We start from the raw sequence: 71,139 nt of genomic DNA on the forward strand, positions 1-71,139 counted from the left end.
CTTCAGTTTTGTTTTTTGGATCTGTCTAACTCCTTGTAAACTTTATTCATTAATGTTAAGAATAACATTGAGATTCAAAGGTCTGGAGATGAAATGGAAAAGTATAACCAGAGTAGATAACGCTGTTATGCCACAGAAATTATGGTGCAATGTTTCCCTAAGTAAACTTAATGTCCTTTATTAAATTCCTTTATTATAAGCCCTCAACGATTCTTGAAGCTCCTAGAATTTAAGCTATACAAGCCACACCATTTGCCCCTTTTCTGTCAATAAATTTTCAGAACCAAGTTCTACTGAGACCTCAACCAGGAAACGAGAACTGTGTACTCCTCTTCCTCCTCTTTCTCCCTGGTGGACAATGCAGCCTGTCGAATAATATTTTTGGAGATTGCAAAATTTTCCCAAATGGTAAAAAAGAGTATCAGTTTTACAAATGAGTTTGTGTTTTAAACATACATGTAAATTAGACAAACAGAACGTCAGTGATACGTGGTACGCAGGCGATGCTTGGCTTTGAACGTGTGCCTCGAGGGTGAGAGGATGCTTCCTGAGGCTGAGCTCAGGGAGTCTCAGCTTCAGCACCGCTGGCATGTTGGCACAGGTCACGTTCGCTGTTGGGCTTGTTTATCAGCATCGCCAGCCTCTCCACCAGATGCTGGGAGCAGCCTGCCTCCACACGTGACAGCACTGTGCCCCCAGACATCCCAGTGGAGAACTATCGGTGAATCCTTAACTCTGGTAAAAAGCAAAACAAAACTAAACTAAAACAAAGGCTGTTTAATAAAAAGGGAAGAAACAGCAGCACATGCTACACCATGTATGACTCTCAAAACTTTATGCCAGGAAGGACACCAGACCCAGAGGTCACACACTGCATGGGCCTGTTTATGTGGCACATTCTGCAAGGCAGTTCACAGGGAACGCCAGTGCACGGGTGGGCAGCGGGGTGGGTGGGGGCTGCGGGCTGGTGGGAACGGCGCATCTGCTTTAGGTGACGGCTGCACAGCCAGGTTGGGTTCTCAGCCTCACTGAGATGAACGCTCCAGACAAGCGACGTCTACAGTATGTAAATCTGACCTCAATAAAGCTGTTTTTAAAAAATGGAAAAAAACACAAAACAATAGAAGGGTAAACGCACTGCAGAAGGATGGCAGCCCCGTCCCAGGGACTTCCCTGGGCTCTGGGCCGTGGTCCCCCCAAACTGAGGCCAGTCCCCAGCATGCCGCTGACCACAGTGACCGTTAGAGCGAGCAAGATGTTTTTGCCGGTCAAACAGCTGCACCGTCTGTTAGCACCTGATGCAACTCAACGGGCTGTGTAGTCAGTGCTTATGTGCGTCTTCTATGGAAAACAACGTGCACGCATGGCCACCCATGTCCAACCTGGCCACGAAGAAGACAGGCGGCCAGCGGGGTCTGCCCTGGAGGACCTTGTGCATTCTTCACGGGGTGGGGGGGCATTCGTGATGGAGCATGCCCACTGTGACATGAGATGCAAAGGGGAAAAAGGCCTGAAACCCCCCAGAATCCCCCATGGCAGACTCAAAGCTCTGCCACAGTGAAAAAAAAAGAAAAAAGAAGCCTATCTCCTTTGCTATGTGTTAAACAACAGCTACTGTTGCTATTCAAACAATTCTGGGGCCTCTTCTTGGGGAACAGAAATACTCTCCCTTACCTGGAATCCTGGTTATTCCCAGGGGTTTGGAGCCTTCCTGGTGAAGTTATAATTGCCTACCATAAATACCCAATACATATTCAACCCTCCATGAGGCAGCACTTGACATTTCTAGCATCTTCAGCTCTAATGGACCTGTGAAACGTGAACAGCGGGTTAGAGATGGAGGCTGTTGGGTAAATTATCCCAACACTTCATTGTGGCCAAGTGTTGGATAAAGGTGCTGATACTGAATTCATCCCCCACCTCCTTTCGCTGGAAGCTGTGGGGACTTTGTGGAAGAGAAGAGATGATTTCATTTTCAATTTAAATTTAACAATTTAAATTTCCCCCAAGGCCTCTCACGCAAAAAGACAACTTTCTGTTTTAATGATTCTACATCTGATATGTTACAAGACAGTGAAATTCTGAGAAGTCCTGTCCCTACTTGAAGGCCAGCAAACTGAGGACATGGGAACTCACACCAGCCCCGATGGAAGGCGCTAGGAGGAGGTTCACCCAACAATGCCTGCCAACGTCTCAGGAAAAGCAACTGAATGAATGATCAATAATTCTGATTAGGCCTAACCTCCAAAGTGAGCTGAGGGCAGGAAGGATGCTGACCTACCGATTAAACCCCACTGCTTTCCTAGAAAGTGTCATGTAGAGTGTTCTCTTTGACTTGCGGATCAGCCACAACAACGGACGGTGAAAGACAGAGGCTGCCTCACGCGTGTCCTGTGAAATACACACAGCGTCACAGGGGGCTTTGCCGAGTAGGGTCCGGGCAACGAACACGCAAAAACAAGCACGTTCTAACGCTGGGGGAGAAGGCGACGTTGCCAGAGCAGACCCAGAGTCGGGGCTTCCTTGCCTACTTCTTTTGGACAGATACATAAAGATAAGCTTCAGGAGTAATTTTGAAAGTTCTCTTTCCAAATGTTGACAGTTGTCGAGTGCCATGACCAGAGTGAGCAGCATGGTCCTCACCGCCCAAGTGATGCAAGCTAGGTGACTCACTTTCTACGCTTCAAGTTATAAACTTACAGAAACCAAAGCGGGAGGCAGGGTTACTGGTTCAACAACTCAGCTAGGTTTATTCTAGTGAAGAGAATCAGAGATGTGGTCACCACCATACTTAACCCTTGTCACCACCATACTTAACCCTTGTCCATGAAAATAGTTGCCATTGCCGCTTCAGATAGGTTGTTGTAACTACTTTTCAACTGCCCCATGGTTTCCTTTCCTACTCAAATTTTCTCTTGAAAAAGTCAGTTCTTTTCCATGGACCTGAGATCTATTTTTTTTAAGTTTTAGGGTAAAAGAATTTTGGATAAGAGGAGACCAAGTCTCTGGTCTTAAAGGTATGTTGAGGTATGTCTGATGCCTCGGTGGAGACTGAGGAGCCGCCACTGGTCTAGAGTTGCGCTGGAGAATGTGTGACTCACGCTGACCTGTCCAGCACGATAGCAGCACACTGCACTCCTCCTGGGCAGCCCCCAGGACCGCGGGCCCCGCTCCTGGTCCGTCCCTCTGCTAGACCAACTCCCCCTCCCTGTCTTCCTGGCTCCCGGGCCGCCTGCCCGCTGCCGCTCCCCTCTAGCTTACTGTCTGCACCTCTGCCTTGGTTCTTCCCGCAGTGCCCCCAGCAGACCCCTCTCTACCTGCTGCCCTTCTACCCACTGGCTTCTCTGGGCCTCGTCAGTGACACAACCAGCTCCAGTCTACAAGCCTCAAGACAGTTTCAGAGCCACATTCCTCCAGGAATGACACTTTCCTATGTGAGTGGATCATGTGGAGACCAGGTAACTGCAGCCTGTGATTCTGCGATTCAATTCTGCTTTATTAAGTCATAAATCAATCCGCTGGGACCTGGCTGTGTCACATGGCAACACTGCTTCAACCTTTGTGCCCAAATTATTTTGGCGGTCATCTTTGTTTTGCTCACACGGAGAGCCCGTTGGTTCTGACGTGCTGTAGAGCAAAGAGCACTGGACTAGGAGTCGGACCTGAGTTCCAGGTTGCCTGAACGCCGGTGCTGGCCACTACGCAGCTCTGCTGGGAAGACGAATAGGTGAGCCTGCAGGTGCTCTCTGCATGGGAGCATTTTGCGAAGCAAAATGAATTGACCAAGCCAAAGTACTTTTCTGAATGCCATTGTAGATGCCTTTTATGGGCGGGGTGGGGGGTGGATAAATTTTCATAATCTCAGGAAGAACCTGTTGAGAGACAACCTAGAGTGTAGACTTTTCCCCGAGAAACCTGGAGAAAAGGGGTGCCACCATAAAGCAGGCACGTCTGCACGCAGTGACGCAGCAGAGCACCTGGCGCCGAGCCTGGGGCACGCTCAGCATTCCCGCCGCTGACACTGTCCGAGTCTTTTCCAGAGAGGTGTGCAGTGCCCGGACCAGCCGTGCTTCTCCGGAGAGAAGAAACGTGGCTTTAAGCAACCGTTTCAGCTGGTTCCATGAACTTTGTCCAGAGCTAGTTTCACAGCAAACAATCAGCATCACCCTTTTCTGAGAAATGAATATAAATTGTGAGAAAGGCAATGAATGAAGAAATCCAGGAAACAGAACAGGGCTATCAGATAGCAAGTGCATGGATCAGAGTGAAAGGGGACAAGACGAAGGTCAGTGACATTGTAAGAAATACGTAGCTGTGTGTAAAAATCCCAGCCACAAGAACGCGTCTGCAGTCGGAGAAGTGGAGCTGGGCTTTGGCTGCAGAAGGAATCCCAGAGGAGACCCTAGCACAGGCCTTTCTGTGCACAGAGCAGCCTGTGCCCTTGGCAGACCCGTGGGCTGTGGGCACACTGGGGCCACTAGTGGTTTTGACTGATTGACTTACAGAGAAGATACAAACGTGAAACATGTCAGCAGAATTACACTTTCAGCTTGAGAAGCAAAATAAAACAAGACTCAGGTGCTAGTGGTGTTGCTGCTGCTGCTGCGTCGCTTCAGTCGTGTCCGACTCTGTGCGACCCCACAGACGGCAGCCCACCAGGCTCCCCCGTCCCTGGGATTCTCCAGGCAAGAACACTGGACTGGGTTGCCATTTCCTTCTCCAATGCATGAAAGTGAAGAGTGAAAGTGAAGTTGCTCAGTCGTGTCCGACTCTTAGCGACCCCATGGACTGCAGCCCACCAGGCTCCACAGTCCATGGGATTTTCCAGGCAAGAGTACTGGAGTGGGGTGCCATCGCCTTTTTGTGAGGCCTTGATAAGAAGAAAGAGGCTAAAATTCAATTCTCAAAACATTTGACTTTTATGTATTTATTTCTTAAAGAAAGGGCTCAGAAACGAACGATGTGGGCACACGGCGGGCTTGGTGCTCCGGGTGGGCTGAACCGGGTCCTGCTCAGATTCCCGCAGTTCCCACGGTGCTAGCTGCATGCAAACAAGGCCCTGAGCACAGTTCTGGGACTGGGCGAGTGGGCAGGAGCAGGGGGTCCTGTCCTCCGATGATGGCTCAGCCCACACTCCAGGAGCAGGGCAAAGCACAGACTGTCCCCTGGGGTCTGGGGACAAGGGGGGCAGGAGCTGGGGCCTGGGGGCTTGCTGACCCGAGGGGCACCCAAGGAGGGGTTCGGGGTGGGGAGGGGGTGGACTCAAGCTCCTACTATGGGCCAGGCCCCACCCCCAAGGAGCTGAGGGTCCCCTGGCCTAGGCTGTACCCACTTCCTTAGAAACGCACCGGTAAGGGACAAGGATTTACCAAACAGCACAGAGATCTCTACTCAGTATCTTGTAATAACCTATAACGGAAAATAAATTTTTAAAAGCATCAATATATAAAATTGAGTCACTCTGCTGTATACTTGAAACCAACACAATATTGTAAATCAACTAAACTTCAATTAAAAAAAGAAGAAAAGCATTTGATAATTTCTGACCAAGAGGAAAGGCATGCTTTTAAAATTTTTTTAAAGACATTTTTATTTCTGGATCACCAGGGAAGTCCCAGGAAAGGCATGCTTTATGGCTGGTATTCATCAAAGCCTCATAAACACTTAAATTAGGTTCCAACAGCAAACAGAAGGGCTTTGTGATTTTTGCAGTAGAGGAGATAGGAAGTTGTATGTATGTAGAATGATTATATATCTGAGTCTCTGAAATGCACTGGGAGAGGTGGCAATTTGAAGATGCACTGATAGCAGAGAGGGGGTCCTTCAGCCTCTGTTCACCTCTTGTGAAATGTACTTTTGTACTTGAGCCTCTTGTGAAACGAACGTTTTTGTACCTGAGTCTCTTGTGAAATGTGTGTTTTTGTACTTGAGTCTCTTGTGAAATGAACGTTTTTGTACTTGAGCCTCTTGTGAAATGAACGTTTCTGTACCTGAGCCTCTTGTGAAACGTAGGTTTTTGCACTTGAGCCTCTTGTGAGATGCACGTTTTTGTACTTGAGCCTCTTGTGAAATGAACGTTTTTGTACTTGAGCCTCTTGTGAAATGAACGTTTTTGTACTTGAGCCTCTTGTGAAATGAACGTTTCTGTACCTGAGCCTCTTGTGAAACGTAGGTTTTTGCACTTGAGCCTCTTGTGAAATGCACGTTTTTGTACCCGAGTCTCTGAGTGGAAGGGACACCACAGGAGAACGCTGCTCAGGAAACAGAGAGCTTTCTCTCCAGGGCCCTCAGAGAGCAACAGTGCACTGCAAATGTCTTTGAAGAAAGGGCCAGAAAAAACAGACATGGGAGAAGTCAGAGACTGTGCAGTCTTTTCACTGGAGCCTCTATAGAGAGTGAAATGGAAGCACGTTGGCCACACCCCAGTTATTAGGAAATATGAAAAAGACAGATCAGAATGGGACTGGCCCCCTCCCCCCACCACCACAGGCCGCAGTAACCCTGACAGTCTCGGCCTAGGATCCCTAACACAGCACAGACGACCAGGAGTCTCCACGTGATAGCCAGTAACGGTCACGAAATGAAACAAAAAAGAATACGGGACAGGAGAGAAACACGTGCTGTAAAAAACTTCTTATTGAATTTTATATTTATCATCATACCAATAAGTAAACGGGAACAAAATTAAAATAAACGTCACAGTAAAAAGGATAGAAAAAGCCATGGACTAATACTTTCAATTGCAATAAAAATGTATTTTGAAAAATGGGAAAATGCGTATATATATCTCTGTGTTGGTCTGTCACATTAATGAGTAATCATAATTTGTTTTAAAGTCTTAACTTTGGCAAATTTGTAGGTGATTGTGTCAAAGCTAAATTTCTCTTCATGTCAGGTTTTCAGCCTGTCTTTACGCATCGTTGATCACAGACCACTCGTTCTTTAATTTTGAAATTTTTCTTTCATGTTAAGTAACAAATAGGAAAAGTGTTAAAAGGATAAGATTGGGAGAGATTCATAGAAATCCCATTTGATGTCAAATTCCATTAATAGCAAGTCCACACTTCTCTCCTGGAGGCTCAAACAGTAAAGAATCCACCTGCAATGTGGGAGACCTGGGTTCGATTCCTGGGTTGGGAAGACCCCCTGGAGGAGGACATGGCAACCCACTCTAGTGCTCTTGCCTGGAGAACCTGTGGGCAGCGGAGCCTGGTGGGCTACAGTCCAAACGGTCACAAATAGTCGGCCATGACCGAGCACAGCAGCTACTGTGCTTCTTTGGGAGCAATTCTGGTGGCTTTCAAATGCCCCCCAGTCCCAATGTTGTTTAGGTAGGTAACTGTGCAGCGGGGCTGCCCTTGATTACTTCAAATCTACTCTGCATGTTAGAGACCAAACTGTCCCCATGGGGCTCAGATCCCAAGTCTTTCTGAATGAGAAGTGTTAGTGGCTCAGTTGTGTCTGACTCTTTGCAACCCCATGGACTGTAGCCCACCAGCTCCCCTGTCCATGGGATTCTCCAGAACACTGGAGTGGGTTGCCATGCCCTCCTCCAGGGGACCTTCCCAACCCAGGAATCGAATGCAGGTCTCCCACATTGCAGGTGGATTCTTTAGTGTCTGAGCCACTAGGGGAGCCTTTTTCTGAATTCACTGAAAAAGAAAAGGACAAGACGAAGGCAGTGTATTCTCTCTGCGCGTGCTGGCTGTTAGGTGGAAGTTCTCCATGTTCACGTCCATGTAGAAGACATTGTTAATTAAAGGATATGTACTTAAAACAACCATGTCTGAGGTTGCCATTATATTATTAAAACTACAGCACACACAGTGGTTACTGAGACTTAGATCAACCACAGAAATTTGGGAGGAGGAGTATTTTAGCACCTGTATGGTTTAGGATTGCTGGCTCCCGGTGGTAACGAAAGACAGATGAACTGTGGTTGTTCATTACTACGAGGCACGTGTCATCACTGCTCTGTAGCCGGTGTGTCTCCCCCTCTAGCGGGAGTGGCAGGGTTGTGGGCGGGGCACAAGGACCCTGGACCCAAGTCCCGGTACTGGGTGAGGGGCGGGCACTCAGGTCACCAGGGGCACCCAGTGACCACACGGCCCGGAAGCCCCAGGACTGGAGCCTGGAGTTTGAGTGAGGAGTCCTGGAAGCCCTGACGGGGACTCACTTTGTGCAGAAGTTCCTCCTAGGGTCATACCTCAGCACCAGGTGACGCCAGGGTGCCCCACGCTCTCTCCTGGGTGTCCCCCACCCGAACCTCTGCGGCCCAACAGCCCTCTGTCTGCAGGGGCTGCCCCGCCAGTCACCTCTGGCACCTGACACTTTCTGCTCTGGGGAAGCCAAACCAGCACTGCCCACCACCAGGTCAAGGTTCCAGGAACCTACCTGCGCACGCCACCTTTCCTGGTGGATTGGTCTTTGGGAAGGGGCTGTGGGCGTCCCATGGGACACCCACCCCCACAACAGCTCTTGTCCCCGCCTCCAGCCCACCCTGCTCGTGAGTCACAGCCTCCACACGTCTGCCTCCAGGCCGCCCAGCTGTGCCCGCGCCCCTGTCCCCCCACGCCCGCCCTGCATGCTCTTCACTGCCCCCTCCCTCGGCTTCCATCCACAGCCAGCATACCCTGCACTGGGGGCCCTCTTGGCCTGCACTTGTGCTTCTAAGCGTGTTTGTTCACAGAACATTCTGGAGTGATATGTCCCCAGATCAAGCGAAAAGCCTCTGAGGGCAGGGCTGCCAAGCCGCGCTCCTCCCCTCCCCCAGGCACCTGTGCAGGTGGGCACCGGGGCCTGACCGAGGTCCTGCCCCACCTTCATGGGGCAGGGCACGGTTCCCAGCAGACGTCAGATGACTCCTGACCCCGCTGGCCTTCCCTCGGAGGGGGTCATTCGTCCAGGTGGGCCGAGGGAAAGTACAGGTCGGGGTCCCACCAGGAGGCACGGACGCTTCAGGGACAGTTTCTAAAGATGAGGGCGGTGAGTCACAGGCCAGTTCCCAGCACCACGCTGCTGGGGCAGAGCGTGCAGGCGACCGGGCTCCTCTCTCTGGGATCCACTTTCAGCACCAACTGCCCACACTTACACTTCTTGGAAGCTGGGGGCGCGTCCTCCGTCCTGTCACGGGGTCTCTGGCCCTCCCCTGTGGAGGGCCTGGCCGGGGGGACAGAGTCTGGCCCACAGCGAGCAGGATGCCCGCCAGGTGGCTGCACTTCGGGTTTGGGAGTCAGGACGGGATGCAGCCCTCTGTACTTCTGGTCTCACCAGGTGCTGGCCGCTCCCCACATGGCCTCCTAAGAGCGTGTCAGCAGGGATGCCTGCGCCTCCAGGGATGCTGGTGTTCAGAAGGGAGGCGACCCTGGAGCGGCTGGTCAGGCTGCAGGGCCCCAGGCTCACATGGCCACTTTCTGACCTGAGACTGGGCAACACTCAAGTTCCCTAGAATCTGGCCTCTTCATCCAAAAACTGGGGATAATAGTAAAATCCATGTGACGAGACTGCTGAGAGGGTGTGACTTCAGGAAAGCATCAGACACAAAGTGCTCAGTGACCGCTGACCATCCAGAGGCTGGCCATGCTGTCCTCCAGACAGGAGGCGGGGTGCACAAGGGGGTCCCTAGGGCAGCAGGGCGCCAGCCAGCCCCACCCCAGCTCTCCAGGGGCGCTTCCTTCACGCCAGTCTCCCCACGGAGAGGCTCTCCACAGGAGGGAGCTGCCTCCTTGGGGCTTCCCCAGGTGTTCCAGAGACTCCAGGACCCCGCCAGCTGCTTGGTTTCCAGCCCATGCCGCACTCTCCCTACCCCGCACCACCGCCACCCTGACTACACATCTGCACCCGTAGCTCCGAGCTCCCGGCGGTGGACGTGGCAGGAGGGGACACTGTGCTGTGGGAACCAGGACGCCCCCTGTGCCCCCAACACGGAGCTGGCCTCAAGCCTTCCTGCCTGCCGGCCTGTCACGGCCGCTGCGTGCTGCACACACACCGGGGGAACGGAACATCCCACAGGAGGGGCCTCTCTGGACACCCTTCTGAGGAAGCTGGGTGCCTGCGGCCTCTTGCCATGAAGGGCGCACCCTTTGCAAAGCAGAAGGTGGCATTTCTCTGGGGCACACGTGGAGGCCTCTTGATTCTTATGTTCTAAACACGCTGCCATCAGTGCCCTGGGGAAACCCAGAGTGACTGGCAGAGGACAGAGCAGGCCCGCTCGCCAGGGAGCATGGTTCCTCTTTGTGCCAGCCTGGCCGCGTCTGGGGGCGAGTGGACTCTGAGGGAAGCGCAGAGCTGTGTGCACAGAGCACCTGAGCTGGGCGCCTGCCTGGGTTCAGCTCATCAACTGCCCCTGGCTTGACCCACACTGTCTCCAGAACCATTCTGCCACCCCGGGAGGGGCTGCTCCCCCAGATTCAGCCCCCCCGCCATGCCCGGGTCTCCTAAACAGGCCTGGTACGAAGGACGCTGTCAGGCTCCACCCACACACAGGCAACCTGGCTCCCTTGCCAGTTGATGCCGCCCCTCACATCCTCTCAAACTGAACCAGAGGCTTCAGGAAAGGGAACTGCAGACGGCTATCTCCTGGTAATCGCCCTCACCTGGGGCCAAAATACCCCGTACCTGCAGGTGTTCAGCCACCGACAGCGAGCCCAGCCCAGCCCTGCGGCCCTTGTCGAGGTGGGGGCCTCGGGGGCGGGAGAGAATGCTAACCCACTCCTGGCCGAATTGTCACAGGCCATCACTGCAGCTGGGAGGAAACGAGAGGGCAAACGTACCCCAGAAATGCAGCCGGCATCCCTGAATTCAAGCCCCTGACAGCCCAAGGAGACCCCAAGTTATCCTCAGAAGGGACAGTGAATGTTCTCAAGCCTCAGGGACAAGTCAGAGACCGCTGTTTTTTTTTCTCCCTTCCTCTGGGCCATAAAAAGGAAAGGGAAGAGGAACTTCCCTCCGAGGTCTCGGTGATTTCTTGTTAAGCACATCTATAAATACAGGCATGTTGAAAGCACATTCTTGATAAAATTATTAATAACTCAGTGTCAGCATGGGAGGGGTCACCTAACGTGGGATCACAGGATTTTGTCTTAGTGTTTCCCTGTTTTCAAGACTAGATGCTGGTGTGCAGGGCGTCAGGTCATCAACAGCTCTGATCTCCCTTGATGCCCAAGCCACCTGTGCTCGACACACCCCTTGGCTTTGCACACGTGACTCCCCTGAAGGCTGAGGAATCCTCTAAACTTTAACAAGACACAGCAGTGCCCAGACACTGGGATTCACGGTCTGTCTCTAAGCAGCAGCAACAGGAGCACAAGTTGGAGTGGGGGTCTCTGCTGGGACAGACCTGGGGAGCCAGCACGCCATAAATAATAAAGCCCTGCAGGAACCATCGCCAGGGAGAAGCCTGATTAACAAAGGTTAACAAATGCACCCTGAGAGAGCCAGTGTGGGCAGAGGAGCACACACCGGGGTGGCTGCCGGGGGCCAAACAGAGACCTCCGCGGCTGCAGGCTGCGCAGATGCTCCTGGGCGCTGCAGCAACAGCATCTGTCAGGACCACCACCCCCGCCCCCACACCCCAGTCCCACGTCAGGAGGGCAGGGTGATGCCTCAGGACCAGTTCACAAGATGCTTCACTCTTTTTCTCAGCTTTATTGAGATATATTTGACTCAGAGCATTGTGTCCATTAAGGCTCCCAAAAATCCGGTAATGAAAGACAGCCTGGTTAGGGGATAAAATTAGTCTCTATTAACCTAGTATTTTCTCTTTCACAATAAATTAATAAATTGGATATCTAAATTGGATGTTAATCATCACAAGTCTAGTTCCTGGGAGTCAGTTCCGAGTTCATGGACAGACTTGAGCACCTCGTCTGCAAAGCTGGGTCCCAGCAGGGCCAGCCCCGTTCAGTCTGCCTTCAACGTGGTAGAGCCCACTGCGGAAGAGGCCGACCCAGAAAGCAAGCCCTTGGGGGCCCAACCCCGGAGCAGCTGCCCATCCCCAGCCTCCCTAAGACCCCTCACTCCCTTGGGCCTGTTCATCTCCACCCACAGCCACGCCCCAGGCTATGACGATCACCTGGACAGCCACGATGGCAGCCCCCTGAGCAGCCCCCACCGTGGCCTGTCCACCCTCCCCGACACCCATCACTGCTCGCCCAGAACGCCTGGCGAGACCCCCGCCACGTCCGCAGGATGGAGTCCACAGGATGGCATCCACATGCTTGCAATGCTCCATGTTGGGACCAGCCCAGCAGCTCCAGGGCTAGTTGAGCCAACCAGTCGCTGTACGGCAGCACCAAGTGGACGGACAGCCTGGGCCTGCGTCTGCGGCTCTGTCTGCCCCCCTCACTGCAGCGCATGCCACGCTTGCCCCGGTCACACAGCGGCTGTGCCTTCTCTCCTGTACATGTGCTGGCCCCGCCAGACTCCCCTCCCCGCATGCAGCAATCCCCGCACCTGGGCTTCTGCATCCGTCTCTGGGACACCTTCCCAGGACATGACCCTCACCCCTCACCGGAAGGGCCTGTTTCCTCCCCAAACGTAGCACCATGAGCACCCACACTAGTGCTTACGGCCGATTTCCCAACTGTCAACACCACCAACTAGCATTTCTGAGACTCAGGGCGGGTCTGTGCGTCCTGCCTGGGTCCCAGAGCGCCTACTGAGATGAACAAGCATTTCTCAAGCGAACCAGCAAGTGACTGAACAAAGAGAAGCAGTGCAGGTCTCCTCCACCATCGGCCACAATTCCGAGACCAGGCTGGACAGACCTGCGTTTGGAGGACATCACAGAAAAGAGAGCCTGAGGAAGCTGCCAGGGCCACGACCCACTCCGCCTCGAGGCAGGTGGGTCACTGTCCCCTGTCCATGTAAACTAAACACCTGTCTGGGCTTCAATGGAGAAGGGCTTCTACCTCTAACATTTAAGTGTGGTCAACACCATCCCAATGGAAATGTCCATGAGATTTTGATGAGGACAGGAATTGCCTGCCAGCCACCACGCCCCAAACCACCCCCGAAAGGCTGGAGGAGCAGGTAGGAAGCTGTGCTCAGACAGAATGAACATGGCGCTGCCAGCTCCCCTGGGCCTGGGCCAGCCTCACAAGCCCCTGAGACCAAGGGTCAGGGCACCGCCCCCTCCTCTCTCTTACCCTTACACTGAGTCGGGACCAGAAGACCAGGCTCAGGCAAAGCGCACTAACATCTGTAGTTTCTGGTGAGTTCCTTGGCCTCTCTGAGCCTTGTGTGAATGAAATATCTGCTCTGTGGTTTACAAGCTTCACGGGGCAGTGTGACCTGCAGAGCACCAGTCACCGGGCGGCTGCCGTTGGTGCCATGAGCAGCGGGGCCCCAACAGGAGCCTTCCTGCTGCCGTTTGCTCATGCCCTGTGCTCAGCCTGGGTCTTCCGAGGCTCTGCCCCTGCACTTACCCACAGGTGGACCCTCAGGCCTCGGGGCCCAGCACCTACACATGCACTACTTGTGCATCCCCCAAGAAGGCCTGTTGAATCAGGACTGGCGTTTTAACACCATCACTCCACACCTGTCAGGCCTGCGCCAGCACAGGGTGCTCTCCGAGACCGTGGCAGGAGCGTGCTGGCGTTGGACACTGAGGGCACGGGCCAAGCCTCCCTCAGCCAATGAGCCCTTGACTCCCTGCATTTAGCCAAACCTTTCCTTTAAGCAAAAATCACATTTCCATCCCCCTTCACCCAATCCCCGCGCCCCCCACCCCCCGCTAGTTAGATGAGAAAACCCTGGGAAACCATCTTAAACTGCTGTCCACACCAGTTAACATTTTTGGCTTTAAGCCGAGCTTGGAATGAGAAGTCCCTGGGGAGCCTGGTGCACCCCCTCTCCGATGTCTCTCTGCTCACTGGGCACCCACTGTCTCAGGGAAGGGAGTTCTCATCTCCTGTTGTCAGTACATCTCCTTCTGGAGGAGGGCAGTGGCCTTAAAATACAGCAGGGCAGCCCACGAACCCGCCTCGTGGTGCCCGTGGCAGGAGCATGGGGGCTCCATACCCGGGCCGAGGATGGGGAGGTGCACGGGGCCACACAGCCCGGGAGACAGTCCCGAGGAGCAGGGTGCACCCGGCAGGGCCCTGAGACAGCCTGGGGGCAGCACAGCTTTCAGCAAAGAAGGAATTAGGCCAAAATCGTTCTCTTGTCAAAGAGAGTGCGTAGCTCCCAACGTGGAGCAACACAAGTGCACATTCACACACACGTCTGGACACTTAAACTGAACTCTGGTTGCTTCTCTTCCGGCAGCACCTGAACTCTGGTCATGTTTCAGGAGCATTATGGTCTTCTGAGAAAGGGCCAGAGCTTCAGAATGCCTGGGGCGGCTGTGGAGAGAGAACGTCACAGGTGACAAGCATTGAAACAGCATTCAGGTGCAAGAATGCATCTGGGCATTCACACCACGCAGGCACTGAATGTTCACGCTGATTCCTAAATACTCCTGTTCACGTATTCACATTCCTTTTTGGTTTAAGGAAAAAATTACTTTAGAGCAAACTCTCAGCTATTGGTGGGGAACTTGCAGCCAGGCTTCCCTTCCCTGCTGTCCAGCTGGGGTTTGCACACGCGTGGGGCCCCCGGGGCTCACTGGGCCCGTTCTCTGCACACATGTAGGGCCCCAGGGGTTCATCTGGGCCTGCTCTCTGCAACATGTGGGACCCCAGGGCTTCATCTGGGCCCGCCCTCTGCACACGTGTGGGGCCCCAGGGTCTTACTGGGCCTGCCTTCTGCACACGTGTGGGGCCCCAGGGCTTCATCTGGGCTCACCCTCTGCACACGTGTGGGGCCCCAGGGCTTCATCTGGGCCTGATCTCTGCATACATGTGGGGGCCCAGGTTCTCACTGGGCTTGCCCTCTGCACACACGTGGAGCCCTAGGGCTTCATCTGGGCCTGCTGTCTGCACACGTGTGGGGCCCAGGACTTCATCTGGGCCTGATCTCTGCATATGTGTGGGGCCTCAGGTTCTCACTGGGCTTGCCCTCTGCACACGTGTGGGGCCCAGGGGTTCATCTGGGCCCACCCTTTGAAGGCAGGGAAAGCTGTTCTTACTCAGGGTTCCTTCCGTGGTGGGGTTCAGAGAAGGCTGTACAGGGAGAGGCCGAGCATGTTTTTTCGCACAGCTCTGAATGCTTAGACCACGTGGGTCGACAAAAAAGGGCCACACCCAAGGCCACACTGTGGGCCTCGCCCAGCACAGCCAGCAGAGCCCGACGCCAGCGTCCCCACCACCAGGCGCTCCCAAAGCCTGAGTCAGAAGCTTCGAGCAGCCCAGAGATGCACTCCTCTCCCTCTGGCTTCCAAAGCAACTGTGACCACACACTTTCAGCGCAAAGCTGCAGACACAACTGGAAAAATGAAAAACAGCTTTTCAGAAACCATTTAATGAGGTAGCTGAGATCATCTCACATCCACGGCAGACAGAGGTGCTTAATGAGTTCACAGGCATTTAAACATATTCGTAAACGCAAACTGTGACCGTGCCTGATAACTGCTCTTTCTTCCCAAATCCCAAAGGTGCATGCATGCCTTGCAAAGAGGCCCAGGGAGACAGCGGCAGCAGGCCGGGAGGGAGGAGCTGGACGGGAGCTGAGGGAGGGCATCCGGGGTGCTCCCCACCCAACACCAGTGCAGGCGGACAGAGCCAAGCAGGACTCCGAGAAGGGCAGGGCTGAGTAGGGCCGACACCCCAAAACCACACTCAGGAGGCTGCCCCCATGGCCACAGGGCAAGCCCAGGATGCTCTGGAGAAAAGCTTCTTCACAGTCACCTCCCAACGCGGCCCAGTGGGTCTCAGACGAGGAGAGGCCACGAGATCAGTCTGGGCACTGTGGCCTTCACGATGATACCCCAACACGCACACACCCGTGTCACACACATCCATGCATACACACCTGTGTGCACACACACCCACGTCTCACACATCCATGCATACACACCTGTGTGCACACACACCCATGTCTCACACACACCACACCCGTCACACACATCCATGTACACACACCTGTGTCACACCCACACCTGTGTGCAAATGTGCCTGTCACACCAATAACACACCCATGTCTTACACACATACCCCACACCTGTGTACATACACACCTGTGTCACAGCCCACACCTGTCACACACACACACCCGTGTCACACACACCCATGTCACACTCATACCCCACACCTGTGTACACACACACGTGTCACACACACACCCGTGTTACACACACACCTGTGTCACACACACACCACACCCATGTCACACACTCATACCCCACACCTGTGTGCACACACACCTGTGTCACACACCACGCCCATGTCATACACACACCCGTGTCACACACACACCGGCTCGCCCGTGGGCATAACAGTCAGCAGTGTCTGGCAGCACAGAAGCTGGGGGGCGGCTGGGGGGTCTCGAGAGGAGCCTGGATCCACTGGACACCCCCTTCCAGTCCTCAGGCCAGGCAGCGACGAGAAGCCAGCGGAAGGTGTCCCTGGCGCCGGCTAAGTCTCTGGGGTGTAGCTGCCGTAGGCCAGGGGGGGCGGGGCCCGCAGGCCGGCCCAGCGCCGCGCGCCTGGCGGGGGCTCCGCGCGCCCCTGCTCCTTGTATTTACCCAGGATGCTCCTGGCCTCCTCGGCGTCCCGCAGCGGGCTCTCGCCATACTCCTCTCTCAGCCACTGGCGGAACTGGGGAAGTGAGACAGCGGGGCGTCACACCCCCGCGCCCTCACCCTGCCCGCCCGGTGCCCTCACCCAGTCAGCTCTGACGCCGGCCAGTGGGCGCCGAGCGACACAATGACTTCTTCCAGGCTTTGGCCTGAGGATGTGAAAGCCAGCCTCGTCAAGATGACAGCACTCGACCCCCAGGCAGAGAGGCAGAAGCTCACCTGGGGCCTGCGGAAGGTGGACGGCTGCGAGGGGCTGGAGGGAGCCCGTGAGCCATCCGGCCTGGGGGTGAAGGTGGCGCGCAGTTACCTGGTGGACCTGGAGCTCCTCGAACTCCTGCAGCTGCCTCTGGAAGCCCAGGTTGGGGTTGGCACACGACCTGCCTGCACGCACGGTGTGCAGGGCGTCCTCCCAGCCAAAGTCGGTGACCGTCATGATGTAGGCGACCACCAGGGTCACGCTCCTGGAGACGCCCGCCAGGCTGCAGGTTGAGAGCCACATGGCAAGGGGCGGTCAGCAGACTCATGTAGGAAGCTGCCTGTCCTCGGTTATGAGTGGACAGCTAGCCAGTGCGTCCTCGGAAATCACTCAGAAGCATACCAGCTCTCTCTGCTTTACCACACTAGGGTCTTGGGCACTCCTCACCCACGCGGCCTCCGTCTCGGTTGGTTGTCTACTGGCTATGGCTCCAGACACTAGGTGCTATGATTCTTTTTCTCCTGACCTCCCCTTCAGATAGTCCCCATTCCCTGGACAGAAAAGTTGTGAAAGGACATCTGGGCACTTGAAGGGTCCAGGAGCCCAGCAATAGTCAGTTATAACCTCAGGCATTCAGACAGCTTCACACTTTTAAAGTCTGATTTTCTTAGGTACCTCTTCCCTGGTGGCTCAGACAGTAAAGAATCTGTCTGCAATGGAAGAGAACCAGGTTTGATCCCGGGGTTGGGAAGATCCCCTAGAGGAGGAAATGTAACCCACTCCAATATCCTTGCCTGGGAAATCCCATGGACAGAGGAGCCTCGTGGGCAACAGTTCATGAGATCGCAAAGAGTCAGACATGACTAACACTTTCTTAGGTACATAAGGGTAAAGTCTATCACTTAAAAAACTCATTAAATACAGATGCCCTTAGCCAACATTCTCTGATCTCCTCCACAGACCCAAGCAGAGTACCCGCGTGGCACACTCCACGTGCTCTGGGGGGTGGGGGTGGGGACGTTCTGCAGGTGATAATGGCCAGTTTTCTCCAGCAGGCTGAATAAGGCGACCAATTTTAAATGTGCATGCAAATTAAGGTGGTCACAGAGAGGTTGTGCTACGTCAGACTTGGAGTGCTCAGCAACGGTTTAAGATGGGGAAGTTCAGCAAATTTCTCATTTTTAGAAAAGCTTATCTTCAGATTGACACAACCAAATGAAACACGAATTCCTAGAACATCAGCCCTGCACTTATTCAAATATAAATAACAATAAAAACCACTCTCAAGTAGTGGTTCTTCCCTTGGGCTGTGTATCAGAAATACTGATAAATCTTTTAAAAAACTCACATCCTCTTGGGGCGCAGCTGGGGAGATGCTCACCCCCCGAAACAGCTCTGGCTGCACTGCAGAGCGCGCTGGAGCAAATGCAAGCGAGCTTCACAAACCCGCACTTCATGTTTATTACACATCCTGCTCTTTTTTAAAGTAAAATGGAAATCCAGTTTCAAGCGCATAAAACTGCAGAACAACACTGCTAAAACAGGCAGTCTACCCAGTGCCCCTGCCCGACTGGGGGTTCCAGGAGGCTCCCCTGGTCCACACGGCGGGCCCCTCAGCCCTCCGTGGGGCAGCAGCACCCCCAGGGTGGGCCGTGTGACTCCACAGAGCCTCCGCTGCAACGGCAGCTTCCTTGGGGGAGCTCAGATGACTGAGATTCTCTCGTGAACCCAGACCGAACCTCACTCAGGAGCGAGGGGGCCTGTCCGATCCGTGCTCTAATGACAGCAGCTTCTGCCCCAGAACACCGGCCTCTGGGCCCCTGGATGTGTCACCATTATGAATAGCAGCTTATGTTTTCACTGTTAGCCATGTCTTCGGCATAAGCACTGGCAGTGATGCAATGAGGGCCCGCAGGCCCCTGAGTGCTTGGCTGTGCCAGGCTGGGGGCACTGTCCTTGGGGTCTGCACCCAGCAGCAGCCTTCGCCACAGAACGTGTACACAGGTGTATGTGTTTATACCACACACACGGTGTGTGAATGGAGGCAACAGCTGCATAGACCTGCTGAATTTTAAAAGTCTGTTCAGCTCTGCTTAGAGCCAAGTACAAGCTCCAAACACATAAAAGCCCCAATCTGTAAATGGAGGAGAGATGGTTGTTCTGGTGTGACAGTAACGCAATGCTAAACACCCACATGTGCAGCCAAAACCCTCCAGCAAGAAACAGTGCTTTGAATGGCTACTGAGCAGAGCCAAGTTCTGAAAGGATGTTGGGAGAGGATGGAAAAGGGGCTCCTTTTTTCCAGTAACCTTGACAGTCCCTGCAAAAACCTAACAAAAAGCGAAAATGCTAAGTGACAAGGAAGGAACAACTGTTTGGCTCACTTTGCACAAAAGCCAACCATGGCTGACACGCAGCCGGGGTGAGGTGGGTGGGTGCTGGACGTTCAGGGAGACCGTGAGCAGGGCAGAGCAGGCCCTCGCTGTCGGGCAGGGACACACGTACCAGTGAACCAGGCAGCCCTCGCCCTGGAGACGGCACTCATGGATGAATTTAATACTTTCTTTGAAGTGTCGCGTCCTGTGGGGAGGAAAAAAAGAGAGAAGTGACATCTCTCTACTTTACTCAACGTATGAGGAAAAGAAAAACCCGCTGAGGTTTCTTGAAAAGGTCTTGAGTCCGCAGGTCCAGATCCCAGTCACTGTCCAGGGCTTTGAATTTGACCCACAGTGCTGAGGCTGGGAGGGGATGGCCCATCCACTGGGATTTTTGGAAGTTCTCTGCAAGGAACCCCTGAAACACGCAGGGCCACATGGACATTGGGGGCAGGTCTGGCCCAGCCCCACGGTCAGTCTGGGCCCCTCAACACCCAGCAGGGCAGCGATCCCCACAGTGACCTGCTTACCACCCACCAGGTGAGGGAGGTACCCACCCAGTGTGGGCTCTCCAGTTCACATCTGACCATCTTGGAGGAGGTCCTGACTGCCCATCCTCCAGGCTGGGGCAGGAGAACTGCAGCCCCCAAGCCCGAGGGGTCTGACTGAACGTGTGGCCGTGGGAACGTCACCTGCCTTCCCTTAGCCTCACTGGGAAATGGGAACTGGGCTTCACAGGCCGGGACAGAGAAACACACAGCAACGGGCTTCGCGGACTCTGAGGTCCCATGTGACCATGAGACTGCGATCTTTTCTCCTGATCCTTAGCTTTTATGGCTTCTCTGGTGGCTCAGACGGTAAAGAATCTGCCTGCAACACAGGAGACCCAGGTTCGATCCCTGGGTCGGGAAGATCCCTGGAGAAGGAAATGGCAACCCACTCCAGTGTTCTTGCCTGGAGAATCCCATGGACAGAGGAGCCTGGTGGGCTGCAGTCCGTGGGGTCACAGAGTCGGACACGACGGAGCCACTTCCCTTGTCAGCAGCTCTCTTCTCCCGCCCCGGTTCACGCCCAGCAGCGTCATCCAGACCGTGCGATGGGTCGAGGAAAACTCTGAGGGGAACCACAGAGCCTGTGCTTTCCCAAGTCTCCTGCTTTGAAGTGGATTTTGCCCGTGGCCTGAAAGCACAGCGGCTACTGAGCACTGAGCGTGCAGCAGGGACTCTGCTAAGCCTGGAGATCAGAGAGGAATAGAACGTGGCTCGCAGCCACACGTAGGCCTGCGGTTCCATGAAGGCTGACCGGGTGAACAAACCTCAGAGGAACAGGGGATTCAGGTGGGGCACACAGACGCAGCCAGGTGTGGACTGCAGAAGAAACTTAGCAAGCTGCGTGTCCTGGATCTGGGCAGCAGACACAGAGGACTTTGGTGCAGGCATCTCTCACACGGCCTGAGGCTACTGTGCGCAGAGGGGCCAGGGTCCCAGCCACAGACTCCAGACTCTGAGCAGAGAGCCAACTAGACCACAAGGCAGGGTGAGGTGAGGGGTGTTTCTGCTGACCTCCCCGGGCACATGTGCTCCCAGGGTGAGTGCACATGGCAACCTCGGGCACTAAAGCGCCACCCCTAAACTGACGTGGTGTAAGACAGACAAGGGAAGACGCTCCGGTGACCCTGACATGCAAAGACCTCGGAGCAGAGGCTGGGCAGAGGGCAGGGAGGGGTGCGGTGGCCTTAGGGGTCAGGTTGCCCAGTGCTGAGCACAGCGTCCATGGTGGGGTGCGTCCATCCCATATCTCAGGTAAAACCCGCCTTGAGCATGAGCTCTTCTGATGGCAAGTGCTGAGGCTGGGGGTGGCGGGGGGCGGGGCGTGGGGAGGGGAGAGGCTCATCCGTCTGCACCCTCCCAGGCTGTCAGAAGCTCCCATCTTCCCTGCAGTTCCAGCCACAGAGAAGCAGAGGGGAGGCTGGGACTGGGCTCCAGGAGGACTCCCTTCCTGACAAAAGAAGGGTCTCTACCTCAGGCTTCCTGCAGGGCGCTGGGTGGCCAGCTGGTGCCCAAAGCTGAGCCAGCTGCCCTGTGACCACAGGCAACAGGCCTCGGGCTGCAACGGGGGCTCTGGGAGCTACTGCCCAGACCTGGAGCACTTGTCCTGGGCGTCTTGGGCACGGAGTGAAGTAAATCAATGTCTTTATAACTTAAAACACTGTCAATCCTACTATTTACAGCCTAACCTGACATCAAAGGTGCAACAATTTAAGGACACTGAGCCTCTCCTGTGGCCGAGGAGCGGCTCCGCCTACCATGGTCTCCCCTGCAGACAAGCCAGCAGACGGGCAGCTCTGACTGTAGGTCCACAGCTGGGCCATGTGCCCGGACCCCAGGCTCATGCCCGCTGTAGCTGGCGGCTGAGGGCAGGCGCCTGTCTCCCAGGCCAGCCATGCTGCGGCACCAGGGTTCCCGAGAGGACTCGCCACACTGAAGCCCACACTCTGTGGTCCTCCACAGGCGGGACAGACCTCCTACCAGCAAAGGAAGAGGGAGTCAGGAGACGAGACACAGTAGCCTGAGCTTGTGAAGGACATGGGTGGCCTCAGAATATGCCGTGAAGGCCATGCCAGGCCAGAGGCTTGTCCTGGGGATGTGTCGGCCCTGTGAGCTCACCGACGTCTTGCACAGGTGACAGCTGAGCCCCCTTCCTGAACCCCTAGGGCAGGGGTGTGGTCAGCAGGGTGATGTGCAGACTGACCTGAGCCCAGAGCAAGCGTGTGAGGGGCCCCAGACGAGGAAGTGAGAGGAGGGTCCCACAGGCCTTTCCTCTGTCACCTCTGTCCGCATCAGGCATCAAGTCCAGGAAAAGCCCACGGACGGCTCCTGCCCACCACGGTGTCGGAACAAGGGCAGGAGAGTCAGGACGCTGATGGAGGGCCTGCTCAGAGCCCAGCCGTGAAACCTGACTCACGGACAGGACCGGGCAGGAGGCCGCGCCAGACATTCCTAGAAGCGCCTCTTCCGAGGAAGCCAGGAGGCAGGCATTCTCAGGGCCCCCAGGGTGGGTCATTTCCAAGGAAGCTCATGACAGGAGCCCAGGCCTGGTCACTGCAGCCCCTCCCCCATCGTGGGAAATCCCCAGGGCTCAGGCCTCGCATTGCTCAACCCCAGATCAAAGCAGAAGCCCAGATGGAAGCACACCCCCACAGGCGGCAGGTTCCCTATTCCTGGTCTCCGCGATGTCCCTTTACTTCCACGCAGAGACGTGGGGTGCGCTCTGTCGGGGGAGAGCTGGCAGGGTGCGTCCACAAGAAGCATGCCCACGTGAGTGTGCAGCCCCGCACGCCCACGTGAGTGTGCAGCTCTGTCAGCACAGCAGACCTATGAGCCTGGCGAGCGCTGTCCTCCGTGGGGCTGGCAAACAGCCCAGCAGCGGCCACCACCCCCGGCTCCTCCTCTGTGGTCAGCGCTGGCCCTCCTCATGGCCAGGGCATCTACCCAGAGGCCAAGAGCAGAGCCAGCAGGGTCTTCCTGACCTTCGTGGGCCCAGCACACTCAGGCCACGCCGTGCCACGCGCATCCTCTGAGCCTGAACAATCACTTCTCAGTCCAAGATGGCAGGACCTGTGGGCTGTGGTCCCCACTGAGGGGTCTGTGGCGGGAAGGACTCTGCCTGGGGGAGGTCTGGCTCAGCACCATGTGGGCAGCTGGGCTCCCCCAAAGCCAGCAGAGACAGACCAGGCTGCTTCTCCTGACCCTCGTCAGAGCCCACACATGTGTGTGCACAGTGTGTGTACATGGGTGCACCTGTGTGTATAAGAGTGTATACAAGTGTGTGCAGTATGTATATAGGAAAGCGAAGGAGAAAAAGCCCAGGAAAGGCCAGCATCCTCAGGGGTTTTTCCTCAGAAAAGATGTTGAAAACAAAGTACGCGTGTGGTGCATTCTCCTGGGCGCCAGCTCTGGAGGGCGGGCTCAGGTCAGCGAGCTCCTCCTCCTTAGAGCCGTCCAGCCCTGGCGCCACCCCCGGGGCCCTGCACTGACCGTGCAGCTCTCACCGCAGCTGAGGTGAGCAGGACAGAGACACTTCCCCACTCGGCAGACCTCACGGCCTTCAACGTGCTTCTGTCAAGGATTCCCCAAGTCCTGCATTTCCTGCACCGCCAACAGGAGAAGAGTCAGGCGAGGCGTGCGTAGTGCACACTTCACTGTGCCGGACGAGGTCATTGTAAAAAGAATTAAACAAAACCCTCTCTACCACCTACTATCTCTTCATTTCACAAAGAACAGTTTCACCTCCAAAAAGAAAGAAACATAGTCTAAGACTAAAAACTAGGTTTCTAAGTTGAATAGGTGAAATCTTAGAAAGCAACACACATTTTCTACACATTTCTCCCTTCTGCTACGAAGTCCTCAGGAGTTACGTATGTGCATTTCTGTTGGAAATAGGACAGTACTCCAGGGCCCACCTACCTCTGATCTTGCAGAACTGCTTTTTAACATTAAAGAAGAATGTAAATGAGAGAAAAAGAGAGCTGGAAGTACAAGAGACATAAACTAAAGAAAACACACACAAAAAGACAGGAGGTGGGACAGATAAGGAGGGTCTACTGCTGTTTATTACAAGCTCTCTGCATCGCTGACACCTCTTCTCTCCACAAAAACCCCAAGAAATTTAGACCCTGCTTGACTCTCAAGCCTCTGTTGTCATCAAGGCTCTGCTGTGAAGATGCAAACCTGCCAGCTCCTCAAAGAAGACAAAATGATAACCCTTCTCTTATGGTGTCTAAATACAGGCACCAATTTGAAAAATATTAAAACAAGAATGAATAAGCAGCGATACCTCCAACCACTCACTCTCAAGACACGTGAACACTCCTTTCCTGAATAAGCGGAAAATGGAAGCTAATTCTTTGGAGACACTTAGGGTCAGTAAACACTTTCACCACCTCACCTAAAGCTACAGAAATTGTGTGAGATAGACATTTCACAGAGGAGAGAATGAGGTTACAATGACTCGCCCGAGGAAGTACACAGAGAAAGCAAAAGCAAACACTCCCAGAAGCCTCGGTTCACTCAACCACCGCACGCCGGCCACTGGCAGGAGGTGTGTGTGTCTGAGACAAAGCCTACGGTGCCTCTAATTCTGCAAATCAAGCAGAACACACTGGCCTGGGTTGGGACTGTCGCCACTATGAAAGCTTGAACTTTCCCGTTTCCTGACTTTGTGAGGCAGGGTGGTTGGGGGAACCGAGCTAAAATTCTGATGTGTTAACTGTCATCTCAAACCAGGTTTCTGCAATTTAAGTTCCTGGAAGATCAGAGGGGGAGTTTGTGAGGAGATGGCCAAGCCAGAAAACTGACCTTTTTGGAGCCTCTGCAGTGACTGAAAGCAGTTATTCTCCAAAGGTCATGGCCTTCTGACTGACGTAAGTAGCAAGAAGAATTCCTACAGGGATGTGTGGGGAAAGATTTAGGATACTAACCTTAAATCCTATCCTAAGTTGGAAACAACTTTTTAAATCTGTTTGAATAAGCAATACAGTTTTCTAGAATGTATTTTGTCCCCACATATAAGAACTCTTAGGCACCGAGAAGAAACTGCTCACCTGAAGGACCCTGGTTCTAGCCAGGTCCCAGAGCCTGAGGAGGCTTTGTGTCCTGACTGTCTACACTGGCTGGGGATACAGAAACTGAAGGCTTATGGTCAGCCTTCACATACTCCCCTATCTGGTGAGTAATGAGCTCAGGGAGGAGGTCACACAGTCAAGGGTTCTGCCTGTCAGCGTCAGTAGACTTTCTGTATCATGAACTCATGCTTACCATTAAATTGCAGGCTGTGCTTTCCAATGAAACACCTGTGACAGGCAAGGAGAAACTCAAGGTGTTTCATAGGCTGTCTCTTAAGATATGAACTACACTCGAATTCCAAGCCTAGCTTCACTATCTTCATAGAACTTCACTAAAGCAAGACACGTTTACAGAGCCATGGACACTTATGTACCCAAAGCCTTACTTGTGTGTAAGCTCTGCTATTACCAATGGATCAAAAATAAACATTTCCCCAAAGACTCACCCACATGCCTACGAGCCTATGAGCATAACTCCATCTCCGATGAATTATGGTCTGGACCCCCTTTCCCAACTGCAGCACCCACCTGTCAACCACCCTCTCATCCAGATACAGCAAAGAGTTAAAATAAGGCAAATCACACATCTTACAAGACCTCTGTACATGTCTGGGACAGGGGAGAACTAGTTCAAATCTTATGAGCTAGTCCTCTGGGCCCAGGTTGACTGTCGCTGGGCTGGTTTTGCCAGATTTGAGCAGACCTAGGAGATGCCAGAAGTCAGGGGACGGGCTACGGCAGCCTCAGTCCCCGGCCTTCCTGGGGCACATCCTCCTGAGCACCAGAATGGCCCTTCCTGTGACTCTCAGGCCACACCAATGCACTCTGAACAAAAACACACTCTTGTTTTCAAAAGTGCTTGGAGGTCACAAAGAAGACTTCCACACATGGCCTCATCTCCATAAATGCCAAAGGCAGGCCCTTGCAGACGAGAGAACTGGGGCTCAGGGGCCTTAGAATGACCTGCCCAAGGCTGATGGAGCTGGCCTTGAACCTGAGATTTCTAATGTCTGCACAGGGCAGGGTCGGGGTCCTCACTCCTGGACATCAAGCCCAGTGCTGCCCCCTCCAAAGCACCAAAGCTGGAGCGTCCCGGCAGGCAGCGTGGTCCAAGTACAGCGGCCATCTGCCCTGACTACAGATGCCAAGGGGTGCGGCAATCACACTGCTCCAAACAGAATGCCAATCAAGTATTGACAAGTTCAACAGCATGTCAGAATCTCGGTTTGAGATAAGACCAGAGCAACCATTCTAAAAATAGCCACCAAAACATGGGCAGAAGATCGCTGTGGTCTCGAGAGAAAGGCAGTGGCTCACTTCCTTCCGTACACACCATGCCCCCCAACCACTTCTGTTTCTCGACACGACTAGTAACCAAGGAAGTTCTCTGATACTTCTCCTCCTCCCATATCCAGGCTACTACTGTTTTCCTAGTGACCCTGTAAAGTCTTTCCTCTATCATCTTCAATCTTAAAGATGGATTTTCCTATGAAACATGGAGAGTCAGTGTGGAAACACGACCTTGGGTGGGAACTGCTGCCCCTCACCCAGGCCCCCCTGCCCCTTCCTGGTCAGACCTGCACCATCCGCCCTGCCCCAACCCCTGGTCTTCCCCACATCGGCTTATCTGACGATGCTCCCCTTTTCTCCAAACAGGTAGGATCTCACAAAATTCTTGGATAACCTGAGATGTCTCTGCTCTCCAGCAGTGGAAAACCAAGGCTGGCTGATGCAGTGGACAACCTTCAGGGGGTAAGATTTTTATAGTCTACATTTCTGTAATATAGGACTTATAGGCAATAGAGCTTGAAAGCCATGAAAGCTGAATGCTGACAAGCTCTTGGACTCCCAAATCCTCAAACTACACAGGCTCTTCCTGTTGAAACATAGCTGTGTGTCGTCGGGAAGGGTCCTTGTGTCTGACTGAAAACAGGCAGCAAAAACGAGTTGGTCGATGGACGTCTGGGACAGCCATGTCTCAGCTCCTGAGCCTCTCAGCTGTCTGGCTCAAATCCAGGCTCAGGAAAAGGTCAGTTGGTCCACATAACCTCCAGACACCAAGCAGAGTGGTGTCCCAGCTGTTACCTCGTGGGTCTCCAATCCCTGTCCCCCGTCCACCCAAGCCCAGTTCAATGGGCCTCATCTGACCATGAGGATGGGGATCTGGAAAGGAGGGCGATTATGACTCTCTCCTTGGATGGAGATGCTTCCAGCTGTGGGAAAGAGAGGGCAGGACCTTCCTAACCAGAAAAGCCTGGTCTCTCAACTCAGACAAGCTTCCCAAGTACTCTGGCCCCTGGGGTAGCCACTGGCCACGTGGGGCTGCTGGACATTTGAGACAGAGCTGGTCCAGATGGAAGGTGCTGTAAGTGTAAATAGCACCCCAGGTTTTGAAGACTTAGTATGAATAAAATGATGTAAAATACCTCATCCTTAAAATGCTGAGCACATGTTACATTGGTAGTACTTTTGGGTATACTGAGTTGAATACAACGTATTATTCAAATTGTTGTGACCTCTCTTTCTTACTTTTTAATGTGGCACCTAGAAAATTTAAAATTACATGTGTAGCTTGCATTTGTGGCTCATATTCTGTTTCTATTGCACAAAATGCAACAGTTTACAGGGAAATGTGAACATGCTGAAGCATGGTTTGAGACACCCTTTACAAAGTCAGTCCCTGACACACACACCACCCGAGCTGCTCAGTGGAAGGACCAGCCACCTGGAGCACAGACGGAGGGCCTCTGGTTCCCAGCAGGGCAGCTGCCAGGCACTGAGGTCCCTCTGCTCTGGTGACTGCACGTCCTTTCCCTTTAACATGTCCAGATAATACAGAAAGAAACCAACTTACAGGTTTTGAGATGGTGAATCCGCTGCTGGAATGCACAGGTATTTAACCCCCTGTGGAATGATAAAAACATATATAAAATAAAAAGATGATACTCAGTGGAGAAAAAAATTTAAAGGAACTATTTACTCGGGTCAAAATATAAAAAATAAAAAGGAGAAGTTTTTCACTCATCCTTTGTTGCCAAGGAACTGGGGGGAAACTTTAATTAAGGTTCCTGGTTACTTTCCATGACCATATGCACACGAAAAGCGAAATAATTAGAGTACTTCTCAGTAAGTGTCCACTTACCGAGTTTCAAAACTACCACCTCCGATGCACATTCATATTCTCCCTTTTAAATCTATTTCACTTAAGACCCTGAATGGCCAGAAAGGCAGCACTGAGAACAGAAGCCTTGTCATGAAGACATGCTGTGTGTCAGTCCCAGGACAGGGAGAGCCGTAAGTCCACTGAAGAAGTGCTTGGACCTGCACACACTGGAAATGATTTGTTTTGCTTAGTTTTCAGGACAGTAAAAGTTTATATACCAAGCTAATTTTTTTTACAAGAATGACTCAGTTTGGAAAAAAATGAACTTCATATTGTTCACTATAAACATCTATAAAAATGTTTATGCAAATTCATGCTATAAGAATCATGCTGAACTCGAATTTTATTAAAACCTCTTCTTTGAAGGGACTTAAGGTACAGTTCCCAAACTCTACAGTGTCAGGTGAAAATACAGAGTTCAGAAATCTCAGCAAACTTTTCAAAGCAATATGGCTCCATGAAGACTTATTAATGAATAAACCACTTTTAAACCTTTTTCTCGTGATAGCCTAATCAAACAGAATATAGCCACCATGTCATAAAAAATCAATGGGGGGGGACATACCAAAAACTAGAAAAATAACCGACCTGAGAGTAAATGCAGGAGAAACATGTGGAATCATGGTGCCGCCAACCACAAGTCCCTTAGCATTTGAAGCCATCAAACTATCATTTCTAAGTTATCTGTATTTTTTTGCAGTTGGACACACAGTTACAGTGTCAGCTCACATGGCTGGGAATTTTGTGCTGCATTTGCTAGTGTTGCCTTGTAAGGAGCACGGGGTCCTCTGTGCTGTCGATCCCACACTCCAACATGGAAGCTACATGGACTGTTTCTCAAGCTCTGCTGCTGGGTGCGGACCTGGGACCTGGCTTCGTCGTCTGACGCACCTGCCTGAGGCAGATCTGGAAACGGGACACGGGAAGAGTCAAGCAGGTGAGGAGCACCTGCCCAGCAGGTGCAGGTGGCGGCCGGGTGGGGAGTGCTGGGTGGGCGTGGCAGCAGGTCTCAATGGGCAGTTGTGTACTGTGGTCTGCGTGTTGCCCCTGGAGCTTCAGAAGACAGCCTGTCTGTCCAGCTCTTCTGAGGAGACCACAAGCCTGGACTTTTTCTTAAAAGGCCCCCTTCTGCTGACAGGGCTCAGAGTGGAAGCTGTTGTCTGCAACTAAGAGCAGGCTTCAGTTCAGTTCAGTTCAGTCACTCGGTCGAGTCCGACTCTCTGCGACCCCATGGACTGCACAGCCCATGGAATTCTCCAGGCCAGAATGTTGGAGGGGGGAGCCTTTCCCTTCTCCAGGGGATCTTCCAGACCCAGGAATTGAACTAGGGTCTCCTGCATGGCAGGTGGATTCTTTACCAACTGACCTATCAGTTCAGTTCAGTCCAGTCACTCAGTCGTGTCCGACTCTCTGCGACCCCACGGACTGCAGCACGCCAAGCCTCCCTGTCCATCACCAACTCCCGGAGTTTACTCAAATTCATGTCCATTGAGTCAGTGATGCCACCCAACCATCTCATCTTCTGTTGTCCCCTTCTCCTCCCACCTTCAATCTTTCCCAGCATCAGGGTCTTTTCAAATGAGTCACCAGGGTTAGGGGACACAATTCCCCTGCTTGTCTCCCACCATTAGAGAGGCCATAAACAACATTTTTCCTGCTTCTCTCTCTCTCTCACATACACACATTTTTAATTTTGAGTCAATCATTACATCTTCTAACAAAGGCCCCTCTGGGTTTTAAAGAAGATGAGTTTTATTGCTACTCATCCACAGAGCAGCTCATCACATGGGGCCAAACGTCCCACAGGCGAACGGGAAATGCAAGGTCAGCTGCAGGGAAGAACCTGAGCCACAGGTTGCCCACCTCCCCCCAACGCCTGCTCGAGCTTCGCCTCGTGGCCCACTGTCTCCTGCCTCTCTGTCCCCTGGCCCTGGGCTCCTCTGCTCGACTGGAAAAAGCGAGGCAACTGCCTAAAGTTCTAACACACCTCCTGACCACAGAGGTCTGCGAGCCCGATGTAAAGAGAAGGAAAAGGGAAAAGGAAACGATACTGTTGGAGGAGTCATTTCACACCTTCCCTCACGGAGGCCACACAAGACGTGGTGTAGATACACTCGCTGATCAGCTCATAATTCTCCACTGAAATGACTCGCTCACTCTTTGCCTTTAGTTCCCGAGGGAGGGTTGGCTGTGGATTGGGCCCAGAAGCTTGTGAGATGCCCCCCTCCCACACGCGTCCCCCTCCCTGCCGACCGGTCCTCCTGAGCCTCCACCTGCCCTGCTCCTGGCGCCGCTGCTCTGGGCGGCTGGCCACCCAGCCACACGCGGAGGGTCCCTCCGTGGGGCGACAGCTCCCGCTACATGTTCCAACCAACAGCCCCTCGATTCCAGCAGAATCCAGGGCCAGCCCAGCCCACGCGTCTGGCGGAGAGAGAGAAATGGAGTGGAGGAAGAGAAGGAGGCGGGTAAACAGCTCTCGGCCCACCCTCGACGCCGGCGTCCACGCTCGACGCCAGCGTGGTGTGCCGGACGCACTCTGCTTCTTCGGGGTTTCCTGACGGGGTCTCCTTCCCTTTGGGGGTGCCCGAGGCACAAAGGGAAAGGGGCTGGCCCCACACGGCAGGAGAAAACCAGGCAACATGGCCAGGGGCGCCCCCTCTGGCCCCACAGAGGCTGAGGAGACTGCTCCTGGCCCCGCGGGGCCCTCGGCCGGGCCAGCTGGGACGGGTGTGTGGCCACTACAGCATCCCGTCTGTGACGCATCTGCGGAGGAACAAGCAGCCCCGGCCACAAATCTGGGGACCCTCTGCTTCAAAGAAAGGCACAGAAAATATGAAATATAAGACCTTGTTCTTTCAAAGGCAATAACAACAATAATAGCCTTCTCTGGAATGATGCCTGGCACACAGCAGGTACTTACTAATGTCTGGGGAATGATGAGAACACGGTGAAGACCAGTTAACGTGAAGACCATATTAGAAGCATAGTAGAAGGAAAGAAAGCTATTGTGAAGTGCAAGCCTTATTCTGGTGACCACCATACCTAGAGCCACACCACGTGGGGGGCACACCACACACACACGCTCCAGGTGTCAGCCTCCAGCCCGCCTGCCCCAGCGGCTCACTGTGACCTACAATAGGAAGGGAACAAACTATGCAAATGCAGTGAAGAAAGGAGTCAAAATTGCCAAAAAGGCTCAGTTGCTCACCACCCAGGACGTCTACTTATCCTGGCTTAGTCATTAACAAAGCACAAAGCATCTCCTTGGAGGCCAGAGTGCAGAACATGAGGTGCCTGAGAGAAGGCTTGTGATGCCTGCACACGTGTACAGTTCAGTTAGTTACTAATTCAGAAAGCAGCCAGGGTGCCGGCAGCCTGAAGGGCCTCAGCGCCAACAAGAAAGCTGGACACACTTGAGATCATCCAATATTAGAGGACAGGGCTCTGCAAATGTTTCAGGATGATGTGGAATAGATTCATCTGCTTGGACCGAAACAAAGGCCCACTCTGTAGTGCTGGAGTTCACAGAGACAGGAATAAGGGCCATGGTGTGTTTAGCTAAGCTATGGAAAGTTTAGCAAAAAAGAAAAGATATCTTATTGTAGGGCAAAATTCTACAGCAATCTGAAAAATTTGTAAGTAATACAAATAGCACCAATGTTTCCATTACTATAGCATCCGTTTAGTGGCATTTCCTCCCTCATATTACCCCTATTATTTTAAAACCCCTAAAATCAATTATGTTTTTTGAAATAAAATTCTTACTAAATAAATAAAAATTCAGTATTTCCAAAAAGTGATTGGTGGAAAGGCAATTAACATTAAGCTTTTTTGGAACTGATAAATGTCAAGTTACAGACTATTAGTGTAGAGAGCTGGCCCTGAAGTGCAAAGACAGATTTCTTCGGGCTCCATGACACTTTGAATGTCCTCACATGTCCTGAGAATGGCATCAATACTGACAAAATGGGAACCAGAGGGAAGAAAAGGCAAAAAGCATATGTGCTGAGTGTTCACAAGGCCAAGTACCACCAGTTAGCGCGACACAATGTAGGGAGACACAGGAGAGAAGGGAGAGTGAGGCGGGGCTGCCAAGGACAGCCTTTTGGATGAAGCTTCTGATTAGGTTTTAAAGGAAGCAGGAATTAGCACTTGAGTGAGAAGAAAGTTCAGAAAGCATTCCAGAGGCTTGTCTTGAACAAAAGGTTAGAGCTTTCTAACTATATTCTCAAAAGTTCTAATACTTTTCAGTTTTCTGTTTCAACAAGCATAGTAACCACCAAGAGTAGGGTTTTCGCCTTTCTTGGGGCCTGAAACTAAAGATGACACTTAAAATGATACATAGGCAAGTACTTGAAAAGCAGGGCCAAGGGTCTGATTTCAGGACTAGTAAAGGGATCAAACTCTCGCTTGTTTCAAGTACAATTTCTAAAACTCACTGCTTTTTTCTTTCTGAAACATCATAAGTAAGAGTCTTCTGAAGAACCTTGCTGACATTTTACTTTTCAAAGGAAAGTCAAGCCCTGCAGAGCTGTCTTCTCTCTCCCAGGAAGGCTAACGGAGACCCCTTAGAGAACACTCCTTTGTGCCTACCTACAACCTATGAGGAAACGTCGGTGGGAGGCGAGGGGGCTCCTATGGGATGGATATCAGGAAATACAGGCGAAACGATGTAATCACAAGCCTCGTTTTCTCATTTCTCCCATTCAGTGTCAGCAGCAGAATGGGTGTGCACGGGGGTCCCCTGAAAAGACCAGGTTTCCTTCGACTGCTCGTTTGGGGGCTGCACTGCAGAGTCTGAGAAAATAAGCTGAGACCCCAGGAGAGCTAGTTTCACCACACTCCCAAAATGCTGAGTCCAGAACAGAAACAGAAAATTAAAAAGAATTCAGCTTGAACTGTCTCACACCTGATCAGAAACAAGCCCACCAATTTTAAAAACAGTCTGTCTCCTTGAGACAAGCTCTCCAGTTGTTGGGTGGTGTAATATACATAACGTAGGATTAACCATTGTAAGCGTACAGCTCACTGGCATTACATGTGTTCACATTCACATTCCCGCCATCTGTCTCTAGAACATTTTCATCTTCCCAAAAAGAAACTTTCCCCACTAAACACTAACTCCGACCCTGCCTCAGCCCCTCAGAACCTTCTACTTTGTCTACGAATTTGACAGCTTCTGAACTTTAATATAAACCTAAAGGTAGGTAAACCCTGAAAACATCAGTCTGGGCACACTCTTAAAGGTCACAGACCCAAAGGATGGCAACTGCTGACCTGAAGTTGCTTACAAACGGGTCAGGGTTGACGGCCTCGCGTCTGTTACTGCTCACCCGTCCCCGCCCCCGGCAGAGCCTCACTGTGGAGAAAGCCCACGTCCTGGCACGTTGATCAGTATTTCTCCTCAGTTTAAGAACTGTCACCAGTTAGTGTTTTAAGGAGAAATAGTACAAATTATATGCACAGAGACTGCATCTGGACATCAGCGTAAAACCCTGAGCAGGGAAGGTCCAGAGGGTGGGGTCCAATGACCTCTCTGTTTAGCTGTTGATACCCCAGCAAAAGTCTCAAAGAAACTACTGTAGAAAACCACGCAGAAGGCAATCCTCCCTTAGCTGCACATAAAACGTCCGAAGTCCAGGCTCTAAACTGACGATGCATTTTCTTAACGTCCCCGTTGGCCACTGATTGTTCTGCACCAGCTAAATTTAGGAAACTCTACCACAAATAACAACTTCCAAGAACTCTGTGGTGCCCGGTGGGTGGGGAGGGGTGGGAAGGTCAGAGTGGAGAGACAAGATTTAGCCTTCAGTTTGATTTTGTGAGAAAAAATGCAAATGAGAGCCCTCCAGCACCTGTTGGCTTCTTTCAGGTTAGTCAAAAGATGACATGCATTTGACTTGTCAGGTCCACAGATGGAGAAACCAAGTGCTTATTTTTGCTCAAACTCCTTTTGCTCAAGTGGGCACAGTCAGTGTGTCCGAGCTCCTTGGGCCTCACGGGTGGGCGATGGGGAGGCCACGCCAGCCACACCACCAACCCTCTTCCAGGTTCTTCCTGCTGGGGGTGTGCCTGACGGGACTCATGAAAACGGAGCATTTTAGGCAAAATCTCCCCAACCGAGCAATTCTACAGGGTCACCTAACAGGTGCTAATGCTACACGACCACGCTGAAAGTCACTGTGGATGAAGCACTCTGGGAGTGATCAGTGGATGGTCCAGCTGTAAGAGACACAAAGGTGGAGCTTCATCTAATTGCCCATCTCAGCTGGTCAAACAGCCCGTCAGCAAAGTGAAGAAGACCCTCCCAAGCCCCGCGTTCTATCACAACGCCACCCCCCCACCCTGCCAACAGCTCGCCTAGCCCACCACCTGGCTGCCGTGTCTCAGGCGCCCTGTGCCCCCCAGGTCCCATGGAACCTTCTCTCCCTCAGGAGTCTCGGGGGCGGGGGTGCTTCCTCAGAAAGCTGTCCCCACCTTGTCTCCCTGCCCCAGGTGGACTCTAGAGACGACTGCCCTAACTGCTGCCAGGACAGGACAGTTTTGGCGTGGGAGGATCGGGCTCCCCGTCAGACTGTCCCCGTCGAGTTGGGTCCTCGCTCAGTTCTTGCTGCAGCCTAGCTCCTCTCTCTCTAGCCATCAATAATGGGTCACTGAAAGAAGGGAGGGGATCCATTTTTAGAATCTTAAACTCCTGCGTGCCTTGAGAGCCTATGTCCAGGGAGCCAGCGCCCCTGTGGCTGGCAGGATGCACAGCCCCGGCCGGGCAACCCAACAGCCTCCATGTGCATGTCCTGTGTGCTCTGAATGGCTCCGTGGGACGCATGGGCCGGACCCACTAACCGTGGAAAGCCATCCCTGCGGTGGAGGCAGGCCGGGTGCTCAGGACTTTTCAGGTGTGCATTGCACTGGGGATGCAGTAGCCCCAAGCTTCAGGCCTGATGTGGGCTCCAGAAACATGCAGGCTCTGTCACTGAGGTACGCCTGGCTGCGAACCCTGCCACCCAGCCATGAGGACAGGAGCTGACACACAGGCCCATGTGCATCGGGACACAGCCTTGCCTGCCATCTGCGTGTCACCCACGGCTCCTGTCACGACATGGATGAGAGGAGAGGAAGACAGCACCCTGACGCACTCACCACCTGGCCCTTGACGGACGTGTGCCGAGCCCTGCTCAGATGGAGACGCTTCCCATAGTTCCGTGACGACCAGGAGCTCGTCTCTCGTGCGGGAGGCGTGGGGACACGGCGGGGTTGCCCGACTCTAAACCACCGCTCGTGCTCAGCCCCGCGCCTTGCTCCCTAGAGAGAGGGGCTGAGGGGTTTCCTTCCAGCACAGGATTCTTTTAAACAAGGAGATGAGATTCAATGTGTGGCATACTGAGTGGCTGGAAGTGCTAGTGAAGGAACAAGGCATGCGTTGTTGCCACCACAGACCAGGCTACAGAGAGGTCGCGGGGCCTGGAGGACCGTGTTGCCAGCCGCCTGGACTATACGAGGCCCACCATCCTCACCTTCTGCAGGAAGGACGGGGCTGGATGCTGCCTCGGGGAAGAGCAGAGCGTTTGGGATGCTGTCCGTGCTCCCGCACCTGAGTCCGGACTCCACCCCTCGCAGTGGGACGAGACCTTCCCGCAGGCTGCCAACACGTCCTCCAGCGCAATACCGAGCCTCAGAACTTGAGCAGCTTTTCCTAAGCAGCATTCCAGGTCCCTTGGGCATGACGTTGCATCCTCCAAATGGGATTAGACCCCCAAAAGGGTTAGCAAACACGGACCCACAGCAGGGCATTGTCCCTAGCCTGGCAGCTGGCCAGTCCTGTGGGGGTGGGGTCAGATCAGGACACACAAACGTGGTGCCCGCCAGTGCATGAGCCCATGACTCCCGCCTCCCCTGGGCGTCAGGAAGCGCGTCCTCTCTCTCTGAGGGAGGGACGTGTGGGGGTCAGAGACCACTGAGCTCCCTGGCGCATGGGTCACACTGCAGTGTGGGTGCCCAGCCCCCAACAGGACCGGGGGCTTCTCTTCACTTGGCTCTAAGGCTGATCAGCGTCCCAGGCCTTCCTTGAAGCGCAGTCTTCACCAAGCCCTCCCTCCCTCCCCACCAGCTGCCACTGAAAGCAATCTGACAGCTATTTTTATTTTGACAGCTGCATCCTCTCGCAGTGGGCACAGAGGGGAGAACAGTGTGGGGAGGCCAGCAGTCCCTGGGATGGGCAGGACCTAGAAATGCCTGGCAGAAAGCACTGGTCAAGAAGCCCCAGCGAGCGCAGGGGCCGCAGCAGGTGCTTGGGGAGGGGCCGGTTCAGGCGCACGAGTCGGGAGCGTGAGTGTGTCAGGGCGTCTGTATGAACGCAGCCTGACTTCAGTCACTTCAGGTCCATCTGTGGATCTGGGTATGGCTTCCACCTAGAGGCTGGGGGACTGGTCTGGTTGAACAGGTAAATTCAGGTGGGACCAGGCCCACCATCGCCAGGCCCCGACCACTCTGAGGGCCAGCACAGTCTGGAATGACCTTTAAATGTCTTGGCTTAAGGACAATTCCCCAGACCAGAAGGCCGAAGCTGAGCTCTGGGCTCCACTCTGCTGCCCTGGATCCCAGGTGACCACATGGGTCAGGGGAGCATCCCTCCCGGCTAGGGGAGTAACACTGGATGGCCTCTCCTTTCTCAGGCTCCAGCCGTGGTTCCTGTAGTTGGGACAAGGTCCACAGCTGGCCCTCCAGAGAAGGAGGCTCCCACTCAGACCCAGATGCACAGTGTCCACTCCGGCAGCCAGGGCTGCAGCAACCACGGCTTGCCGCCCCCTCACCACCCATTCACTGGTCTTCCCTTGAACGAGAGGGCAGAGCTGGTGGAGACACCCTGCCCAGTTACGAATGCTGAAATGACATCTGTGCTCCTTGTGGTGACAACTGAAAGGAAAGAAACAGTTTCTCAATCCAGACCTGGGGCCTGACACCAGCCTCTGCCTCGGGGCACACACAGGCTCCAAACCATCCCAGGAGTCAGAGCAAGAGAGGGGACGGCAGGACCTCGGCCACAGCGAGGCAGCCTACTGTCTGGGGCCGCTGCTTCCCCCAAGCTTCGGGCCAGGTGGGCCCGCTTCCCTTGCAGGCCTGGCAGGCTCAGGGCCCACGGGCAGCAGCTACCAAAGAATGAATTATAGGAGCACCTGCAGGTAGCAGATTTGCTTAAACCAGTCTTCAGTATACCAGGCTACATTTAAATTAGTATTTTTCCTGTGGCTAAAAACAACAACGGCCCCCATAGAGCCGTTTAACTCTGCTTTGGGTCTTAACCAACTAACCACCTTTAACTGCTCGTTCAAACTTTTGACTGTAGAGTTGAAGGCCCTTCTCCCAAGGAGCCTGTGACACCCGCAACACCCACGGGCTCGCCGCCGGCCGCCACAACACACGGGACTCCCACTGGTCTGCTGCACTGTCCTGACCTGGACCCAGAAACATGCTGAGTCTGAGGCCCCACGAAAGTGAGTCCCGTCAGGCTGTGGCCTTTCTAAGACAAGAGCGTGGGCTCCATCAACGTAAGGTGTGAGTGCAGCTGCAGCATGCCCGCCGTCTCACTGCTGACAGTCCTTCAGCTCTACTGACTCCCACCTCCTGGGAAGGAAACATGAGTGTGTCACCTGACTTTGTGCATGAACCTTTACTGACTGCTTCACATAAGATGAAGCTCAGACTCCTCAGCTTGACAAATGAAACTTCCCCTGATCATCCCTGTGCCCCCTACAGCCTGGCTCCCTGCAGACCTGCTCAGCTGAGCCCTGCAGCGTCCCAGAGCCTGCCTGTGCCTGCACACCTGGGCCCCCCGCAGGTCCTGCCCCTCCCCAGCTGCCCCCTGCATCCTCCAGGGGCGCTCCATGGTGCCGGCCCCATGGCGAGGCCTGCAGGACCCGGCGGGGAGGTGGCCCCAGCCCCTCAGCTCTGCGGCGAAGGCACAAGTCTGCACGTTTTTAGGATTTCCATGCCTATCTCCTGGTGCTGGGCCGCACCTTACTTCTCACTGTCTTACACCCAATCCCTGCTACGAGGTATGTACTCAACCAGCATTTGCTGAATGTGAAGGAATAACGCCCAATTTAGCCAAAAAGAGAACTGAAGATGGCGCCACCCTCGTCCCACCGTGCTGACCACCCTAGCCACTCGGCACCCAGCCGCCATCCACACGTGTCCTACGTCCCCAGGGCTCATTTCCCCCTTCCTGACCATTCAGGAAGGGCTGGTCCCACTTGAGACACACCTCCCCCGGAACCGGACATACCAGTCCTGCCAGGCTGCCTCATCACTCCTCTTCACAAAGTCTTCCCAACCTCCAGCCCATGGAGCGAGGCTCTTCACGAACAGACCAGCTAGTGCCCTGGCCACCTGCTCTGGCTCTCGCGGGCCATCCTGTTGCAGTGTGTCCAGGCTGCCGTTCCAGCTGGAGCAGCGGGGGGAGGACATGGTCCTCACCTCTCCTGAGCCCTTGGTTTGCGAGTCCCAGCAGACCCTACCCCTGTCATATCCCTCACTGAGGACTGGGAGGGGTCCGACCCAGGAGCACCCCCAACCCCTGCATGAGGAGCAGCGCTTGGCACTAATCTGAGGGCCCGAGCACACAGGGGGGCTCAGCAGGAAACGCTCATGAAACTGGGACTTGAGAGGGAAGTCTAGGAAGGAGAGTGCTGTGCGAAAGTCTTCACTTGAGTGGAGAGGCTAATCGGTAAGTGTGCAAAGTCAAGAGACCACCCACAGCTGAAGGGCAGGGGCTCCAGGGAGCCAGGCACTTAGCACAGCATGCTCACTCAGAGACGAGAAGGCCGCTTTCCTCTCTAGAACCAGTGGCCCCCGATGATTTCTGCCCCTCTGGGCCATCCAAGCTGGGATTCCAGCTCCAGACCTCCACTTGACACAGAGGACCAGCAGCCAGGGGCCGGCATGGAGGGGGGCCACCGTCTTTGCACTTGACTGCCCCCACACATGGAACTCAGACACAGCTGGATTTAAGAAAGAGAGATTACTAGACAGTTTTCGATACCTACCATAATCATTTCTATTTGAGTCATTTCTATTTAAGTCTGGGGTTGGCTTCAAACAAATTTACCTCAACACATGAAAGCTGCAAACCTTTGGTACAGGACGTGCCACCGAAGCTCAGAGACTTTAGTGGAGAGATGGCAACAGCTGTCAGGCTGAGAACCGCCCCAGGGCCGACAGCGAGCAGCTTTCAAGGCCCTGAACCTCAACAGCAGTGACGAGAGTGCGGCGGTTGGTGATGCCAGTACAGTGACGGAACGCATCCACTCCAGCCACTCCGATCAGGATTTCTTGCCCAGTGTTCAACTTGTATCACCAGGGGATCTGTGAACTCTACAAGGGTATAAACTCACTCAACTGAAACAATCAGAGGAAAAACACAGCTGATGCTGCAAATAAAATGTATATAGTCAGAAAGTGTGTCTCGGCCGTCTCCCCCCTGAAGATCAGGATGGCTGAGAGAGGCGCTTTGTGGGCACTGACCACGGATGACAAGCACGCAGCATGTCTGAGGTCACACGTTTACATGTGAATCCATGGGGGACATTGTTACCAAACACAGAACCCGTTCCAGCCATGCCGAGACATCCAAGTGCAGCCTGCCTGTCACTGCTCTAGACTCCAAGAGGTGGCCACCTGTTTATCTTCCTTTCATGATCCCGCCATCCAAAAAGATACTATGAGGACCCTCCCATTGAGGAAAATAAGTAAGAAAAAAGTGACACTCTGTGTTCCCACCCTCTTCTCTTAACTGACTCCCTTTTGTCAATCCTAGGAGTATGACATGGTCCTTGCAAACTCTTATCTGTGCCTTTACACACATATATGTACGTGTATGCGTGCTAGGTCACTTCAGTTTGTCCAACTCTGCGACCCTAGGGACTGTAGCCCGCCAGGTTCCTCTGTCCATGGGATTCTCCAGGCAAGAATACTGAAGAGGGTTTCCATGCCTTTCTCTAGGGGATCTTCCCAACTCAGGGATCAAACCCAAGTCCCCTGCATTGGCAGGCGGGTCTTAACCACTAGCAGCACCTGGGAAGCCCCGTACGTGTACGTACTGGAGTCCATTATTAATGTAATTCACATAAGTGGGGTCATAGTGTGGGTATTATTCTACAACTTGCTTCTTTTGCTCAGCAGTTAACTGTTTCCTCTGCATACGCATAAGCCCTCCTCTTCTTTTTCAATGGCTGCAGAGTATTTCTTTTCTACAGAGGCTGGGTGTGCAGGTCAGCTCCAGTTTCCTGATTACAAGCAGACCTGCAGGGAGCCTCCTGCCCACACCTGTGTGCCCGGGACGAGGTGTGTGCTGTCCAACAGGCTCTTGCTCATGGCAATAGTTCCTGTGACTTGAAGGTCATGGGCAGGACGGGGCTCGGGGTCCTAAGAGCCAAGCTGGCCAGGTCACCAGGTCAGGAGGAGGGCAGAGCTGGCTCTGCCTAGGAAGCCTCTGAGGAAGACAAGTGGGCACAGGTCTCCCTGTGAATCGGAATGTGGGCCTCAGCTTCCCACGGTCTGCCTCCAAGCCCCCGGAGCCTGAGACGAGGTCTCAGCGAACTCTGCCCCCACCTCACCTGCCTTGATGTGGGAAGTCTTCTTTTAACTAATCACCCACTGTCCGTATCTGAGACTGCACTGTCCTTGTAGGACCAGACTTCTGATGCGGACCCAAGGCAGCCGAAAGACCACTGAGACCTGTCAGGGAGTTACAGGAGCGTCACTCGGTGGCGGGAGCTTAGCAACAGGCTCTTCTGGACTGCAGGCCACACCAACTGCGCGTGCTGAGCATCTGCACACCGGGCTCCCTGACTGTGGGGGTGCCGGGGAGGCAGCCCTGCACCACCTGACCTCTGACCTCACAGAGCGCTGTGGCCAGTGAGACTCCACTCTTCTTCCACACCCTGAAGTCTGGCACATACCCCCAGAGACACGGCTTCTCACCTGGCGGTGAAGCTGAAAAGCACTCGGCATGGAGTCTGTCAGAAGCACACTCAGAAGCCAGAGCCGGGCTGAGTGCTGGGGAGACCAAGAAACCCACTGCCTGCAGTGGCCTAGGACCAGCCCAGGAGGACAGAGGTTAGACAGCCATTTGATGACCACAGACATTACAGGGAAAGGGCAGCAGGCCTGAGCCTGGCGGGCACTGCAGTGTCCTTCTCAGACCAAGAGCTGGGCCCAGCTCTGAGGGATGGGAGGACTCGTCGGGAGCGGGGGCAAGAGGAGGGAGAGAGAGAGACGTGGACAAAGAAGCAAGTCTCTTAAACTTCAAGTGCCACTGCACACCTTGGATGGGCTTGTTTACATCTGGGAAGGCAGCAAAGCTTCTGAGGGCGAGAAACGGAGGGGGCCACCAGACAGACAGGTGGCGGGGGACCAGGCCCCTCCAGGAGCCCCTCAGGCGCTCGGGACCACCGTCCACACAGACCGGCGTCTCTGGGAGACACGCACCTGTATGTACAGACACACAGACACGGGAAGGGTCAGAGCCAGCAGAAGTGGTCAGCTGCAAACAGAACCAACAGCGTTAAATTCTGAGCCTGGACACCTCAAAAAAAATGTTTTTCATGTTAAAGAAAATATAAAACAGAATCACCAGGAATAAATGCTGGCCTATAAAAACATCCGAATCTGGAAAGCAAAAACAAACGCATAAACGGTTCAAAATACAAGTCACAGCTCAAAATGGGAGGAATATCCAGGCTGAACTCAAGCTCAGAAGGCCTGTCTGGCACGCACACAGTGCCCTGTTGTGAATATGTGTATGCAAACTATTTTTTTTCTATTTAATCTGAAAATAGAAATCACTTTAAAATTAAATTCTTTGTGTCATTAGCCCAGTGAAGGAATGAGAATACTTTAAAAGTATTTTTGTTAATAGTGAAAAATAGTTGTTTCCTGCAGGTGCTCTGGTTAAATACCAACATGAAAAATGAAACAAACTCTGAAATTCTTACATTAGAGAGACAGGCCTCTGGTTCTTTTCTCAGGGGAAGGGAGAAACCTTTCATTGCTCAATATTACTTCCTCAGCACCTACAAACAACACAGGGTTTCTGATTTGAAAGAGCGCTGTCTTTCTGACAGCAGTTTTCACCACCCCCTCAAATCTGGAGCAACCAGTAGGCGCTGAAGACACAGCTCACAAAAAAGGGAAACGTTTTTAGCAGAAGGCCCGGCCCTCAACGTGGAATCAGAGGAAGGGATGTTCCTCCTTCAATGTTATAATTACGGTTTGGGCTTAATTCCTATTTGAAATTAAGCTACGAGGAAATGGCCCTTCCCCAGCTCTGCCACTTGCTAGAGGTGACGTGCTAGGCCCCAGGTCTGGTTACACCACAGCAGCTAGGATGCTGCCATCGTGCAGGCTGGGCTCCCGGGCCCTGGGGATGAGCAGGTGGTCCCGTGGAGGCAGGGCCATGCCAGGAGGCACGACTTGGCACTCCCCCAGCCAGAGTCTCCAGATCCTTAGAACTTCCACTAGGATGTGACAGGACTAAAACCTCTCAATTTTAGACAGTAACTGCCTCCCCACGTCCAGCCCGCCTCAGCCCGGGTCTGCCCAGAGAAAGCTGGGGTGCATTCCATAAACACTCTGGGCTTTGGAAACCCCAGACAGGGAAGGAGGCGGTGGCTCTGTCATCTCCTGTGTCCTGTCCCACTTGCCCTCTCCAGGCTGGCTCTCAGCACGGCACACGCTCTTCCCTCTCACCCCATCCTGGTCCTGCTCTCCTCCAAGGGTCAGGAGCAGCACAGCACAGAGATAACTTCCCAGATTCATCTCAGCCTGGTGAGACTATGGCTTCTGGAACTGAGTTTGAAATTTAAGAGAGACGACTACATTTATGCATCAGGCAGAGGGCTCAGTCAAGGTCTAGCACTCTCAGGACCCTGGCGGACTCCCTCTGTCCACTCCCTGAGGGCGAGCAGGCCCATTCACATCACTTTAATGCCTGTTTTCCCCACTTGTGCAATCAGAGAATCTATTGCTTTCATGTTTAAAATAAGAACATACTCATGAATCACTCGTGAAGTTAAACATGAATAAAATAAGAAGGGCAGTGATAAACTATGCTATGCTATAAAACAGAGGTCCAACTTGAAGTAAACATGAAATCACAGGAAAGTACTTACTGAGTGAGATAGTAACAGCACCCAAAGCCTGAAACAGGACATCTCCAAATCAAAGAGGCAGTCTCATGGGGAAAAGGCACAGGGTCCCTTGTTTCTCACAGGGAATAAAGAGGACACGCAGTCACGGCTGGTGAGGGAACACAGTTTGCCCAGAGCACTGAGACTTTTACATCAACAGTGTTCTGTTTACACCAGGCTGCAATCGCATGGGCTCCACTCGCCAGCCCTCCAGCCCTCATTCTTGTGTGTAAAGTGGGGGGGGGTGGGACAGGCGAGGGCGGGGCTCTTTCCTCCGAGACTTGAAGGCCAGCTCTGTGGGCAGAAGTGGCGGTGACACAGACTCCCAGCCGGCTTTCTACATGACGGCGGCTGTGGGCAGCGGGGTACAATGCCGCGAGGCAGCCTGGAGGGTCAGGGTAGGCAGGACATTGATGCAGTTTATTAAAATAAAGGAAACCTAAGCCTCATCTTGGAGAAGGCAATGGCACCCCACTCCAGTACTCTTGCCTGGAGAATCCCATGGACGGAGGAGCCTGGTGGGCTGCAGTCCATGGGGTCGCTAAGAGTCGGACACGACTAATCGACTTCACTTTCACTTTTCACTTTCATGCATTGGAGAAGGAAATGGCAATCCACTCCAGTGTTCTTGCCTGGAGAATCCCAGGGACGGGGGAGCCTGGTGGGCTGCCGTCTATGGGGTCGCAGAGTCGGACACGACTGAAGTGACTTAGCACCAGCAGCAAGCCTCATCTTGTGATTAAAGAGCAAGTCAATCATGATCAGCTTACATTTAACTTATCACCTAGGCCATAGCTTGGCCATGTGTTTAACAAACTTTTGCTGATACATGGAAAATGGATACCTATTTTCAAAGGAGATGTCAGCCTTTGAAACAACGATGCTTTGTTGCTGTGGTTTCCAATAAAACCATGCTGCAGCACAAATTATAGCACCTTAACAAAACCATGAGACAAAGCAGCAGAGGGAACTTCGAGCTCGGATCCAGAGAAAGAGCCCGTTCACCTCCTGTGGTCCTCTTATGGTGATGTCGTCAGTTGAATTGCTTATTATTCTAAGTTCTCATCTTTTTGGATACTGACTGAAATCCGGCAGCTCTAATGGCCAGGTAAAACTGATGACTTTGAAATAAGAATATATTACCTACTCTTGTATAATATGAATTTTAGTGAAAACTGCTTGAATGACGATTCTTTCAGAATGAGCCACACCTCCCTTCCAGTACCCCACCCTGAAATAGAAACAAACACACACACACATCTCACAACCATATTCACACTATTTTCTGAAAAGAGGTAGCTTGGGCTTTGTCAAGGCTAATAAACAGAGAGAGACTGTGCTCCCAGCCAACAGCTCAAACCATCGATTAAAGTAAAATTGAAGATGTTTTTGGAATCAGTGTACAGGCAGACACATCCTATTTACTTTAAAACCTGAAATACAACAACAGCTTCTTCACTGACCGTCTGCAGAGAGAAGCACTAGAAAATCTCTAGGGACAATTTATCCTCAGAGGCCTTGTTTTCCGAAATGCAAATGATTGACAATTGAGCTCAAATGGAAAAAAAAATCAGGAAACGAGCAGCCTGAATTCTTTGGGATTCTAAAACAAGAGGTAATTTTGAAAGAAATGAAAATGGGTTTTAAATGTCCTTAAAATCTAAAGGAAAACACTGTATCAGCCTGTTCTTCGGTGTTCAGCCAAGAAAGCCAAGGTAGTGACATAACAGGAGGATGGTGAGAACAAGAAGCACCCCACTGCTGGCCCAGCCCAGCCAGAGGCCCAGGCCCAGGCGTGGCCAAGCACGGGTTAGCACAGCCAGGACACGGAGCTGTTGCTGCAGAGCACAGACTGCCTGGCCAGCTGCCCCGCCCAGGAGCACAGCACAGACAGGTGCACAGATCAGCAGCCTCACCTCCAGCATTGGCCTGGCGCTGTCGTGCACAGACAGAATGTGCGTCACCTTGTTCTTGCTCAACTGCTCTGCATCTCTGGCATCTGTCACAGAAGAAAGGGGGGGCATTTTAGTATTTTCTGCAAGTGAATACTCCTTAAGGAAAAAACACAAAATTACTTGCATATTTCTTTCTTAAAAATTCGTAATTGAATTGTGGTGCTTGAGAAGACTCTTGAGAGTCCCTTGGACTGCAAGGAGATCAACTCAATCAATCCTAAAGGAAATCAACCCTGAATATTCATTGGAAGGACTGATGCTGAAGCTGAAGCTCCAATACTTTGGCCACCTAACACAAAGAGCCGACTCATTGGAAAAGACCCTGATACTGGGAAAGATTGAGGGCAGGAGGGGAAGGGAACAACAGAGATGGCTGGATGGCATCACTGTCTCAATGGACATAAGTTTGAACAAACTCCAGGAGATAGCGAAGGACAGGGAAGCCTGGCGTGCTGCAGTCCATGGGGTTGCAAAAGTTGGATACAACTTAGCGACTGAACAATAAAGGGAATCTAGAGTTATTGCTTTTAGGTATTCTGCAGATAACTCAGTTTATTTCTGACTGACAAGTCTTTTGATACAAAGTGGTCATATAAAACTTGAAAAGTATGTAGACTGATAAATATTATAATGATGATTATTGCTGTTTAAAGGAAATGAACCACTAAGTCATGTTGTAGCTGATGCTTATTAAGTTGCAGACCCTCACGTTAGCTATTCACATGAAACATGGAAAAAGAAAGATATTTCAAATATTTTTAATTACCTCTTAATGATTAGGAATCTAAATTAAAATTAAATACAAAACAATCTTCTAAGATACAGGAACCTGCCAGAGACTAATCGACCTAATGTCAAACAGCAGGAATGGGACCAGATGCAGGTATGACGTGGTTTACGAATGCATCCACTTACGCTAAACTAAAAAGGGGTACTTAATGGAAAGTCCAGACAAAGCAGTTCATAAGTCATCTGGCTATGAAATTATCTGCATGTGAAACTAAGGAGATACCAAATTATATTCCCTTCCTATGAACCCACCCAGAGAAGAAAGCCACACGAATCCCCTCAAGCTGGAACTTCTGCTAATCTACAGAACAGGGTGCAGCAGGAGACAAGGAGGTCCATTCCCCCGGGACACGTTTTCTAAAGTGATACAGGGTGAGATGATTGAAAACCGAATGTCTGATCATTCTGTTTCTGGAGAATATTAACGCCATGAGAAAACACTCAGGATGTAGCATTAAACAGGGGAAAGGGGAAGCAGGCACCAAACTACAAATACAATATGAACTCAACTTGTAAAAACACATAAAGACAACAAACACAGAGGGGACACTGTTGTCAGGAATCGGCCTAGACAGTGACCATCTCGAAGAGACAGAATTACGTGTTAAGTTTTTTCTTTATCGTTTGTGTGTGTATATTCAATACAGATGGCTGTAAGAGTTCAACATGCCTAAGAACTACCCGGATTTTTTTAAAAAGGCAGATTCCTGGGCTCTAACTTAGTTCAGGGTCTATGGCAGGGCCACATTCCGAATAAGCCTTAGTGAATAAGAGTAGAAACGAAGAAGCACTGTTCTAAAACATTCTACAATAAGCATATACCATGTTTATAGTCAGGAAAATAATCTTTAAAAGTAATATAAAAATGCTGGCTTTTATTTTGACTCTCTTAATTGCTCCAACCACCTCAAACAGCCTCTCAATCCATTACATGGGGACTCATCTAGCCACCCAGCTCCCAACTACACCAAGTTGTGATCTAGGTGAGCTTTGAACTTGGCAGGAACTGGACTTATTTAGGGTCCACAGACAGGCGTCCCCCACGTTTTAACTCAAATGTGATTTTCCAATCCCCACCAGGCTGTGCATTTTGGACAAGTAGTGGAACGGTCAAGCTGGAGCATTAGGCTCCCAGACAAGGTGAGGCAGCCAGCAGGAGGGGTGTTCAGAGCCGCTGGGCTGGGAGGGGCATGGGGAGGGTCTGCACAGTTGGAGGAGACACTGTGGGCCAGGATCTTCCAGATTCTGACTCCACCCAGGAACGAAGTTGGAAAATCAATAATTGTTTTGTTATTGTTCAGTTGCTAAGTCGTGTCCCACTCTTTGTGACCCCACGAACTGCAGCACACCAGGCTTCTCTGTCCATCACTATCTCCCTGAGTTTGCTCAAACTCATGTCCATAATAATTGTTTACATATATGTCCTTTTTTCCTTTTTGTAAAAAGCAATGTTATTGAGACAGAACAGCAGTGGATAAACAGACACAGAGGACAGGCCCAAGGACATGGGGGTGGAGAGGGAGAGATGCATGGAGAGATTGAGGTGGGGACTTACAGCACCTCATGCAAAACAGAGCCTATGGGAATCAGCTGCCTGACTCAGGAGACCCGAACAGGGGCTCTGTGACAATCTAGAGGGGTGGGACGGAGAAGGAGATGGAAGGGAGGTACAGGAGGGAGGGGACACTGATGACTGATTCTTGTTGATGTATGACCAAAAACAACAAAATTCTGTAAAGCAATTATCCTTCAATTTAAAAAATAAAGTGGAAAAAAAGTGTTACTGAGATAATTCACCCTTTTAAAGTGTACAATTCAATGGTTTTCAGTATATTCAGAATTGTCTAACCATCACTACAACCTAAATTTAGAATATTTTCATCACCCCATGAATATACATTTGTAACACAGATTAAGGTAAACAACAACAAAAAAGGTGGTTTGAAGTCAAAATTACTTTGTTTTGAACATAACCACACTTGGTACCACACATCAGAAAAACTGACTGCTGTGCCCTTAAGAACACAGAAGTGGCTCCTGGAGACGCCCCTGCTCCTTCTGCTCCTCGCATTCCCAGTCCAGTCCGAGCCTTTCTATTCTGCGGTAGCGCCATCCGCACACACACACCGTAGGACAGCTCTTCCCACAAGCATGTGTCTGTCCACGCGTGTAAGTGCGCTACTGATGACGGCATCCATTCTTCAGGGCTAGAAGCGGCTGGTGGGCGGCTGTCTGCAGCCACGGGCACTGTGGGAAGGAGCACACGTGCGGCTGGAACCGGCCTTGGGGGCTCAGCCCGCCCACCCGCATGCGCACAAGCTCTCCCTGAGCAGGGAGTCCTAGGAGAACTCAGTCCTCTGTTGCTCAAACCAAGGTCTGCCATCTGCAAGTGTGCTGGAACTGCTGGCAGAAGTCCTGAATTTGGTTGGTTTTCATTACAGTTTTTTGATTTGTAAAAATATTCACCCAGCAATTCTACATCCAAGAATTTATCCTAAATTCCATATTGTTTCCAAACTCAAAGACATTCCCCTCTTCCCACGAAACCATTAATAACAACTCATTAAATAACCATAAAGATGTCCATGCATTCCAGCCCAACTCGCCTACCTGCCACAAAGCACTCGCTGCTTTCTCAGAACAAAAAAGCTTACTAATTTAGGAACTCCAGGACTATTTTTAACACCTTCTAGCAGCGATGAGCAGCTGTCAGTCCAGTGTGCTCAGAATACTCTTTAAGGTCAATTAGCTGCCCTCTGAGCCCAGCGGGGAAGACGACGTGAATATCAGGGCAGAGACGTCAGAGATTGTTTTAAGAGTCAATGTGAACCTGAACTTGCAGATTTACACAACCAGAAAACAGACAGGAGTGTGTTCCAGCTCGTGTGTCCAGAAAGGGCGGCGTGGTGAGGGGGGTCTCCCCAGCAGCACGGCAGGCTCCTTCCTGCCTGTGTCCGGCCCATCCATGACAGCACACCTGCCCTCCCCAACACACGGGGGGTGGGGCCAGCCCCTTCCCCTCCCCTCCCCTCCTCTCCCCTCCCTGCGCATTTTGCTCTGTGGCTTTCTACTCACCTTTGCAACTACAGAGCATTTTGAGACAAATAAGCTAAAAATGAAAAGTCAACAGCTAATAGCATATCAGTAAATATCAAAGAAGTTGCAGAGAAATGTGTGACAAGAATAATTGGCTAGAGATGAAACTGCCACTTATTTTCCCCAGGTGACTAAAAAAATAGGTCTCTGAAAGTTTATTACTAACTAGAAAATAAAAGTGATAAAGATGATAAACAGGTTATATGACTGCTAAGTGTGCCTTTTAGCCATCCTCTTTTGATAGTAAAACTCCAACATGTGTGTACAGTTAAATGAAGGTCAGAGGTCAAGGTGGACCCTGCAGGGCTCTCTACACCACTCTTTGAGCCACGGGCCAAGACGTCGAGGCACAAGGATCAGGCTGCCGGTGGTGTCCAGACCAGACTGCACACACTGAGTCCTCACCTCGACGCCGTCACGCATGAGAGCCTAAAGCTGAGCTTTAAAGAAGCAAGCTCACCACTGGCAAAAGACACCCGTGTCCTTCCACAGATGAAGGATAACACAGTGTGGCCCATCCACACACGGTTATTCAGTCTTAACAAGGAAGGAAATTACGACACAAGCACAGCAACGAAAGAACAACGTCAAGCTCCGTGAAGTCAGCCCGTCACAAGAGGACCACGGCCACATGAGCCTGCTCACACGAGGCCCCTGGAGCAGTCAGACTCGGAGACAAGCAGCAGGAGGGTGGTTTCCAAGGGCCGGGGTGCAGGGCAGGAAGTAGTGTCTAGTGGGGACAGAGACTCAGCTGGAAATGAAAGCGTGCTGGGGATGGGTGGAGGTGATGGCTGCACAATAGCAAGAATGTACTTAATGCCCCTGAACTGCCGCTTAAAAAGGGTTAAACGGCATAGTTAATAGTTTTTTGCATATTCTACCACAATAATGAAAAAAGAGAACTCACCTTTGAAGTTGCCAATATACAGGCCAGGCAGGATCTATGGGGAGACAGACCAGACAGAAGTGTTACAGGTTCCAGTCTGATGGCATTCGTCACAGAGGCTGGGCCCTCCCAAGGCCTGTGCCCACCACACCTACCTCCCAGCAGCTTCTCAGACAGACCAAAAGGTCTCCTTGTCTCCAGGCCTCACAGTGTTCACCACATTCTGAGTCCAGCCCCAAACCAGAGTCTGCACAGCCCGTCCTCCCGTCCTGCCTCCTGTCCCCCAGCCCCTCTGCTCCGGGCTCCAGCACCCGTCCGCCACCATCTGAGGACTTGCACCTGCTGTCCCTCCCCTTCTGCTCCCCATCCTTCCGGCCTCAGCGCCAACTCACAACCTGGGGAGGCCTGACCTGAGCCCGACACCCGTGCCTAGGGGGCTCCTGCTTCAGTGCCCCCATCCTCTGTGCTCCCCTCACATGAGGCTGTCGTGGGCATCACCAGGTGGAGGGCAGTCCCCTCTGCTGGGCTGCAGACCCAGAGCCCAGCCCAGGGCTTGGCCCATGATGACCATTCAGTAGAGAGTTGCTAAATGAGTGAGTGAACTGTCTAAACATGCAAGTTAAGAAGAACACACATTTACTCCAAAACATCTACTTCTTCTAAGGTTCTCAAGCCAGAATCAGATTTCTGGAAAGCCCCAGGGTTGACACAGAGATTCAGCAGATCTGAGATGAGAATGGGTGACTGCAGGTTCACAGGTACCCCCCACCTTGCAGAATACGAAGCCAACCTCCGCCCTGCAATACTCTGTATGGAAACTCTGAAATCCAAATGCAGACAACCCCCGGGAAGCTACACCGCCGTTGTGATTTCCAAGTATGCACAGCACACTGGCCGTGGTGACACTTCACTGCAAGCCCCGTGCCCTGACAACACCCCCGTCAGCCACCACCAAACACTCCTCTTGGCCTGTCTGCTTCGCACTCCCTCTTCTCTCCACTCTCGGTAAGAAAGCTGAGAGCAAGGGCAGTAATGTTCATCAGCTGTGTGGATTCTTTGAGCACTTTCCTGACACCCAGCTGCTGCTAAAAAGTGACTGCGGGGACCTATAGGACACAGGCTCAGCGTCTGTGCTGGGAACCGTGGGACTAATTGACCAAGATGGGACACTCAGGAGAGTGAAAAGAGATTCTGTTAATAATCACTCCAGGACAAGAGGCAAAACCCAGAAGGGACGTGGGCACTGGGCCTTGTGGTCACTCTGGCTGACTCAACAAGCTGGGAGCCAAAACTGGCTTGGAAAGCACCGCAGGGGACTGAAGGCCTGGGTCTGTTGCCGCCTGAAGTCACAGACTGAGGCAGGCAGGATTCTCCCTGGAACCAGGAAATACAAAACTGTGTCTCAGAGGAAACCCCGGCATCCATTGCCAAGGAGATAAAGCACTCAACAGGTCTCTCCTCAAACAGTTTGTGGAATTCTCCTGTGAGCAAGGGTGGAACAGATAGTTCACAATTCCTGTTCTAAAATGGAAAAACAATGCAAGCTCATCCAGGAGACAGCTCAAACTGCATTCCCTGGCAGCTCTTGCCTGTGTGGGGCTTTGTCATTTCCATCTCCAGTCCCCCAGGGCCTGTCCTGTCTTTATGAGACATTCGAGGGCAAAACCAGCACAGTTCTTTTCACTGATGGGGACAAAGACAGCCTCCCGACCAAGCGTTGCTCAGGCTCCTTTGAGTCTCCACTGCAGGCCTAGTCCTTGGCCACACTTAGCAAAGAATCCTGCTAAGCCAGTTGTCAAGCATCCACCTGCTCTTAGTATCAGCCAAGCTCCTCTTCCTCCACCCCTGGCATCTAACCAAGTTCCGTCAGTGATCTTCCATCCATTCATCTGCCCCTGTTATACTGGGAGTGGAACCCCATCTCTCACTTGTAATGTCTTGAATAAAAATCTTCATTGTCATTTTTAATGTGTTGAAATTATTTTTCTTTCATAATATTGACCACGAAAGTCTCCCAATTCACACAGCTGACAGTTACGACAGACCACACCATAGTCGCAGAGCAGGTCTGCCTGCCCGGAGAAGGCAAGGGCACCCCACTCCAGTACTCTTGCCTGGAAAATCCCACGGACGGAGGAGCCTGGTAGGCTGCAGTCCATGGGGTCGCTGAGAGTCGGACACGACTGAGCGACTTCACTTTCACTTTTCACTTTCATGCATTGGAGAAGGAAATGGCAACCCACTCCAGTGTTCTTGCCTGGAGAATCCCAGGGACAGGGGAGCCTGGAAGGCTGCCGTCTACGGGGTCGCACGACTGAAGTGACTTAGCAGCAGCAGCAGGCATCCCGATGTAGGCCTTTCAACCCAGAAAAATGCACAAATGTAAATAAACTGCACAAATCTTCAAGCAAGTCACAGGGCAGCAAAGCCCTGCCCACCTGGGAAAGCAGCCCCACCAGCACTGCAGGGACCACCAGGAGAGCCCGCCCTCCTCTGGGCATCACTCCTGCCTTGGTCAGCACTGGCTTCCACGCCTCCCTGGAATCCCAACCAGTCTGCTCCTCTGGAAGCCGTGGTGCAGGCCTTTGTCCAGCTCCCATCTGATCCACTGACACAACTTCTTAGAGATCCCCTACCTCTGGCTTTGTCCCCCAAAGGGCTCCTGAACCTGCCTTCAAGGTGCCAAGTTGACCATGTGACTCCAGATTAAACTCTTCCCAGGGCTCCAAATAGCTCTGGGAAATTAGATACCTCAACAAGAGCTGTCCTTCAGGGATGGAGGTTTCGATGCCTTTAGCCTCCGCCCCACAGCCCGAGGTGATGAGGCAGAGTCACAAGTCAGGCTCCCCAGCTCCAGCACCTAGGTCTCATGGGAAACATCTCCATTTTCAAACACTGTCAACTGTATATTTTTAAAAACCTTAAATACTGTGATAAATGACTATGACCCCTATACGATGCCTGCATCATATCTGTGAATACGCTTTCTCTAAGCCTGAGTGGTTGCTGCATGATCGGCAGATCACTACTTAGGTAAATGTCTCTTCAATGAATGAATGAACAACATGAGCCAGGTGGGAGGGGCCACACAAAGAAGAGAGAGATGGAAAACCACTGTGGATGAGGCCTGAGAGATCCTGCTTTGCCCCTCTCTGCTCTGGGAAGGTCGGTGCCCAGGGCCAAACGACGGCAAGGACAAGAGGTCTGCCCTCACCAACATCAGGGAGGCAACTCACTCGAAACCATGCAAGCTGCACATTTATATGCATTTAAATATTTTAATTGTAAAAAGAGGACAGAGTTGTGTGAGTAAACTTTCAACTCCATTTTCCAGACGAGGAGAATAAATTACAGTTTCAAGGGCTGGAAATAGAAAGCAAATTGCATGCTAAGTTGTTCAGTTGTGTCTGACTCTTTGCGACCCCATAGACTGTAGCCTGCCAGTCTCCTCTGTCCATGGGGATTCTCCAGGCAAGAATATTGGAGTCGGTTCCCATGCCCTCCTCCAGGGGATCTTCCCAACCCATGGATCAAACCCAGGTCTCCTGCATTGCAGGCAGATTCTTTACCATGCGAGCCAACTGCTCAATCCCAATTTCTGTAGTTTCTTCCATCAGTTCAGTTCAGTTCAGTCGCTCAGTCGTGTCCGACTCTTTGCGACCCCATGAATCACAGCACGCCAAGCCTCCCTGTCCATCACCAACTTCTGGAGTTCACCCAGACTCACGTCCACCGAGTCGGCGATGCCATCCAGCCATCTCATCCTCTGTTGTCCCCTTCTCCTCTTGCCCCCAATCCCTCCCAGCATCAGAGTCTTTTCCAGTGAGTCAACTCTTTGCATGAGGTGGCCAAAGTACTGGAGTTTCAGCTTTAGCATCATTCCTTCCAAAGAAATTCCAGGGCTGATCTCCTTCAGAATGGACTGGTTGGATCTCCTTGCAGTCCAAGGGACTCGCAAGTCTTCTCCAACACCACAGTTCAAAAGTATCAATTCTTAGGCACTCAGCCTTCTTCACAGTCCAACGCTCACATCCATACATGACCACAGGAAAAACCATAGCCTTGACTAGACGAACCTTTGTTGGCAAAGTAATGTCTCTGCTTCTGAATATGCTATCTAGGTTGGTCATAACTTTCCTTCCAAGGAGTAAACGTCTTTTAATTTCATGCCTGCAGTCACCATCTGCAGTGATTTTGGAGTCCAAAAAAATAAAGTCTGACACTGTTTCCACTGTTTCCCCATCTACTTCCCATGATAGAGTTATAAAACAAGATCCAGGAAAGCTAGAGAACTGGCCATTGACAGGGAGAGAAACTACATTTTTGTTTTCAAGGAGAATAAAAAGCCCATAAATATTTAAATATCTACATCAGTCAGCTTCAACTCAAACTTAAAACTCTAAATATTTGACTGGTAGGTTTCCCCAGTATAACTGGTGCTGGTAATCCCTAAGGACAAAGAAAGAGAAAATGAAATGAAACAATGTTCTAGCAGGCTCAGGCTCCTCCTGGCTCATGGAGGGTGAAGTGGCTGATCAGTGACATCACTGAGAGTTGGGGCTCAAGCCAGAATTGAGAACACAGGGGGAGTGAAGTCATCACCCCATGGCGAGAAGTAAGGACAGGTCAAAGAAAGTCTGTATGTGCCATGTGAGAATGTCCTGGGCTCTAAAGGAAGTCCTTTCCCTCTGCTGAGGGTGTTGACGCCCTATCGTCTACCTGGATGGCTGCTTGTCACTCAGATCTCATTTGAGATGACTGCTCTAGGAAATGGCAACCCACTCCAGTATTCTTGCCTGGGAAATCCCATGGACAGAGGAATCTGGTGGGTCCATGGGGTCACAAAGAGTAGGACACGACTGAGCGACTAAAATAACAACAATAATCTGTACTTTGCAATTTGCAAAAAAGGTCTTCTAGTATATTCTCATCTGTTTCTCCAAGAATCTGGGTAGTAATTGGGGGAGGCAACATTGTACTCATTTTAAAACAAATAAGGAGACTAGCTAAGCAAACCACCATCCCTACGAATCAAGGGCAATAAAGAAACTGCTGCTTAGGAACACTGAGGGACTCGTTCAAGAACACACCCATGCAACAGCAGAGTGGTGGACACCCCAAATTAGGCTTTCTGACAGCTATGCCCCTTTCACAACAGTGCACTTCTCATAGCAAGGCAATGCAGTCAGGGAAGGATCTACCTCCCACTACCAAGAGCAAGTCTCCCATGAAAGACTAGGGTAGCCTTACTTCTACCAGGTAGGCTGCTTTCCGGGAAAACAGGGCAGTGAGGAAGAAGAGGTCCCTTAACAACACTGATGAACTGAGCCAAACCTGGTGCTCACAAGCTGCCCCAGGATGGCAATGCTCCAGCCCACTGTTAGGTCATTGGTTCTGGCTGACAAGATAAAAACGTGCACATTTCTCTAGTATGATGCTTAGCCAGAGAGATCTGATTGTTGTTTTTAATCAGGTATTATTGTACTTAAGACTAATAAGATGAGAATGAGGACTTTTCTTTACAGGTCCTTCCCCAAAAGATGTTGTGGTCAGACCCTGGAGAAAGCTTGGACTCAACTAGGAATTTTCAAAGACTCCACAGAAACACATTTGCTTGCAGCAACCTGTTGAGTTTAACCTGATCCTACTTGAGGCACTTGCCAGACTGGCCTTTAGCAGCACAGCTAGGCAGTCAGTATGAAGAAAAGAGCCAGGCCACCGGGCCTTGAGTCCAGGCTCTGCCACTCACCCAGTGGGTGACTCTGGCCTGGGCACCTGTAAATGCCTAGGGATGGAATGGCGGTCTGGGGTTCGATGAGTTACCCTATGTGGTGAAGTTCAAAACAGGCCTTGGCACACACCTTGGCCAGTCCTGGTTGCCTAACCTTCCCCTCTCCTCTTTATCCGTATCAAACATGAAGGAAGACAGGAGATGGCTTTTTCCTATTTTACAACTAATTTGGGACTCTGGGGAGCTCTTTTCAGGTTATTTTCCAGCGTCTTTAGAAATCACTTGGATTAAACTGGCGTTCTAGTTTAAAGTAAAGACTTCTACTATCATCAAAATCAGTGGCAGCTGGGTTCAAAACCAGTTCCGCCACTTCCTAGCTTTAAGACCTCAGTCATGCCACTTAATCTGAGTGTCCATTTCCCCATCTGCGTAAACAGTCAGATAAGGCATACTGACCTCCTAGGACTACAGTGACAAACCGCAGGCACATCACATGAGACTCAAAAAAAGTCCACCAGTGCTGTGCTCTTTTCTTTGTCTCCTCATCATCTTTAATTGCCCAGAACGCAAACACCTCTTCCCCTGCCCCTCTAGAGCTGTGTAGAATGCTATGTACACCTAGCTGACATGGGCACAATATGCTGCCACATAGGAGACTGGCATGTGTTGATGAGAAGACCCTCCACAGGGACATGGATCACAAATAAAAACTGCTGTATTCAAAACAGTAAGAACAGAATCTGCATTGCTTGGTTCATAAGTTCTCCTTGGCCAAGGATGACCGATTTTTGTGAGATGGGAAATAAATCTTGTGCCAGGCACCTCAGGACCCACACACACATTGCAAATTAAGTTTTCAGTTCCAAGGGCATTGTGTTCTAACCTACAAATGCTCTTAGAAAGGCATTTCTGTGGCCAGCACCTTATACTGCTTCCACTAGATCTGCAAATCAACCACTCCCGTTCTTACAGAAGAAATGAAGCCTAGTTCCAAGTCACACAATAACACATGAACACATTCTAGTTAAGGTTTTTAATTTCTGGCTTCCAGCAATCTACTTTGCCACCAAACAATCTTGCAACTTTGAGCAGTTCTTCAGATCTCAGCTTAAACATCTTTACTCCACATGATCCTTGGCCTGCACTGAACGCTGCTTCCAGGCTGTGCTCATCACATCTATTTCTGACTCTATCCTCTGGGACCTCCACTCCTCTTGACCGTGTGTTTGTTCTCTCTCTCAAGTCACACACACATGCACACGCACACAGGCTGTCATGCAATACAGTAGCCATTAGCCACAGTGACTCTGAGTACTTAAAACGTGGCTAATCCCAAATGAGCTGTCATTTAAGTATCAAATATACACGAGACTTTGAAGACTTAGTACAAAAAATATATATACAAAAGTGATTTTTATCTATTAGTTAAATGTTGAATGACAATATTCACAATATATTTCAGTTAAATAAAATATATTATTAAAATTATTTTTACTTTTTTAATGTGGCTACTGGAAAATTCTAAATTACACATATAGCTCACATTATATTTCTATTGGGCAACTGCTGGTCTCTACTGAAGGTTTCATGAAAGACCTGTCTGTGTCATTTACCACTGCACCCCCCACCTTGGTCCCCACAACCAGCACCTAATAGTAAGCACACAATAAAAACTCACTGATTTAATGGTGTCTCCAAATCTCTACGCATGTTTCCCCATCTCTACCTTGGAGATACTGGTTCTACTTACAATACAAGATGATTATGATAATAACATTAATAAGAAACATACTGCTTTCTTTGAAAGGTAAAAATCATGTATGAAAAAGACAGCTTTGGCTAAAAATCTGAAAATAATTTTGAACACTTAGGCAATGATCTGTATCCCTAAGTATGTTCTTTCAGTTTTAATAGAAAAATACTACAAATTAAATGCTGAAAAAAGCGGAGAGTGAACACCTCAAGTGGAGAAAACTAGGAAAAACACCAAAATAAACCTGAGGCATAATCACAACTAATGGGAAGGCAAGCAGAGCCCACTGCCTCGCCGAAGACCCTTCAAGGTTCTGCTTTCACTAAAAACAAAGTTCATGGTGCCGTGCTAATGGAGACATAATGCAAGTATTTATCCAAGAAACAGTCTCTTTCCAAACTTGATTACTGTCACCCGCCTTCCCTCCAAAAAGCCCTCGCAAGGAATAGGACCCTGGTTAACAAAAACCTCTGGTATGCGGGCCTAAACCGCGCACTCGACCTTGGATAAACTAAGTCTCAATGACACGGTGAACGTGGCAGGTAAGCAGTTGGGCAGGTAGACAGGACACTCCCTGCAGCACCTTCACTGCCTGCCTCGGCCGCGGACACTGAAGGAACCCCGGGGCCCACGAGTCGGCCGTGGACCCACCCAGCAGGACAGCTGAACCTGCACGGACCCTGGGTGAGTGTGGTGCGCGGGGAGGAGAAGAGGACAGTCCACCCTCTGGTCCAGGACCACTTCAAAGACCCGAGAACAGACAGTTTTCGATGAAGGCTTTTTAAAAAAAGTTCTGTATTCTTTTCTTTAAGCCGGCAGTACCAGATCATAAAATCCTTCGCCGTGTTTGCCCCAGGCAGCTGGAGTCCGACCCCCTCCCCGGCAGGAGAGGCACAGCAGGGAGGGGTCTGGGCAGGGAGGGCTGGAGGGCCGGCCGAGCAGAGGCGGGGAGCAGCCGCACGACCGCGATGAAGCAGCTTCGAATCTGTGCCCCACACCCGGGCAGTTACAAGCACCCCAGGATTTAGGCTTCTATCAACTCTTCTGTCCGTAAGAAAAAGTTATCCGCACACGGTAAGAAATCTGGGAGGAAGACATTACGGAAGAAGAGACACTTATCTCCTCCTGTGTAGTAATGCCGTGGGCGGTGATGCTTCAGGAGCTGAGCTGGGGGTGAAGCGGGAGGTGGGGGAGAGGGGGTGGGGGGAGGAGAAGGGAGAAACCACAGCCCTCCCCGCTCAGGCCGGCGCGCAGGTCGAGCGCCGCCCGCCCGGAAGCGCGGCCCGGCCTCGCGGCGCTGGCTCGCGGCCCCCGCCCTCTGGGCCCGGGCGCTCGGGGCGCCCCTCGCCGCAAAAGCCCCGCGCAGGGAGGCCGGGGGGGCAGAGGGAGGCGCGGGGACACGTTACCTTGTTCATCCCATTCCCCATGGCGGCCGCGCGGTCTGGCCCGGGGCGCGGCGGCAGGCGCAGTCAGGGCATGCGGGGCGGGCGAGGAGGAGCGCGCTCCCGCGGACCAACGGCGGAGCCCGCGGCCGCCCGGCCGGTCCGACCGCTCCGCTCCTGCCTGCCCTCCGCCCCTGGACGTCCCGGCCGCCAGGCAGAGGCGCCAGCGCCCCTGTGGGAAGGGGTTCGCGACGTCCCCACCCACCACCGCCCCCCAGTGAGCTGGGCGCCTGTCACGCCGGACCCCCGGGCTTGTGGACACGACTCCTTGGAGGCTGGGCCAGGGCAAGGGGATTTGTCTCCTGGGGACGCTGGGGGGCGGGGACAGGGACAAGACTCCTGGGGTCGGAGGCCTCCGGAATTACGGCTCCTCGGCGGCCGGGCCAGGAGACTGGGGACTGGCGCTCCTCGGAGGCCCGGGCCAGGGCGCACGCGCACCCCAGCCGCAGCTGCCGTGCGCGTTCTGAGTCTGGGCGGGGCCGGTGGTCACGCAGGCGCGCCCCGACCCGGTGGGGAGAGTCACGGAGGCTCCCCTGGGATCACGGTCACCAAAACTCCCGCAGGCCTTTCCCCGGGGAGACTGGGGGCCTGTTACCAGCAGTCACCGCCCTGCCTTGACTGCCTGGGTGAATCAGGTGCTAATCAGAGCCTTGGTCTTGGCAGCTCCCCTGTCTGGGTTTTCTGAGTGCGCCCGATTTAGGCCGGGTGGGGGGATTCCTACGGCCCTGCCCCACCCACGAAGACCGAGAAGGCTCACCCGGTGGCGAAAGGTGGGCTCGGTGACTCATCTCTGGGATGACCTCACCTCCCGACCCCAGCAGAGCAGATGTCCGGATTTGAGACCTCATACCGTGACTTTGGACGGCTAGTGCGTTCCCTTCTTCAGAGTATATACTGGCTCGAGTAGGTGCATGGGTGTGTTGGTTCAGGTGCTTCTGGAAAGCCCCTGCCCTTGCTCAGCACATGGTCATGTCCGCACCGTGTTTCTGCCCGGAGTGGAGTACTCTCTAACACAATTGTGTAAGTATTCTGCACTCCTGCTAAACTCCTGACTTCTTCCCTGCAGACAGAACCCTTGAATCGGTTTCATCTTTCTTTTTTATATCCTCAGCAACGCCCTGCGCCTAGTGGACGCTTGATACTTGCTAAGTGGACAGATGCATCTCTCTGGTACGGCTGAGCTCACCGGGATGACCTCATTTCATCCGCTCCTCCTTCCTCCCAGAGTCACAGCCACGCAGACTTTCTGTGTTTCCTTGAACCTGCCACCCTTGGTCTCATGATCACTTGACCTTGTCCTTGAGCCTTTGCATGGCCTGTGCTCTCTAACCAGCTGTCTCACTGTGTCACTGGCTCTTCTCTTCGAGGTCTCAGCTCAAATGCCGCCTCCTTAAAGAGGTTTTCCTAACCACCCAGTCCAAAGCAGATCCTCCAGTCACTCTCATATTACTCTGTGCAGTTTTCTTCATAGCACTTAACATGATTAGACACTCTCATATTTATTTATTTTCCTATATCTCACTAGAACACCCTCCAGAGGAAAAGGGCCTGTCTTTTAAGGGTCGGTTTTATTCATATGGCCAGGAGCAGCGCCTGGAACAAAACAGGTGCTCGAAAATATTGTTGAATAAATTAACGAATTCCAGAGGGCTGAGAAAACAGTCGTGTGGTTCTAAGGAGTGCTGACATTTTGCAAAGAACTCCACCTTAGTCATTTCCCCTCTTGTTGATGTCTTCTGGGCCAAACAGGTACCAGAGCCTGGTGTGTAGGAAATGCCCCCTCAGCGTGCTCCCACCTTGTCCCCGTGGGTAGGATGGCACGCAGACCAGACAGCCCTCAGCGTGCTCCCACCTTGTCCCCGTGGGTAGGATGGCACGCAGACCAGACAACACCCTCCCTGCCCCTTGCTTCTGGAGTGTTCCTTCCCTCCTGCCTTGACATCCTCTTTTCCCTCTGACCTCCCAGTCACCTGGGCAGCTCCTCCTCTGCTCTGTACCATTCTTACTTGTGTAGGCAGCACAGCATGGTTACTGGACTGCCTGGGGAATCCCAAGACCAACCTCTGATCCTAAGTCTCAGAGTGCTCTTGGGCAAGATAATCAACTTTTCTGAACTGTGTTTTTTTTTTTTCCTCCTGAAAATTTTCAAAGATCCTACCCCGAAATCAATGAATGACTTTTATTTTCCTTCTCTACTGTGCTATTGAGCTTGTAGTAGTCAGATGAACTTGTGAAATCACAATTCATAAGTTAGTATTTTGCCCATAAATAACAGATCCACACCCAATTTTTCTTCTGCCATTCACTTGGAACATTTTCTTTCTCTTATTTCTCATAAATTTATTTTTCTAGCTCAGATCAGCTGCTTAGCAATCTCTCTTAAGCTCAGAACCAGCTCTGGCTGCCTCCTAACCGTCAGAAGTGGCACTCTGGCCTACATTCAGTATGGCCCTACAAGACTTACATGCCCAGAGCGCATTTCAAATTCTGCTTTTTGGTTAAATGAGAAAAGGTGAAAGCATTAGCATCAGAAGTCAGAAGAGTCAGTGTGTATGAGTATGTGTGAGTGTGTGTGTGTGTGTGTGTGTGTGTGTGTGTGTGTGTGTGTGTGTGTTGGGGAAGCTTTTCCATAAGAGAGAGTCTCCCTGTACTGCATCCACCTCCTTGAACCTGACCCCACCTAGTAATCGCCATTGTCTTGCAGTTCAAGCTAAAGAAAAGGAAAAGAGAAAGTCTGACCCATTTTGACAAATCCTGGTTCTCTCTCTTCATTTTCATAGACCAGAGATTTTCAAGTTCAGCTCTCATGCTGAGCTGGTGTCAAGCAATTTCCAGGCTCCTTCCTGTCTTCCTCCTCATTCCATAAAGCCCCTGATAATGGAAAGAAGGGAGAAACAAAGACACCTATAAGAAACTGGCTTTTGTCACATTTAAGGTAGAATTTGTTCATTTGTGTTCTCTCTTATTAATAAAATTGTTAAGGCATCATAAGCCTAGTGGAATTTCATGCTGCTGTTTCCCTATCTCTCAGCACAGCCAGCATCACAGATTTTGGCAGCAACTCTCCAACAGAGGTTTCATGTGTGCATAATGTGGAATGGTTACTAGTCATGTGGGCCAACCAGAACCATGCACATGTGGTTAAGGATAACCAGTTCGTGGTGTGTTTAGTGAGCAATAACTTTGAACTTTAAGGTGGGAGTGGGTAAAGGACCACAAGCAGAAGTTCAGCCATGAGAGCCAGCCGAGCCCTTTGGGGTGTTACTGACAGTTCAGAGAATTGAGATAAACCTTGGCGTGGGCAGAAAGTAGTTAAGTAATGTTCCTTGGCTTTTTGAACATACTGTGGTCCAGAGTGTCTCAGCCTCGGCATTGCTGACATTTGGGGCTATGTCTTTTTTCCTGTGGGGTTGTCCTGTGCGCAGTGTGGTGTTTAGCAGTGTCCCTGGCCTCTGCTCCTGTGTGCCAGCGCCGCCCCCCACCAGATGATTGTCGGAAGAGTCTCCAGCCCCAGAGAGCAGGTGCGCCTCCTGCCACTACCCTCTGTGCAGTGGGGTTACAGGGATATCTTTTAGGGATGAAATGTCTTTATCGGTGTCTCTTTCCATCTGTTTCTCCCACTGATAACCGCTTAAATACATACTAATAGATAATGTCAACCCTCTGCAGAAGCCTCAGGCCACACTGTCAGATTAGAGCAAATTAAGAACAAGAAGTTAAAATGAAGAGCTAATTAGCCAAAAACATGACTGAAAGTTTTTTATTTAAAAGCTGGGACCTAATGAATTGTGGACAGAAGTAAAAGGAAGTGGAATCTATAACTACTGAAGCAAAAACACAAAACATTTTCTCTGCTTCTCCAACTGTCTAGAAAGAGAATGGGCATCCAGTTGACTGCTTGATCATGAGGATGGGCCCTTCAATGACCTCAGCCTTTAAAAGGTCACTGATTTCCAGCCCTCCACACACTCTCCTGAATATGAACTTGGTTTCCTCTTTCCACTTAAGAAGTTTGGAGACCTCAGATCTCAGAGCCCTGACTTCTGAAGAGGGTGGTGTCAGGGGAAGACAGCAAGAGGAATGAATACCCAAGTAGGTAAACAGGGCAGAGAGACGTGAGAGAGAGCCTGGGAGAGGTAAATGGAGAGACCTTGGCATGCATATAGTTGGGAGCCTGTTGACGTGGAGTCCCCAACAGAGTTGGCAGAGGATGGCCAGCTGTGGAGGAATGGAGCTGTTCAGCAAATTATAGAGCAGAGCACCAGGCAAGGGGGAGCAAGACAGAGCCCAGGTTCCTAACGCTGGAGGAAGTTGACAGTGTTGTCAGCCTACGGTCATAGCATGTTGTGTGTAGGTAGTACTAGGTTTCCAAAATTGCAAGCTTCATGGGAGCAGGGACAAGTTGTCCTCAATCTTACTCTCCAACACCTGAAATAAGCCCTGCTGTGTGGGGAAGCTTTTAGATGTTTGTTGATTAAAGAGAGAAAATACGACTGGGAGATTGTTGCATTTATCCAGCTGTGAGGTTCACAAATAATTATCCCTTTATTTGCCAGCTACTCTGTCAACGCTGTATCTCCCTGGTGGGGCTTTTCTACAGCAGCACAGTTTCCAAGTGGGATGGCTGTGATCTAGGAGTGACTGAAGTTCTTTTGAAATCGATGTTGTGTCTACTGGAGAGAAAGAGACAGAAGTAGGGAGGTGAAGGAAGGAGATGAAGGGAGGGGAGGCATTTCCCGCAGTGTCTTCAGAGTTGCTGTAGTCTTCCTCCTGATTTGCAGCCATAGCTGTGGTCGGCAGAGCCGAGTACAGGCTGCAGTTCCGCCCTTGACATCCTGTGTTCTCTGAGCATTGGTTAGGAAGCATTCCTGGTTTATGAACATCATCTTGCCGCTTGGCTGTGGTTCTTTTTTTTTTTGTCTGGGATGGTTTGCATTTCCTTCTATCTGGATGGTCTACCTGAGACAACAAACAGGTCCTTTAAAACTTTCTATGGTGAAAAAAACAAAAAAGTCTTCACAGTTGATGATCCCAGCCCAAAGTATCTGACAAAATCTGAACAACCAGTGTCTTTTTAGATTTAGTTGAATAATTGTCTTTTTCGCCTTTGACGGCTTGGGCCTTGCCTTTCACTCTAGCTCATCCAGGCACACACAGAGTTGCGCTCTTTGTAATTCTATTTTCATGATCTCCAAATCCTCATAAAATCCTATTCAGAGTGACCACATGACTGCAATCCAGTGGAAAGGGATAGTCCCTAAGTGTCCCTAGTCAGAGGATCCCGTCTGTCTGCATTTACCACACCTACGTATCCAGCTGCCCTCTTGGAGGCACACTTCTGCTTCTTCAAATGCCTTTGGGGGTTGGGACAGCCCAAAGTGATAGAAGGAAAGGGCTGCTCCCCTTCAGAGAAACTGACCCCCATCTGCTAAATGTTACTCTGCAGTTCTTTCCTACTGAAGAGCTCATGTTGGTCAGTTTTGTTTGTTTGTTTTCTTCCCCTTTTATGTGAAACAGAAATTGAGTGGATCTGAAGACATTAAAAGGTGTCTGGGTAGGGGGCTGGAGGGAGAAGGGGGTTTCCTCAGAGGATGGAATGTCCCAAGAGAAATCTCACTTATTGTGGGGGGGAAGTCCAGTTCATATTACATAATGGCGTCACTGTTCAACACTCTGTTGACAGTTTATTAATATTTGTCAGTATTTTGATTAGTCATTCGTCTTTAAAGCCCTGTGCATTACGGAAAGGCCATTATACATGAAGTGCTCCTCGGGCTCGATGACAGAGCGGGATCATTTTCTTACCCACAGCAAGCACTGGTGACTTCTCACTGACCACCTCTTGGTCTGCAGGGGGCTGTCTGCCTCCACCCAGACAGGACGGGTTCGGTCAGCGCGGCAGCTGCCGTCCAAGCCCACACGTCCAGTGCTGTGTCCCGCACTCTGCCAGCCCTGCCACGCTGCATGCCCTTTCTGTGCAGGGCTTCCACTCCAGGCTGCAGGCACAACAGCTAGCACAGGAGTAGCTGCCGCAGGGAGGACAGGGTTACTCAGTGAACAGGAAGTGAGGGTGTATTTCTCTCACATCCAGTAACCCCTGAACGAGGGCAGGGGGCCTGTGGCCATGCACGCCCTGGTTCACCAACACACAACTTGCACACCGCACAGGCTGGAGCAGCTCTCCATCTAAAAACACCTGTACTTGACTTTATACTGACGTCTTTATACTTGACTTTATACTGACGTCCATTTCTCTCCCATTCTGCTCCAAAGTATAAGGGAGTGCTGATTTTACCACTCTTGTCATGAAAGCGTCCATGATGGTGTTTTAACCCTATCAAGGGCACAGTTTTGAAGGGGACATGAGATCTCTGTCTCTAAACAGAGAAAACTTTGTGACTTTTAAGTGGCAGCCCCCCTCCCGCTTGTCACAGTTCTATGAGGCAGACCAAGGACATGTGCACTATCTGTTGGGGACACAGATGACTGACCCATCAGACAGGACGACCTGCGGACGTCTTTCCTCAACGCAGTGCTTTCAGAAACATGTACAGTTTTTTGAAGTATAGAATTTACCATATTGTTTTGGTTTCAGGTGTACAACAAAGTGATTCAGTTATATATATACACACACACACACACACAATTTCAGATTAATTTTCATTACAGGCTATTACAAACTATTGAATATCATAAAAATGTGCAATACGAGGTGAACTTTTGCTTTTAAAATCTCACTATTTTCATTGCAGTCATAACAACCAAGCCAGTGGGGCAGGAAGCTCTCTGCTTTGTGGTTGTTTTATTCAAGCCATGTATGAAGTTTCTTTCTGTTATAAAGGTACGTGTGTGGTTTTTTCCTTGAGTAACAGCAACTCTAGAACTTCAGAGTCAGTATAAGTGTTGTTCTGATCACCAGAATCACACATCTGACGGTGATAGGCTCAGAGTGAAGGGCCTCCTCTATGGGAGGCAGACTGTGCTCTCTTCTAGTTATTGAATAAAGTTTCACAGAGTGGAGGTAATAATCCCTTAGCCCTCTTTACCTAGTTTCTAAAGAAATACTTGGTCACTTTCTGTTCCTTTTAGTTGTAAACATTTTCTTATTCATAAAATGCTCAGTTGTCACGTAAAGAAGAGGGGAAGTTGGGTCCTTGCACTCGGCGTAGAGTGTCTTTCACGAGCGGACCCTTTTGTCCAGTGTGCCCTGGGTCTCTTTCTTTCTGAAATAGGTGTCCTGCTTCCTAGGAGCCCTTTACTCCTTGGCCGCGGGACAACTGGTGACCCTTGATCTGTGGTGTGTTTGGGAAAATGTACACTGGCTTTAAACGAGAGACAATACTTAATTGTTGTTTAAGCAATTGGTTTAAATTGTTTACACGTGGCTTCCTGTTTATTTACAAATGGCTTCCTGTTTGTTTACAAATGGCTCCAGGCGTGCCACGTTGGAAAGGAGCCCTGCTTCTTCCACTACAGGACGGGTCTGGCGGTTTCCAGCAGGCACTGGTCTCTCCTCTGACCTCGTCATTGGCAGCTGGCACTTGCCAGAAGGGAAGCATTGGTTAAAGAAAATTCAATGTTAGTATTTCTCCCTGAAGAAAAATACATATTGATCTTTCCCAAAACAAATCAATAGTTGTGTTAAGTTCAACTTGAGTATTTGCCGTAGAAACTGCCTCAGAGCAACCATGAAAGCCTAATAGATTTTCCTTAAAATATTAAATCGAAGAGATCACAATGCTTTAATGAGTATTTATTTCAAGGGAAATAGACTCCTAAAAGTGGTTAGATTTTCATAAAGCAGGAGGTTTGAGTACAGAAGTGTTTTAATTCATACTCTTCTTTCTCCTCTCACACCCTCACCGCTTGCTCTCTGTCCTCAGCCCAGTCACTGCTCTGCAGGGAACAGGGTCATACATGTCCTCTGCAGCCCCGTTTCCAAGCACCAAGGTGGCATTTTTATTCGTTCAACTACCATTTGTTGAAAACCTACTATGTTCTACATATTGTGCCAGAAGCTGAGGATACAGAAATAAAACCCAAACTGTTCCCATGCTTAATTCACATTCATTCATAAGTTGTTTGGAAATAGGGACTTAATACATGAATGATTTCCATGTAACGTGGTACACTCTGAGCTTGTAAAGCTTGCTTTTATGGTAGAGGAGGTGCTCAGAACTGCCTCCGTGACTCTTCTTTTCTGTGGACGTAGGTGGCCTTCCATTTCCCACTTCTTGTGTGCGAGTTCTCTTCAAATGTATACACTCGTGTGCAAGTTCTCATCAAACACATACACTCGTGTGCATTTCAAGCACAGAGGTTCTGGTTATTCAGGGCTTGTCTTATTGCCACATCCAGGAACTCTCAGTTCATAAAATATTATTTTCAAGAGTGTTGGAACATATGGAATGATGCGATTCCCTCATGATTGGACCTAACAAGGGCAGCCCTAGACTGTGCTCTTGCTTATGAGCCAAAACTGACAGGTACCATTGTCAAGACAAGACTGGACCTACAGAAACTGCAGATAAATGAAAGTGGCGTACAATATACAGGTTTGGGAAATATTCAGCCTGTGAAGAGAAAGCTTTTTCCCTTTTTCTTGAGGGAAATGTGGCCTTGAGAGATAGAAAGTTATGAGCTAAATCAGCAAATCAAATCTGGTGTATATTGAAGAAAATAAAATTGCAGAACTTGAAGGGCCTTTGAAGACCATCAGATTCTAGTCTAAGCTGCTGGACAACTGAGGCACCAAAATAAACAGTGGTTTCTTAGGGCCACACAGATACGCAGTAGCAGAATACACCTGCTGTCTCAGGCTTTCCCTCGTTATCCAGCCCATCCTCAGATACTCACGCGCCTTCCCCCTAACCAGTGACCAGAAGGGCAGCTCACCACAACCCAGCCTTTCAGCCCTGCTCCCACTCCAAGCTAATCTTGTTTGGGTGGGCCAGTACTTGTGATACCATGATGTCCTGAACGTCCACCCTAGAAGGCTGGGTGAGATTCCAGCCGAAGGTAAGGAAGGCAACTGCTTCAGGTGGAAAGAGGTTCGTGAGCAGCAGCACAAAGTTGGCAGTAGTTTTTTCTGGGTTGCAAGGCAGGTGGTGGTGACGGGCAGGGTAGGTTAGGACAGTATAGACATCACTGAGCATCACTGATTAGGAAGCTTAGCCTGTCATCAGCACTGATGGAGGAAGAGGTGCGGAAGGGTGAGATCCACTCAAGCTGTTTCTGTAGCCTGGGGGGATTTACTAGCGTTCTAAACAAATGAGGCTGCAAGAGGGTATAAGGGAGAGTCGGCAGGAGCTGCAGGAGGGTATAAGGGAAAGTCGGCGGGAGCGCCAGCCAATGGTCTAACTGCACGGCAGACTGTGACACCTGCTGTGCAGACCCAAAGGTACAAAATGCAAAAGGAATGGTTTTTATCCCCGAGGAGCTTGCAGTTCCGAAGGGAACATGGACAGGGGGTCAACAGTTGCCATACTGTAACCTAAGTGCTGGGGGTAGGCGAGGGAAGCCCCGGAGTAGCACCACATCAGTGTTGCAGCAGGAAATGGAATGCAGTTGGCTAGCTCACGTGACCACAGTGAGGAATTACCTCGCGACAGTGTACCCAGGCTGAGGGCCACAGCAGATGCTGGCAGCAGGGGAGAGCGCGGGGGAGCCGCTGCCACACCTGCTCCTGAAGGGGAGACCGCCAGAGGCCCAGTGGAGGCTGCAGCCGCGACACCAGGACACCTGACTGGAGCTGAGGGTGGGGAGTGCTGTGGGCTGAGTCGTGTCCCCAGCTGTATGTCGAAGTCAACCCAGCACCTCAGAATGTGACTGTGTTTGGAGAGAGGGTCTGTACAAAGGTGATGAAGGTAAAATGAGGTCCTGTGGGGGGGTCAGTCATGCCTGGTGTCCTTATAAGAAGGGGCGACCAGGGCACAGACCGCAGAGACGACTTCTTTGGGAGGACGCGGAGGACTTGGCCAAGGAGAGGATGCAGAAGGCACCAATCCAGCTGACACCTTGGTCTTGGACTTCTGGCTTCCAGAACCGTGGGACATGGATGTCCTGCTGTTAGAAGAGATGACAGCTGTTGCCTGTCCAGGCTGTGGTGCTTCGATATGGCAGCAGTTCTAGCAAACTAATACAGAGAAGGAAGCAGCCATGGCAGAACCACGATTCTGTCAGGGAGGCCATGGGGAAAGGTACCCTAGCCTCTCTTTCCAACGGCTCTGCGATCTCACTTAAAAAAAGCAACCTGGAGGCCGGCCAAGGAGCCCAAGTGACTTGCTCCACATTTGTACTCTCCCAGGGCTTTGCAGGACAGAGAAGGGTGAGAATGGATTCAGGGGGACAAATAGAAAATGATCAGCAGAGACATCTCATCAAGTTTTGAGAAATCGAGAAAGGCTACATGGAGGAGGTGACTCTTGAACTGAGTATGGGAATAATAAAGGGGTTAACATGAATAGAGCACTGAGATTTCTTACACCATAGTATAAGTCATGTGTGGTGCTGTTTTCACCACCAGACCCTTGTGTTTACTATTTCTAGCTCAACCTAGCAGTTCAGAAAGGCTGGCATTACTTTCCCTTCTTACAGACAAGAGGCTGAGCAAACAACTCAACCTGCCTCAAGCCTGTCCAGCTCAAGAGCGGCCCATCCAAGTTGCATCCTGGTAGCCGTCAGCCAGATGATGAAGCCTGGGTGAAGGACAGTCTGAAAGAGGATATTATAGACAAAAAGGCATGTTGCCAAGAGAGACAGTGGCATGCTGGGGATCTGCGGAGGTTTAGCAAGGTGACAACCGGAATGCAAAGTGGAGAGAAGCTAGACAGCGGTGCAAGGGGGGCAGGGCAGTGTAGAGACATCTTCATATGCCATGCCAGGAAATGCCGACTCCTTCTCAGAGAACTTGGGGACCCTTTGCAGGATTTGGATTTTAAAATGAGCATCTTCAGGGCTTTATGGAGGATAGCATTTTAGTAAGTGAGAGTGAAGACGGGGAGCTCTCTTAGAAGGCCATTGCCAGATGACAAGTAATGAGAACCTTCAATAAAGATTGGCAGTGGGGCCTGGTTTGGGAAAGGGGAGGAGGGAGAATTCATAAGACTTGAAGACTTACTAGATACAGGAAATTGGAAGAATTGAAGACCAAAGGTTTGCCCCCAGGTTCGTAGCTTGGGTACATACACATGTGGTGGCACCAGTCTCAGGGTGGGAACACAGGAGGACGAGGGCTGATGGGAGAGCGACAATTGTCTGATACGCTGAGTTTCACATGCCTCTGGGTCATCCAGGTAGAAAATACAGAGCTAAATTACACCAGGAAATACAGAAAACCCAGTGGTAACTTAAGTTTTGTTGCATCTTATAAATCACAATATTTTGGTTGCTCTAAAAAGTGATTATTTTTCCTACCTTTGTTCTGAGAGGTAAGCAAATACCACCATGATTAGGTCATAGTTATAAGCATGTTATTTCAGTACCTTTTAAAACATGAAACTGTTGTTCCAATTTTACGTAAAGTACTAAAAATAGGTATTGGGAGATGGGACGATAGTAGTGAAAGTTGAATAAAATAAAGTCTTCCAGGAATAGCAGGTGGAGTTACAGAAATGAAACAAAAGAGTGACCCGGAGAGGATGGGATAAATGCGCACACGATGAGTCTCAAGTTTGCCCGCTGAACACCAGTGTGGTGGCTGAGCTGCTCAGAAGCCACACTCCGCCTGTTACAGAAAACAGCAGTGAGGGGACTTCTTGGTGGTTCAGTGGTTGAGTCCACCTGCCAATGCAGGAGACACGGGTTCCATCCCTAGTTCGGGATGCTTCCACATGCCATGAGGCAGCTGAGCCTGTGTGCTGCAACTGCTGAAGCCCATGTGCCTGGAGTCCATGCTCTGCAACTAGAGGGGCCACCACAGTGAGAAGCCCACTCACCACAGCTGGAGAGAGCCCTCACACAGCAGAGAAGACCCAGCACAGCCAAAAAAAAAAATTAAAGACAAAGGAGTAGTATCTTATAAAAAAGACAGACAGTAACAGTAGGCATAAAGGGCAGATAAAGGCAACTCTTACCCATGGGTAGAGCGCATTGTACACATCATGCAGTGGGCCTCTTTCTCGTGTGACGTTTCAAATTAGTCAGCTCAAAGAGGCAGCGCATAACGAGGAAGTGAACTGTGCAATACTGAAACTTGTGAAGATAATAAAAACGCCTATGTGTTCTAAAAAAGAGACTTCAAGGATGGCTTTATGAGACTTTAATTTG

General features: G+C 51.4%; 1 protein-coding gene across 4 annotated transcripts; it reads right to left on the minus strand.

Moving 5' to 3' along the window:
- Positions 1–11,626: 11,626 nt before the first annotated feature.
- DUSP22 (dual specificity phosphatase 22) lies at positions 11,627–58,925 on the minus strand. Of its 4 annotated transcripts, none has more exons than XR_009733062.1 (8): positions 58,837–58,925; positions 49,968–50,001; positions 45,137–45,219; positions 27,727–27,776; positions 19,380–19,454; positions 16,986–17,157; positions 16,023–16,697; positions 11,627–15,912 (listed from the first exon to the last, which is right to left on the minus strand). XR_009733062.1 is itself a non-coding variant. In XM_061399025.1 (8 exons), exons 1-8 carry the CDS (start codon positions 58,855–58,857, stop codon positions 14,299–14,301), a joined length of 555 nt encoding a protein of 184 aa, XP_061255009.1. In that variant the 5' UTR covers positions 58,858–58,925; the 3' UTR covers positions 11,627–14,298. The 4 variants fall into 4 exon arrangements, 2 of the variants coding, with proteins under 2 accessions (XP_061255009.1, XP_061255008.1); XR_009733061.1 differs by having other exon boundaries at positions 15,958–16,697; XM_061399025.1 differs by having other exon boundaries at positions 11,627–14,345; positions 16,625–16,697.
- Between the last annotated feature and the right edge of the window lie 12,214 nt (positions 58,926–71,139).

Source organism: Bos javanicus, chromosome 23, assembly GCF_032452875.1.
Source record: "Bos javanicus breed banteng chromosome 23, ARS-OSU_banteng_1.0, whole genome shotgun sequence".
NCBI lineage: Eukaryota > Metazoa > Chordata > Mammalia > Artiodactyla > Bovidae > Bos > Bos javanicus.

Excerpts from the sequence above, each read along its gene's own strand:
- DUSP22 (XM_061399024.1), bottom strand. The coding sequence starts at position 58,857 with ATGGGGAATGGGATGAACAAG. Across the intron at positions 27,777-45,136 it reads GCGCCAGGCCAATGCTGGAG|GGGGTTAAATACCTGTGCAT; the intron begins GTGAGGCTGCTG and ends ATCATTCCACAG. Across the intron at positions 19,455-27,726 it reads GATTCACCATCTCAAAACCT|GACGCGACACTTCAAAGAAA; the intron begins GTAAGTTGGTTT and ends TCCTCCCCACAG.